Below are 72089 nucleotides of genomic sequence, written 5' to 3'. Positions count from 1 at the left end.
GTTTGTTTATTGTAAGTGTTTGTGCTCATCTGTCCTGGTGTGTATTTACCCCTCTGTTCCCCCTCATGTCCTTATGGGTGTTTGTTTATTGTAAGTGTTTGTGCTCATCTGTCCTGGTGTGTATTTAACCCTCTGTTCCCCCTCATGTCCTTGTGGGTGTTTGTTTATTGTAAGTGTTTGTGCTCATCTGTCCTGGTGTGTATTTAACCCTCTGTTCCCCTTCATGTCCTTGTCGGTGATTGTTTCTTGTGCTCGTCTGTCCTGGTGTGTATTTAACCCTCTGTTCCCCCTCATGTCCTTGTGGGTGATTGTTTATTGTAGTGATTGTGCACGTCTGTCCTGGTGTGTATTTAACCCTCTGTTCCCCTTCATGTCCTTGTGGGTGATTGTTTATTGTAGTGATTGTGCACGTCTGTCCTGGTGTGTATTTAACCCTCTGTTCCCCTTCATGTCCTTGTGGGTGATTGTTTATTGTAGTGATTGTGCACGTCTGTCCTGGTGTGTATTTAACCCTCTGTTCCCCTTCATGTCCTTGTGGGTGATTGTTTATTGTAGTGATTGTGCACGTCTGTCCTGGTGTGTATTTAACCCTCTGTTCCCCTTCATGTCCTTGTGGGTGATTGTTTATTGTAGTGATTGTGCTCGTCTGTCCTGGTGTGTATTTAACCCTCTGTTCCCCCTCATGTCCTTGTGGGTGATTGTTTATTGTAGTGATTGTGCTCGTCTGTCCTGGTGTGTATTTAACCCTCTGTTCCCCTTCATGTCCTTGTCGGTGATTGTTTCTTGTGCTCGTCTGTCCTGGTGTGTATTTAACCCTCTGTTCCCCTTCATGTCCTTGTGGGTGATTGTTTATTGTAGTGATTGTGCTCGTCTGTCCTGGTGTGTATTTAACCCTCTGTTCCCCCTCATGTCCTTGTGGGTGATTGTTTATTGTAGTGATTGTGCTCGTCTGTCCTGGTGTGTATTTAACCCTCTGTTCCCCTTCATGTCCTTGTCGGTGATTGTTTATTGTGCACGTCTGTCCTGGTGTGTATTTAACCCTCTGTTCCCCCTCATGTCCTTGTGGGTGATTGTTTATTGTAGTGATTGTGCTCGTCTGTCCTGGTGTGTATTTAACCCTCTGTTCCCCTTCATGTCCTTGTGGGTGATTGTTTCTTGTGCTCGTCTGTCCTGGTGTGTATTTAACCCTCTGTTCCCCTTCATGTCCTTGTGGGTGATTGTTTCTTGTGCTCGTCTGTCCTGGTGTGTATTTAACCCTCTGTTCCCCCTCATGTCCTTGTGGGTGATTGTTTATTGTAGTGATTGTGCTCGTCTGTCCTGGTGTGTATTTAACCCTCTGTTCCCCCTCATGTCCTTGTGGGTGATTGTTTCTTGTGCACGTCTGTCCTGGTGTGTATTTAACCCTCTGTTCCCCCTCATGTCCTTGTGGGTGATTGTTTCTTGTGCACGTCTGTCCTGGTGTGTATTTAACCCTCTGTTCCCCCTCATGTCCTTGTGGGTGATTGTTTATTGTAGTGATTGTGCTCGTCTGTCCTGGTGTGTATTTAACCCTCTGTTCCCCTTCATGTCCTTGTGGGTGATTGTTTCTTGTGCACGTCTGTCCTGGTGTGTATTTAACCCTCTGTTCCCCTTCATGTCCTTGTGGGTGATTGTTTCTTGTGCACGTCTGTCCTGGTGTGTATTTAACCCTCTGTTCCCCTTCATGTCCTTGTCGGTGATTGTTTATTGTGCACGTCTGTCCTGGTGTGTATTTAACCCTCTGTTCCCCCTCATGTCCTTGTGGGTGATTGTTTCTTGTGCACGTCTGTCCTGGTGTGTATTTAACCCTCTGTTCCCCCTCATGTCCTTGTGGGTGATTGTTTCTTGTGCACGTCTGTCCTGGTGTGTATTTAACCCTCTGTTCCCCTTCATGTCCTTGTGGGTGATTGTTTATTGTGCTCGTCTGTCCTGGTGTGTATTTAACCCTCTGTTCCCCTTCATGTCCTTGTGATTGTTTATTGTGCACGTCTGTCCTGGTGTGTATTTAACCCTCTGTTCCCCTTCATGTCCTTGTGATTGTTTATTGTGCACGTCTGTCCTGGTGTGTATTTAACCCTCTGTTCCCCTTCATGTCCTTGTGGGTGATTGTTTATTGTGCTCGTCTGTCCTGGTGTGTATTTAACCCTCTGTTCCCCTTCATGTCCTTGTGATTGTTTATTGTGCTCGTCTGTCCTGGTGTGTATTTAACCCTCTGTTCCCCTTCATGTCCTTGTGATTGTTTATTGTGCTCGTCTGTCCTGGTGTGTATTTAACCCTCTGTTCCCCCTCATGTCCTTGTGGGTGATTGTTTATTGTGCACGTCTGTCCTGGTGTGTATTTAACCCTCTGTTCCCCTTCATGTCCTTGTCGGTGATTGTTTATTGTAGTGATTGTGCTCGTCTGTCCTGGTGTGTATTTAACCCTCTGTTCCCCTTCATGTCCTTGTCGGTGATTGTTTATTGTAGTGATTGTGCTCGTCTGTCCTGGTGTGTATTTAACCCTCTGTTCCCCTTCATGTCCTTGTGGGTGATTGTTTATTGTAGTGATTGTGCTCGTCTGTCCTGGTGTGTATTTAACCCTCTGTTCCCCTTCATGTCCTTGTGGGTGATTGTTTATTGTGCTCGTCTGTCCTGGTGTGTATTTAACCCTCTGTTCCCCTTCATGTCCTTGTGGGTGATTGTTTATTGTGCTCGTCTGTCCTGGTGTGTATTTAACCCTCTGTTCCCCCTCATGTCCTTGTGGGTGTTTATTGTGCACGTCTGTCCTGGTGTGTATTTAACCCTCTGTTCCCCTTCATGTCCTTGTGGGTGATTGTTTATTGTGCACGTCTGTCCTGGTGTGTATTTAACCCTCTGTTCCCCCTCATGTCCTTGTGGGTGTTTATTGTGCACGTCTGTCCTGGTGTGTATTTAACCCTCTGTTCCCCCTCATGTCCTTGTGGGTGTTTATTGTGCACGTCTGTCCTGGTGTGTATTTAACCCTCTGTTCCCCTTCATGTCCTTGTGGGTGATTGTTTATTGTGCACGTCTGTCCTGGTGTGTATTTAACCCTCTGTTCCCCCTCATGTCCTTGTGGGTGTTTATTGTGCTCGTCTGTCCTGGTGTGTATTTAACCCTCTGTTCCCCCTCATGTCCTTGTGGGTGTTTATTGTGCACGTCTGTCCTGGTGTGTATTTAACCCTCTGTTCCCCTCATGTCCTTGTGGGTGTTTATTGTGCACGTCTGTCCTGGTGTGTATTTAACCCTCTGTTCCCCCTCATGTCCTTGTGGGTGTTTATTGTGCACGTCTGTCCTGGTGTGTATTTAACCCTCTGTTCCCCCTCATGTCCTTGTGGGTGTTTATTGTGCTCGTCTGTCCTGGTGTGTATTTAACCCTCTGTTCCCCCTCATGTCCTTGTGGGTGTTTATTGTGCACGTCTGTCCTGGTGTGTATTTAACCCTCTGTTCCCCCTCATGTCCTTGTGGGTGTTTATTGTGCACGTCTGTCCTGGTGTGTATTTAACCCTCTGTTCCCCTTCATGTCCTTGTGGGTGATTGTTTATTGTGCACGTCTGTCCTGGTGTGTATTTAACCCTCTGTTCCCCCTCATGTCCTTGTGGGTGTTTATTGTGCACGTCTGTCCTGGTGTGTATTTAACCCTCTGTTCCCCCTCATGTCCTTGTGGGTGTTTATTGTGCACGTCTGTCCTGGTGTGTATTTAACCCTCTGTTCCCCTTCATGTCCTTGTGGGTGATTGTTTATTGTGCACGTCTGTCCTGGTGTGTATTTAACCCTCTGTTCCCCCTCATGTCCTTGTGGGTGTTTATTGTGCTCGTCTGTCCTGGTGTGTATTTAACCCTCTGTTCCCCCTCATGTCCTTGTGGGTGTTTATTGTGCACGTCTGTCCTGGTGTGTATTTAACCCTCTGTTCCCCCTCATGTCCTTGTGGGTGTTTATTGTGCACGTCTGTCCTGGTGTGTATTTAACCCTCTGTTCCCCCTCATGTCCTTGTGGGTGTTTATTGTGCACGTCTGTCCTGGTGTGTATTTAACCCTCTGTTCCCCCTCATGTCCTTGTGGGTGTTTATTGTGCTCGTCTGTCCTGGTGTGTATTTAACCCTCTGTTCCCCCTCATGTCCTTGTGGGTGTTTATTGTGCACGTCTGTCCTGGTGTGTATTTAACCCTCTGTTCCCCTTCATGTCCTTGTGGGTGATTGTTTATTGTGCACGTCTGTCCTGGTGTGTATTTAACCCTCTGTTCCCCTTCATGTCCTTGTGGGTGATTGTTTATTGTGCTCGTCTGTCCTGGTGTGTATTTAACCCTCTGTTCCCCTTCATGTCCTTGTGGGTGTTTATTGTGCTCGTCTGTCCTGGTGTGTATTTAACCCTCTGTTCCCCTTCATGTCCTTGTGGGTGATTGTTTATTGTGCTCGTCTGTCCTGGTGTGTATTTAACCCTCTGTTCCCCTTCATGTCCTTGTGGGTGTTTATTGTGCTCGTCTGTCCTGGTGTGTATTTAACCCTCTGTTCCCCTTCATGTCCTTGTGGGTGTTTATTGTGCACGTCTGTCCTGGTGTGTATTTAACCCTCTGTTCCCCCTCATGTCCTGGTGGGTGTTTATTGTGCACGTCTGTCCTGGTGTGTGTTTAACCCTCTGTTCCCCCTCATGTCCTGGTGTGTATTTAACCCTCTGTTCCCCCTCATGTCCTGGTGTGTGTTTAACCCTCTGTTCCCCCTCATGTCCTGGTGTGTGTTTAACCCTCTGTTCCCCCTCATGTCCTGGTGTGTATTTAACCCTCTGTTCCCCCTCATGTCCTGGTGGGTGTTTATTGTGCACGTCTGTCCTGGTGTGTGTTTAACCCTCTGTTCCCCCTCATGTCCTGGTGTGTATTTAACCCTCTGTTCCCCCTCATGTCCTGGTGTGTATTTAACCCTCTGTTCCCCCTCATGTCCTGGTGTGTATTTAACCCTCTGTTCCCCCTCATGTCCTGGTGTGTATTTAACCCTCTGTTCCCCTTCATGTCCTGGTGTGTATTTAACCCTCTGTTCCCCCTCATGTCCTGGTGTGTATTTAACCCTCTGTTCCCCCTCATGTCCTGGTGTGTATTTAACCCTCTGTTCCCCCTCATGTCCTGGTGTGTATTTAACCCTCTGTTCCCCTTCATGTCCTGGTGTGTATTTAACCCTCTGTTCCCCCTCATGTCCTGGTGTGTATTTAACCCTCTGTTCCCCCTCATGTCCTGGTGTGTGTTTAACCCTCTGTTCCCCCTTCATGTCCTGGTGTGTGTTTAACCCTCTGTTCCCCCTCATGTCCTGGTGTGTATTTAACCCTCTGTTCCCCCTCATGTCCTGGTGTGTGTTTAACCCTCTGTTCCCCCTTCATGTCCTGGTGTGTATTTAACCCTCTGTTCCCCCTCATGTCCTGGTGTGTATTTAACCCTCTGTTCCCCCTTCATGTCCTGGTGTGTGTTTAACCCTCTGTTCCCCCTCATGTCCTGGTGTGTATTTAACCCTCTGTTCCCCCTTCATGTCCTGGTGTGTGTTTAACCCTCTGTTCCCCCTCATGTCCTGGTGTGTATTTAACCCTCTGTTCCCCTTCATGTCCTGGTGTGTATTTAACCCTCTGTTCCCCTTCATGTCCTGGTGTGTATTTAACCCTCTGTTCCCCCTCATGTCCTGGTGTGTGTTTAACCCTCTGTTCCCCCTCATGTCCTGGTGTGTATTTAACCCTCTGTTCCCCTTCATGTCCTGGTGTGTGTTTAACCCTCTGTTCCCCCTCATGTCCTGGTGTGTATTTAACCCTCTGTTCCCCTTCATGTCCTGGTGTGTATTTAACCCTCTGTTCCCCCTCATGTCCTGGTGTGTATTTAACCCTCTGTTCCCCCTCATGTCCTGGTGTGTGTTTAACCCTCTGTTCCCCCTCATGTCCTGGTGTGTGTTTAACCCTCTGTTCCCCCTCATGTCCTGGTGGGTGTTTAACCCTCTGTTCCCCTTCATGTCCTGGTGGGTGTTTAACCCTCTGTTCCCCTTCATGTCCTGGTGGGTGTTTAACCCTCTGTTCCCCTTCATGTCCTGGTGTGTATTTAACCCTCTGTTCCCCTCATGTCCTGGTGTGTATTTAACCCTCTGTTCCCCCTCATGTCCTGGTGTTTATTTAACCCTCTGTTCCCCCTCATGTCCTGGTGTGTATTTAACCCTCTGTTCCCCTTCATGTCCTGGTGTGTATTTAACCCTCTGTTCCCCTTCATGTCCTGGTGTGTATTTAACCCTCTGTTCCCCCTCATGTCCTGGTGTGTATTTAACCCTCTGTTCCCCCTCATGTCCTGGTGTGTATTTAACCCTCTGTTCCCCCTTCATGTCCTGGTGTGTGTTTAACCCTCTGTTCCCCTTCATGTCCTGGTGTGTGTTTAACCCTCTGTTCCCCTTCATGTCCTGGTGTGTGTTTAACCCTCTGTTCCCCTTCATGTCCTGGTGTGTATTTAACCCTCTGTTCCCCCTCATGTCCTGGTGTGTGTTTAACCCTCTGTTCCCCTTCATGTCCTGGTGTGTATTTAACCCTCTGTTCCCCCTTCATGTCCTGGTGTGTATTTAACCCTCTGTTCCCCTTCATGTCCTGGTGTGTATTTAACCCTCTGTTCCCCTTCATGTCCTGGTGTGTATTTAACCCTCTGTTCCCCTTCATGTCCTGGTGTGTGTTTAACCCTCTGTTCCCCTTCATGTCCTGGTGTGTATTTAACCCTCTGTTCCCCTCATGTCCTGGTGTGTATTTAACCCTCTGTTCCCCCTCATGTCCTGGTGTGTGTTTAACCCTCTGTTCCCCTTCATGTCCTGGTGTGTATTTAACCCTCTGTTCCCCCTCATGTCCTGGTGTGTGTTTAACCCTCTGTTCCCCTTCATGTCCTGGTGTGTATTTAACCCTCTGTTCCCCCTCATGTCCTGGTGTGTGTTTAACCCTCTGTTCCCCCTCATGTCCTGGTGTGTATTTAACCCTCTGTTCCCCCTCATGTCCTGGTGTGTGTTTAACCCTCTGTTCCCCCTCATGTCCTGGTGTGTATTTAACCCTCTGTTCCCCCTCATGTCCTGGTGTGTATTTAACCCTCTGTTCCCCCTCATGTCCTGGTGTGTGTTTAACCCTCTGTTCCCCCTCATGTCCTGGTGTGTATTTAACCCTCTGTTCCCCCTCATGTCCTGGTGTGTATTTAACCCTCTGTTCCCCCTCATGTCCTGGTGTGTGTTTAACCCTCTGTTCCCCTTCATGTCCTGGTGTGTATTTAACCCTCTGTTCCCCCTCATGTCCTGGTGTGTGTTTAACCCTCTGTTCCCCCTCATGTCCTGGTGTGTATTTAACCCTCTGTTCCCCCCTCATGTCCTGGTGTGTATTTAACCCTCTGTTCCCCTCATGTCCTGGTGTGTATTTAACCCTCTGTTCCCCCTCATGTCCTGGTGTGTGTTTAACCCTCTGTTCCCCCTCATGTCCTGGTGTGTATTTAACCCTCTGTTCCCCCTCATGTCCTGGTGTGTATTTAACCCTCTGTTCCCCCTCATGTCCTGGTGTGTGTTTAACCCTCTGTTCCCCTTCATGTCCTGGTGTGTATTTAACCCTCTGTTCCCCCTCATGTCCTGGTGGGTGTTTAACCCTCTGTTCCCCTTCATGTCCTGGTGTGTATTTAACCCTCTGTTCCCCCTCATGTCCTGGTGTGTGTTTAACCCTCTGTTCCCCCCTCATGTCCTGGTGTGTGTTTAACCCTCTGTTCCCCTTCATGTCCTGGTGTGTATTTAACCCTCTGTTCCCCCTCATGTCCTGGTGGGTGTTTAACCCTCTGTTCCCCTTCATGTCCTGGTGTGTATTTAACCCTCTGTTCCCCCTCATGTCCTGGTGTGTATTTAACCCTCTGTTCCCCCTCATGTCCTGGTGTGTATTTAACCCTCTGTTCCCCCTCATGTCCTGGTGTGTGTTTAACCCTCTGTTCCCCCTCATGTCCTGGTGTGTATTTAACCCTCTGTTCCCCCTCATGTCCTGGTGTGTGTTTAACCCTCTGTTCCCCTTCATGTCCTGGTGTGTGTTTAACCCTCTGTTCCCTTCATGTCCTGGTGTGTATTTAACCCTCTGTTCCCCCTCATGTCCTGGTGTGTGTTTAACCCTCTGTTCCCCCTTCATGTCCTGGTGTGTATTTAACCCTCTGTTCCCCTTCATGTCCTGGTGTGTATTTAACCCTCTGTTCCCCCTCATGTCCTGGTGTGTATTTAACCCTCTGTTCCCCTTCATGTCCTGGTGTGTATTTAACCCTCTGTTCCCCTTCATGTCCTGGTGTGTATTTAACCCTCTGTTCCCCTTCATGTCCTGGTGTGTATTTACCCCTCTGTTCCCCTCATGTCCTGGTGTGTATTTACCCCTCTGTTCCCCCTCATGTCCTGGTGTGTATTTAACCCTCTGTTCCCCCTCATGTCCTGGTGTGTATTTACCCCTCTGTTCCCCTCATGTCCTGGTGTGTATTTAACCCTCTGTTCCCCTTCATGTCCTGGTGTGTATTTAACCCTCTGTTCCCCCTCATGTCCTGGTGTGTGTTTAACCCTCTGTTCCCCCTCATGTCCTGGTGTGTGTTTACCCCTCTGTTCCCCCTCATGTCCTGGTGTGTGTTTAACCCTCTGTTCCCCCTCATGTCCTGGTGTGTGTTTAACCCTCTGTTCCCCCTCATGTCCTGGTGTGTGTTTACCCCTCTGTTCCCCCTCATGTCCTGGTGTGTGTTTAACCCTCTGTTCCCCCTCATGTCCTGGTGTGTATTTAACCCTCTGTTCCCCTTCATGTCCTGGTGTGTATTTAACCCTCTGTTCCCCCTCATGTCCTGGTGTGTATTTAACCCTCTGTTCCCCTTCATGTCCTGGTGTGTGTTTAACCCTCTGTTCCCCCTCATGTCCTGGTGTGTATTTAACCCTCTGTTCCCCCTCATGTCCTGGTGTGTGTTTAACCCTCTGTTCCCCCTCATGTCCTGGTGTGTATTTAACCCTCTGTTCCCCCTCATGTCCTGGTGTGTATTTAACCCTCTGTTCCCCTTCATGTCCTGGTGTGTGTTTAACCCTCTGTTCCCCCTCATGTCCTGGTGTGTGTTTAACCCTCTGTTCCCCCTCATGTCCTGGTGTGTATTTAACCCTCTGTTCCCCTTCATGTCCTGGTGTGTATTTAACCCTCTGTTCCCCCTCATGTCCTGGTGTGTGTTTAACCCTCTGTTCCCCCTCATGTCCTGGTGTGTATTTAACCCTCTGTTCCCCCTCATGTCCTGGTGTGTATTTAACCCTCTGTTCCCCTTCATGTCCTGGTGTGTGTTTAACCCTCTGTTCCCCCTCATGTCCTGGTGTGTATTTAACCCTCTGTTCCCCCTCATGTCCTGGTGTGTATTTAACCCTCTGTTCCCCCTCATGTCCTGGTGTGTATTTAACCCTCTGTTCCCCCTCATGTCCTGGTGTGTATTTAACCCTCTGTTCCCCTCATGTCCTGGTGTGTGTTTAACCCTCTGTTCCCCCTCATGTCCTGGTGTGTGTTTAACCCTCTGTTCCCCTTCATGTCCTGGTGTGTATTTAACCCTCTGTTCCCCTTCATGTCCTGGTGTGTATTTAACCCTCTGTTCCCCCTCATGTCCTGGTGTGTATTTAACCCTCTGTTCCCCCTCATGTCCTGGTGTGTATTTAACCCTCTGTTCCCCCTCATGTCCTGGTGTGTATTTAACCCTCTGTTCCCCCTCATGTCCTGGTGTGTGTTTAACCCTCTGTTCCCCTTCATGTCCTGGTGTGTGTTTAACCCTCTGTTCCCCTTCATGTCCTGGTGTGTGTTTAACCCTCTGTTCCCCTTCATGTCCTGGTGTGTATTTAACCCTCTGTTCCCCCTCATGTCCTGGTGGGTATTTAACCCTCTGTTCCCCCTCATGTCCTGGTGTGTATTTAACCCTCTGTTCCCCCTCATGTCCTGGTGGGTATTTAACCCTCTGTTCCCCCTCATGTCCTGGTGTGTATTTAACCCTCTGTTCCCCCTCATGTCCTGGTGTGTATTTAACCCTCTGTTCCCCCTCATGTCCTGGTGGGTGTTTAACCCTCTGTTCCCCCTCATGTCCTGGTGTGTGTTTAACCCTCTGTTCCCCCTCATGTCCTGGTGTGTGTTTAACCCTCTGTTCCCCCTCATGTCCTGGTGTGTGTTTAACCCTCTGTTCCCCCTCATGTCCTGGTGTGTGTTTAACCCTCTGTTCCCCCTCATGTCCTGGTGTGTATTTAACCCTCTGTTCCCCCTCATGTCCTGGTGTGTGTTTAACCCTCTGTTCCCCCTCATGTCCTGGTGGGTGTTTAACCCTCTGTTCCCCCTCATGTCCTGGTGTGTATTTAACCCTCTGTTCCCCCTCATGTCCTGGTGTGTGTTTAACCCTCTGTTCCCCCTCATGTCCTGGTGTGTATTTAACCCTCTGTTCCCCCTCATGTCCTGGTGTGTGTTTAACCCTCTGTTCCCCCTCATGTCCTGGTGTGTGTTTAACCCTCTGTTCCCCCTCATGTCCTGGTGTGTGTTGGGTTATGGACCCATTTATTATATTCTTCTGTTTCCCGGTGGGTTTTGTTAATAAACTGCGCCGTTGGAAACACAGTTATTTCTCTCCTGCGTCTGACTTCTCTGCCGCCAGTTCCCCTTCCACCAACAATCAAATATCATTTACAAACGAAGCATGTGTTTAGTGAGTCCTCCAGATCAGAGGTAGTAGAGATGACCAGGGTTGTTCTCTTGATAAGTGTGTGAGTTGGACCATTTTCCTGTCCTGCTAAGCAATTCAAAATGTAACGAGTACTTTTAGTTGTCAGGGAAAATTTCAAAAGTACATTATTTTATTTAGGAATGTAGTGAAGTAAAAGTAAAAGTTGTCAAAAATGTCAATAGTAAAGTACAAATAACCCAAAAAACTCCTTAAGTAGTACTTTAAAGTATTTTTACTGAAGTACTTTACACCACTGATCTGCAGGCTTGGTTTAAAGTGTCACCGGAGGCACATCTGTCCAGCACTTTCTAGAAGCTCACACTAATCAAGTCCAGTTGATTGTGTTTTTAAGGAGAGTGGATTTCCAATATATTTAGACAGATTTAACAACTCAGAGGCTTTGTGGTTACTGTCCGCCCTGAGATTGGAAGGTTGGGGGTTTGATTTGATAGTCAGCATTAAGGTGATGAATTGCGGATAAGGCCCTGAGACAGACGAGCATCCTGGGGGTTGTACATCAAGCTGCATCAACCTACAGAAACAGCCATCAGGCTGCTGCACTAGGGCCATTCTGGCTCAGAGAAGAATTACAACCTACAGAAACAGGCATCAGGCTGCTGCACTAGGGCCATTCTGGGTCAGAGAAGAATTACAACCTACAGAAACAGGCATCAGGCTGCTGCACTAGGGCCATTCTGGCTCAGAGAAGGCTTATAACCTACAGAAACAGGCATCAGGCTGCTGTACTAGGGCCATTCTGGCTCAGAGAAGGCTTACAATCTACAGAAACAGGCAACAGGCTGCTGCACTAGGGCCATTCCGGCTCAGAGAAGGCTTACAACCTACAGAAACAGGCATCAGGCTGCTGCACTAGGGCCATTCTGGCTCAGAGGAGAATTACAACCTACAGAAACAGGCATCAGGCTGCTGCACTAGGGCCATTCTGGCTCAGAGAAGAATTACAACCTACAGAAACAGGCATCAGGCTGCTGCACTAGGGCCATTCTGGCTCAGAGAAGGCTTATAACCCACAGAAACAGGCATCAGGCTGCACTAGGGACATTCTGGCTCAGAGAAGGCTTATAACCTACAGAAACAGGCATCAGGCTGCTGCACTAGGGCCATTCTGGCTCAGAGAAGGCTTATAACCTACAGAAACAGGTAACAGGCTGCTGCACTAGGGCCATTCTGGCTCAGAGAAGGCTTACAACCTACAGAAACAGTTAACAGGCTGCTGCACTAGGGCCATTCTGGCTCAGAGAAGGCTTACAACCTACAGAAACAGTTAACAGGCTGCTGTACTAGGGCCATTCTGGCTCAGAGAAGGCTTATAACCTACAGAAACAGTTAACAGGCTGCTGTACTAGGGCCATTCTGGCTCAGAGAAGGCTTATAACCTACAGAAACAGTAAACAGGCTGCTGTACTAGGGCCATTCTGGCTCAGAGAAGGCTTATAACCTACAGAAACAGGCATCAGGCTGCTGCACTAGGGCCATTCTGGCTCAGAGAAGGCTTATAACCTACAGAAACAGGCATCAGGCTGCTGTACTAGGGCCATTCTGGCTCAGAGAAGGCTTATAACCTACAGAAACAGGCATCAGGCTGCTGCACTAGGGCCATTCTGGCTCAGAGAAGGCTTATAACCTACAGAAACAGTTAACAGGCTGCTGCACTAGGGCCATTCTGGCTCAGAGAAGGCTTACTTCTTTCTCCTTAGACAGATTTGATTTACAGGGGGATATAGATGAGAATGGAAGACACAGTAGAAAAAGATAGACAGGGATTGAACCCCGGTTCATTTTGTGTTAGGAGTGTTATCATTTGACATGACTCTGCACCAGTTGATTGTTAATGTAGATTGAATTGGCTGTACTCTCTTAGAGAAAAAGGTGGAACCTAAAAGGGTTATTTGCCTGTCCCCATAGGACCCTCAAACTCAACTCTGGACCTCAAAGCCAGTTCCACTGCATTTTCTTTACTGTTGCCCTCTAATCAGGGACTGATTTACACCTGGGACAACAGGTGGGTGCAATTAATTACCAGGTAGAACAGAAAACCTGCAGGCTCTGGACCTCAAATACCCCTGCCATAGGATAGGAGAAACCTTTGAAGAACCCTTTTTGGTTCCAGGTAGAACCCTTTGAGTTCCACGTAGAACCCTTTACATAGAGCGGTCTACATGGAACCCAAAATAGTTTTATCTGGAACCAAAGGTGGTTCTACCTGGAACCAAAAAGGGTTGTCCTATGGGGACAGCCGAAGAACCTCTTTGGAATCCTTTATTCTAAGAGTGTACTAGTTCATCAAACAAGGCTGTACTGGTACATCTACACTGCTGCGACACAACTGACCACTGTAGGAGCTATTGAAGTTTCTTCATCCATTACCTGTTGACCAACTCAACAGGGACTTGTAGTAACACTTGATGTTAAAGCCTAAATGGTATAATGCATTGTAAGACTTACCATGGGCACATATGATCCCCTTACAATCATCTCATAATAAATCCTGACTGAATACCTTCCATTTTGAGTCAGTTGACACATAGGAAGACCAAACATAATTATAAGCCTTGTCATAATGCTCATTAATTTTATACCATGTCACAAAGCACTATATCTGCAGGCTATATTTAAATTGTTACCAGACTTGCTACTCTTATTTAGTTATTTGGTTGAGGTTTGTCTTTGAGAGTCACACACCATGTAATTCCTTTTTGATCATGGCCCTGAGCTCTACAATCTCCATTAAACAGAATGTTTCTGCAGATTAGGGTTTGGACCACGCTTCTATGAACATCAAATGGAACACATTTTAACGCTGAAAGTTCATTAAAAAGTGTAAGTGAAACACCCTATTGACCTTCTAATTCTTTATGTAGTACTTTAGTATCTATCAATCAAATCAAATCAAATCAAATCAAATGTATTTATATAGCCCTTCGTACATCAGCTGATATCTCAAAGTGCTGTACAGAAACCCAGCCTAAAACCCCAAACAGCAAGCAATGCAGGTGTAGAAGCACGGTGGCTAGGAAAAACTCCCTAGAAAGGCCAATACCTAGGAAGAAACCTAGAGAGGAACCAGGCTATGTGGGGTGGCCAGTCCTCTTCTGGCTGTGCCGGGTGGAGATTATAACAGAACATGGCCAAGATGTTCAAATGTTCATAAATGACCAGCATGGTCGAATAATAATAAGGCAGAACAGTTGAAACTAGAGCAGCAGCACAGTCAGGTGGAAGTTGAAACTGGAGCAGCAGCATGGCCAGGTGGACTGGGGACAGCAAGGAGTCATCATGTCAGGTAGTCCTGGGGCATGGTCCTAGGGCTCAGGTCCTCCGAGAGAGAGAAAGAAAGAGAGAAGGAGAGAATTAGAGAACGCACACTTAGATTCACACAGGACACCGAATAGGACAGGAGAAGTACTCCAGATATAACAAACTGACCCCAGCCCCCCGACACATAAACTACTGCAGCATAAATACTGGAGGCTGAGACAGGAGGGGTCAGGAGACACTGTGGCCCCATCCGAGGACACCCCCGGACAGGGCCAAACAGGAAGGATATAACCCCACCCACTTTGCCAAAGCACAGCCCCCACACCACTAGAGGGATATCTTCAACCACCAACTTACCATCCTGAGACAAGGCTGAGTATAGCCCACAAAGATCTCCGCCACGGCACAACCCAAGGGGGGGGGGGGCGCCAACCCAGACAGGATGACCACAACAGTGAATCAACCCACTCAGGTGACGCACCCCCTCCAGGGACGGCATGAGAGAGCCCCAGCAAGCCAGTGACTCAGCCCCTGTAATAGGGTTAGAGGCAGAGAATCCCAGTGGAAAGAGGGGAACCAGCCAGGCAGAGACAGCAAGGGCGGTTCGTTGCTCCAGAGCCTTTCCGTTCACCTTCCCACTCCTGGGCCAGACTACACTCAATCATATGACCCACTGAAGAGATGAGTCTTCAGTAAGGACTTAAAGGTTGAGACCGAGTTTGCGTCTCTGACATGGGTAGGCAGACCGTTCCATAAAAATGGAGCTCTATAGGAGAAAGCCCTGCCTCCAGCTGTTTGCTTAGAAATTCTAGGGACAATTAGGAGGCCTGCGTCTTGTGACCGTAGCGTACGTGTAGGTATGTACGGCAGGACCAAATCAGAGAGATAGGTAGGAGCAAGCCCATGTAATGCTTTGTAGGTTAGCAGTAAAACCTTGAAATCAGCCCTTGCTTTGACAGGAAGCCAGTGTAGAGAGGCTAGCACTGGAGTAATATGATCAAATTTTTGGGTTCTAGTCAGGATTCTAGCAGCCGTATTTAGCACTAACTGAAGTTTATTTAGTGCTTTATCCGGGTAGCCGGAAAATAGAGCATTGCAGTAGTCTAGCCTAGAAGTGACAAAAGCATGGATAAATTTTTCTGCATCATTTTTGGACAGAAAGTTTCTGATTTTTGCAATGTTACGTAGATGGAAAAAAGCTGTCCTCGAAATGGTCTTGATATGTTCTTCAAAAGAGAGATCAGGGTCCAGAGTAACGCCGAGGTCCTTCACAGTTTTATTTGAGACGACTGTACAACCATTAAGATTAATTGTCAGATTCAACAGAAGATCTCTTTGTTTCTTGGGACCTAGAACAAGCATCTCTGTTTTGTCCGAGTTTAATAGTAGAAAGTTTGCAGCCATCCACTTCCTTATGTCTGAAACACATGCTTCTAGCGAGGGCAATTTTGGGGCTTCACCATGTTTCATTGAAATGTACAGCTGTGTGTCATCCGCATAGCAGTGAAAGTTTACATTATGTTTTCGAATAACATCCCCAAGAGGTAAAATATATAGTGAAAACAATAGTGGTCCTAAAACGGAACCTTGAGGAACACCGAAATTTACAGTTGATTTGTCAGAGGACAAACCATTCACAGAGACAAACTGATATCTTTCCGACAGATAAGATCTAAACCAGGCCAGAACATGTCCGTGTAGACCAATTTGGGTTTCCAATCTCTCCAAAAGAATGTGGTGATCGATGGTATCAAAAGCAGCACTAAGGTCTAGGAGCACGAGGACAGATGCAGAGCCTCGGTCCGATGCCATTAAAATGTCATTTACCACCTTCACAAGTGCCGTCTCAGTGCTATGATGGGGTCTAAAACCAGACTGAAGCATTTCGTATACATTGTTTGTCTTCAGGAAGGCAGTGAGTTGCTGCGCAACAGCCTTCTCTAAATTTTTGAGAGGAATGGAAGATTCGATATAGGCCGATAGTTTTTTATATTTTCTGGGTCAAGGTTTGGCTTTTTCAAGAGAGGCTTTATTACTGCCACTTTTAGTGAGTTTGGTACACATCCAGTGGATAGAGAGCCGTTTATTATGTTCAACATAGGAGGGCCAAGCACAGGATGCAGCTCTTTCAGTAGTTTAGTTGGAATAGGGTCCAGTATGCAGCTTGAAGGTTTAGAGGCCATGATTATTTTCATCATTGTGTCAAGAGATATAGTACTAAAACACTTGAGCGTCTCTCTTGATCCTAGGTCCTGGCAGAGTTGTGCAGACTCAGGACAACTGAGGTTTGGAGGAATACGCAGGTTTAAAGAGGAGTCCGTAATTTGCTTTCTAATAATCATAATCTTTTCCTCAAAGAAGTTCATGAATTTATCACTGCTAAAGTGAAAGTCAACCTCTCTTGGGGAATGCTGCTTTTTAGTTAGCTTTGCGACAGTATTAAAAAGGAATTTCGGATTGTTCTTATTTTCCTCAATTAAGTTACAAAAATAGGATGATCGAGCAGCAGTAAGGGCTCTACGGTACTGCACGGTGCCGTCCTTCCAAGCTAGTCGGAAGACTTCCAGTTTGGTGTGGCGCCATTTCCGTTCCAATTTTCTGGAAGCTTGCTTCAGAGCTCGGGTATTTTCTGTGTACCAGGGAGCTAGTTTCTTATGAGACCTTTTTTTAGTTTTTAGGGGTGCAACTGCATCTAGGGTATTGCGCAAGGTTAGATTGAGATCCTCAGTTAGGTGGTTAACTGATTTTTGTCCTCTGGCGTCCTTGGGTAGGCAGAGGGAGTCTGGAAGGGCATCAAGGAATCTTTGTGTTGTCTGTCAATTTATAGCACGACTTTTGATGTTCCTTGGTTGGGGTCTAAGCAGATTATTTGTTGCAATTGCAAATTATCAATCAAATGTACAGTTGAAGTCGGCAGTTTACATACACCTTAGCCAAATACATTTAAACTCAATTCCTGACATTTAATCCTAGTAAAGATCCCTGTTTTAGGTCATTTAGGATCACCACTTCATTTTAAGAATGTGAAATGTCAGAATAATACTTTACGCACCAAAGTACGTTCATCTCTAGGAGACAGAACGCGTCTCCTTCCTGAGCGGTATGACGGCTGCGTGGTCCCATGGTGTTTATAATTGCGTACTATTGTTTGTACAGATGAATGTGGTACCTTCAGGCGTTTGGAAATTGCTCCCAAGGATAAACCAGACTATATATATATTTAGGACAATATTGGGGACAAGAGGACATGAGAGGGTGCTGAATACAATTGAATCCAATACAATAATTGTGTACAGAGGTCTAAAATGTTATTTCTGATTTCTTTTGATTTTCCCATGATGTCAAGCAAAGAGGCACTGAGTTTGAATGTAGGCCTTGAAATACATCCACAGGTGCACCTCCAATTGACTCAAATGATGTCAATTAGCCCATCAGAAGCTTCTAAAGCCATGACATCATTTTCTGGAATTTTCCAAGCTGTATAAAGGCACAGTCAACTTAGTGTATGTAAACTTCTGACCACTGGAATTGTGATACAGTGAATCATAAGTGAAATAATCTGTCTGTAAACAATTTTTGGAAAAATGACTTGTGTCATGCACAAAGTAGATCTCCTAACAGACTTGCCAAAACTATAGTTTGTTAACAAGTAATTTGTGGAGTGGTTGAAAAACGAGTTTTAATGACTCCAACCTAAGTGTATGTAAACTTCCGACTTCAACTGTATTTATAAAGTCCTTTTTACATCAGCAGATGTCACAAAGTGCTTATACAGAAACCCAGCCTAAAAACCCACATCTGGGTGGTAGCCTGACTAGGAAACTTGTTGTCAGCTCCCCAATCTAGTGCATAGGCTTTTGCTCAGTGGGCTACAGCCTTGATATGCACAAGAGCCTCATGTAACCCAGGGATCACTCCATGTCGATTGGGGACATGAGGACATGAGAGGGTGCTGAATACAATTGAATCCAGTACAATAATTGTGTACCCAGCTTGTTAAAGAAGTAGCCTACTACTAATACAACATTCCCCCATTCCAGGTAACCTGATTGATTTATTGACATTCTAAGAAATGGTCACAATATTATTAAAAGGTTCCGAAATGTAGCTCGTCATCCATTGAGTGTTTGGTGTAACGGATCAGCTGTTCCAAAACAGGTCCGCTATTGAAATACAACATTTATTAGCAGTGCCACTGCGCATGAAAAACGTTCTAAGAGAATTGAGTAGGACTGGGCTGCAGCGTGGTAGCCAGTGCAACAAGTACCCTCTCCGTTAGGTGTAACCCATTGCTTCAATTGAGTACATATTAAGCTAATAGTTTACTATATTTCATTTGAGCAAGTAGTACTGCACCTTCCTTTATTCTATTGGGTTTCCCATTGACAGCTCTCAGATGAGAACCTTCTGTTCAACCTGCTTGAGATAGAGAAAATAAGTGCGTTTCGAGTCCTCATCAGCATCTGGAAAGAAAGTTTCCATTTTGAGTTTGAAGCTAGAAAACTTTCTCAAAATAAAGTGTTTATCTATGGTAATTTATCTTCATATTGCTACCAAAGCCGACAATTTTCTATAAAATGTATTCCTGGTGTCCTGCTCATTTACCTTATAGGACCTAATGTTTACTCTCACTACTCCTACGAACTAGCGTTGGTGTACTTACCCAGGAGTGAGGAGTGGGTTACATAAGGACCCTCTCAGTAGTGTCTAATTATACATCGGTCGGCTACTCTCTCTCCCGTTATTTACTATTTCAAAGCGCAGTTGTCTTTTATTATTCGTTCCATTATATTCGACAATATCAAAACAGAACCCTCTTGACCAGAGGTTGCGGAGAATAATTTGACAAGTCAGCACTAGACGGCGGGGAGAAGAATAAAGACCATGTTGGAGAGCTTTGCGCATTTCTCCATCTCGGGTGCCCGGTCCAGAACGTTATGTGATACGGATTTCTTTGTGACCATGACGTTCATTTGAATTGCTCACGGTTTTGTTTTTAACGAAGTTTAATTGACAATGAAGTACGGAATGGTTGTTATCACGGCTGGCTTTTCAGGTTTACTCAGCTTCAGCTTTCTTGCAGTGGCAATTGGCAGCGACTATTGGTACATCATCGATGTGAACAAGGCGAACCAGTCGGACTTGGAGGACCTGAGTTCGCATTCCGGTCTCTGGAGGATCCGTGAAGGTATGTCCACGTATTTTTTTTAAGCACCCCAAATTAAATGCCATAGCCTAGCACACTTTGATATTGCGGTTCAATATTGCGCTGTGTTTTCTGGTAGCTTGTCAAATACATATGAAATACATATGCCAAATTTAAACAACGGAGTCTACCTGTTTTTACCACCCATGTCAGCCTGCTTCCACGACCCACTGGCCATAGACGTCCGTTCAACGTCTAATTGTAATGTATATTTGGTTGAGTTGTCAACTAACGTGAATTAAACGTGACATCAACCAAAAATGTCATTTTAGGTTAAAAGTTGGATGGAAAAAAATAAGAAGTTCCCATAAATTAATTACTTTTTGCAAATCCAATCACTTTTCAATGTTTATTCAACCTCATCACATTTTTGTTTTCCTCACTTTATTTTAGATTACATTTATTTAAATTCAACATCAAAAACTGAATCGAGTTTCACTTTCAAAATGCTACCCCATTCAGAATGGACCCAATGCTGGTCCATAGCCATCTCTGTTGTATGCCAGCTAATCTCTTCCCCACCCGAAACGCATTTGCATGCACAGGACATTGCAATTAACAGGTGCACTTTAGAAGCATTTTTTCCACATCTGTTTTATTGTACTCCTGCTCATTTACATTTTGCATATATATTATTATTATTAATATCATTATGATTGCTATTAATATTATCATTATTATTGTTGTTATTTTTCGTGTTATTATTATTACTATTGTTATTATTATTAATCTGATTGTTATAGTTATTATTATTACTAATATTAATTGTATTATTATTATTCACATAGCTCACCTGTATCTTTCCGGCTGTTTTTTCAACTGCATCTCAGTCAGCCTGGAGCATATTTCCTGTTCCAGACAGTGGCTGTGTCCCAAATCACACCCTATTCCCATAGAGCTCTGGTCAAAAGTAGTGCACTACATAGGAAATAAGGTGCTATTTGGGATGCAAACATAGGGGAGTGACACATTACGCAGGGAGCGCCTGTGCTACACCACACTACTGCAGTACAGTGTGTCAACAGTATAAGTCATTGCTATAGATTTGTTGATTCATGGCCTGTAAAGAGTTCTGTCGGAGAGCTGGCGGGGAAGCAGCTGTCGATGTTAGGCACACACTTAGTAATCGGATATTAGCAACCATATAGGTGTTACACAGCCATAGGTGTGTTGTGTCATAGGCCTACCTTTTGACTGGTACTTTAACATTGTCATGTATGTCTACCAGTCTGAGCGGTCCAATATATTATGCAATATCTGCCATTTAGCAGAAGCTTTTATCCGAAGCGACGTACAGTCATGCATGCCATTTTACGTATCGTCTACCGGTCTGAAAGGTCAGCACATATCTTCTGTTTGCTCTTTTTACAGGGAAAAATGGCACCTCTTGGCCAATCCAGTCCTTCTTTGTGGATACCTCCAACAAAACTGACATAGAGAAGCACCTTATCAGTGAGTATGTGGCCTCTGCTATGTGGCCTCCGACACCTTCTACATGAAGACTATATTTGGGTCCCAAATGGCACCCTATTCCCTACATAGTGCATAACGTTTAACCCATGAGCCCTGGTAAAAAGTAGCAGTGGTGGAAAAAGTAACCAATTGTCAGACTTGAGTAAAAGTAAAGATACCTTAATAGAACATAATTCAAGTAAAAGTTAAAGTATGAATTATAAAAAATTCCTTGTTTTAAGCAAACCAAACGGCACCATTTTCTTGTTATTTTTTAATTTTCAGATAGCAAGGGGCACACACCAACACTCAGACATAATTTACAGATAGCCAGGGGCACACACCAACACTCAGACATCATTTACAGATAGCCAGGGGCACACACCAACACTCAGACATCATTTACAGATAGCCAGGGGCACACACCAACACTCAGACATCATTTACAGATAGCCAGGGGCACACACCAACACTCCGACATCATTTACAGATAGCCAGGGGCACACTCCAATACTCAGACATCATTTACAGATAGCCAGGGGCACACACCAACACTCAGACATCATTTACAGATAGCCAGGGGCACACACCAACACTCAGACATCATTTACAGATAGCCAGGGGCACACACCAACACTCAGACATCATTTACAGATAGCCAGGGGCACACACCAACACTCAGACATCATTTACAGATAGCCAGGGGCACACTCCAATACTCAGACATCATTTACAGATAGCCAGGGGCACACACCAACACTCAGACATCATTTACAGATAGCCAGGGGCACACACCAACACTCAGACATCATTTACAGATAGCCAGGGGCACACACCAACACTCAGACATCATTTACAGATAGCCAGGGGCACACACCAACACTCAGACATCATTTACAGATAGCCAGGGGCACACACCAACACTCAGACATCATTTACAGATAGCCAGGGGCACACACCAACACTCAGACATCATTTACAGATAGCCAGGGGCACACACCAACACTCAGACATCATTTACAGATAGCCAGGGGCACACACCAACACTCAGACATAATTTACAGATAGCCAGGGGCACACACCAACACTCAGACATCATTTACAGATAGCCAGGGGCACACTCCAATACTCAGACATCATTTACAGATAGCCAGGGGGACACACCAACACTCAGACATCATTTACAGATAGCCAGGGGCACACACCAACACTCAGACATCATTTACAGATAGCCAGGGGCACACACCAACACTCAGACATCATTTACAGATAGCCAGGGGCACACTCCAATACTCAGACATCATTTACAGATAGCCAGGGGCACACTCCAATACTCAGACATCATTTACAGATAGCCAGGGGCACACACCAACACTCAGACATCATTTACAGATAGCCAGGGGCACACACCAACACTCAGACATCATTTACAGATAGCCAGGGGCACACACCAACACTCAGACATCATTTACAGATAGCCAGGGGCACACTCCAATACTCAGACATCATTTACAGATAGCCAGGGGCACACACCAACACTCAGACATCATTTACAAATAAAGCATGTGTGTTTAGTCTGTCAGTCTGTCAGATAAGAGGCAGTAGAGATGACTCTTGATAAGTGTGTGAATTTGTCCATTTTGCTGTCCTGCTAAGTATTCAAAATGTAACGAGTACTTTTGGTTTTCAGGGAAAAAGCATGGAGTAAAAAGTACATTATTTTCTTTAGGAATGTAGTGGAGTAAAAGTAAAAGTAGTCAAAAATATAAATAGTAAAGTACAGATACCTCAAAAACTACTTAAGTAGTAATTAAAGTATTTTTTACTTCAGTTCTTTACACCATTTAGGGCACAGCTGTAGTTAGTTCTAGCTCTGTCACACCCACACAAAACAGCACAGGTTGTTGAGTCTGTACGATGGGCTCAATGTTTACAAAGTGAATCAACATTATTGCACTCCACTTTAACAATACAATATAGACCCCATAAAATTATAAGGTTCATTACTAAGCACGTACAGTTGAAGTTGGAAGTTTACATACACCTTAGCCAAATACATTTAACTCAGTTTTTCACAATTCCTGACATTTAATCCTAGTACAAATTTTACATACACTCAATTTGTATTTGATAGCATTGCCTTTAAATTGTTTAACTTGGGTCAAACGTTTCGGGTAGCCTTCCACAAGCTTCCCACAATAAGTCAGGGCTTTATGATGGCCACTCCAATACCTTGACTTGGTTGTCCTTAAGCCATTTTGCCACAACTTTGGAAGTATGCTTGGGGTCATTGTCCATTTGGAAGACCCATTTGCGACCAAGCTTGAACTTCCTGACTGATGTCTTGAGATGTTGCTTCAATATATCCACATAATTTTCCTCCTCATGATGCCATCTGTTTTGTGAAGTGCACCACTCCCTCCTGCAGCAAAGCAACCCCAAAACATGATGCTGCCACCCCCGTGCTTCACGGTTGGGATGGTGTTCTTTGGCTTGCAAGCATCCCCCTTTTTCCTCCAAACATAACGATGGTCATTATGGCCAAACAGTTCTATTATTGTTTCATCAGACCAGAGGACAGTTCTCCAAAAAGTACGATCTTTGTCCTCATGAGCAATTGCAAACCGTAGTCTGGATTTTTCATGGAGGTCTTGGAGCCGTGGCTTCTTCTTTGCTGAGCGGCCTTTCAGGTTATGTCGATATAGGACTCGTTTTTACTGTGGATATAGATACTTTTGTACCTGTTTCTTCCAGCATCTTCACAAGGTCCTTTGCTGTTGTTCTGGGATTGATTTGCACTTTTCGCACCAAAGTACGTTCATCTCTAGGAGACAGAACGCGCCTCCTTCCTGAGCGGTATCACTGCTGCGTGGTTCCATGGTGTTTATACTTGTGTACTATTGTTTGTACAGATTAAGCATGCTGTCATGTGCCTTTTACTGAGGAGTGGCCTTCGTCTGGCCACTCTACCATAAAGGCCTGATTGGTGGAGTGCTGCAGAGATGGTTGTGCTGCAGAGATGGTTGTCCTTCTGGGAGGTTCTCCCATCTCCACAGAGGAACTCTGGAGTTCTGCCAGAGCGACCATCGGGTTCTTGGCCAACTCCTTGACCAAGGCTCCTTTCCCCGGATTGCTCAGTTTGGCCAGGTTTCCAGCTCTAGGAAGAGTCTTGGTGGTTCCAAACTTCTTTCATTTAAGAATGATGGAGGCCACTGTGTTCTTGTGGACCTTCAATGCTGCAGAAATGTTTAGGTACCCTTCCCCAGATCTGTGCCTCGACACAATCCTGTCTCGGAGCTCTACAGACAATTCCTTCGACCGCATGGCTTGGTTTTTGCTCTGACATGCACTGTCAACTGAGGGACCTTATATAGACTTGTGTGTGCCTTTCCAAATCCTGTCCAATCAATTTAATTTAACACAGGTGGACTCCAATCAAGTTGTAGAAACATCTCAAGGATGATCAATGGAAACAGAGTGCACCTGAGCTCAATTGTGAGTCTCATAGCAAAGGGTCTGAATACTTATGTAAATAATACATTTGCAAACATTTCTGAAAACCTGTTTTCTCTTTGTCATTATGGGTTATTGAGTGTAGATTGATGATGGGAAACAAATAATTTAATCCATTTTAAAATAAGACTGTAACGTAACAAAATGTGGAAAAAGTCAAGGGGTCTGAATGCCCCCCACACACACCCTCAAGCACACAGTTATGTTTCTAGGCATAAGCGACATAAGTGGCAACTAGGGGGCCCACAACCCGATTTAGTAAGTCAGCCTGGGTCTCACCGTAATGTTGAGAGTTAGAATAGTATAATACAATTTTGAAGTTTGTTAGTGCATCTGCAGTTTTCCTCTTGTTATGTCAATCATTGACAGTCACTTAATTAGCCCATGCAAAATAACATTTCTCTATGCAAAATGTGTAGAATTGCAAGACATTAACTTCAAAGCTGCAAATCATTCTCTCGGCCACCAAGAGGGGGGGCATTACCTGTTTTTGCCCATGAGGTGGGGGGGCATTACCTTGAGGTGTGGAGCATTACCTTGAGGTGGGGGGGGGCATTACCTTGAGGTGGGGGGGGGGCATTACTGTGAGGTGGGGAGGAATTACCGTGAGGTGGTAATATCGCTTATGGTCCCCCATAACCAAATATCGCTTATGGTCCCCGAAACGCTAGAAACGGACCTGCTCACACACACACACCATGCAGAAATGTTTTTGTGAGAGGACAATGTACAGTGTATTTCTCCAGCTCACAGTAACCCTGCTTTGCATTCTGGGTCTCCCTGCAGACTCCCACAAGGTCATAGTCACCCTGCTGCCTCTCAGTCTGTTGCTGGTGGTGTTGGGAGGGATCTGTGGTCTGGTCAGCTCTCTGGCCAGGAATCCCAGCCTGCTGGCCGGCTCCGCATCCTACTTCCTCTTCTGCAGTAAGTGACTTTCTGGAGCATCCCCTGGTGTTCAGGCCTGGGTTGTGTTCATTAGCCACTAATTGGAAGAGAACGGACTGAAACGGGGACTACGTGGACTTGTCCAATAAGAAACACTCTTATTTTATTTTTTTAATCGATTTTTTAAAATTCTGTTGTGTGCCCTAATGAACACAACCCTGGTTTTCAGACAAGGGTTCAAATAGTATTTGTGTTTGCTTGAGCTTTCCCAGCACAATGGATCCAAGAGAATAGTCCAAAAGTGCAAACTCTGCCCACCTGGCACTCAAGGTGAACCTTTTGAAAGAAAACAATATGAACCCATGTTTTCATGTTGTTCTGGAGCTTGTGGCAGTGAAATTGTTATTTTAGATTGATTCTATGTTGTACTGATATGAATGTCTTGTTCAACTGCTTTAGGCTGAAATTGTACGGTGCATGATGCTGAAAGGTTAAAGACCAGTGGGCATTTTCTAGCTGTCAGTGTGTGTGGATGTGTGGGAGGATTTCAGTACACACATTCTCATACTGTTGTCTTTATTCAATTGAAGGTTGCTTTCAGCTTTCAAATCAACTCAGTTTTCTCTCTGAAACAGGCTTAAATAACCTCATTCAAGGATTTTTAGAGATGACAGCAAATATGTCTTGAAAGGTTGAGATATTGCACTGAATACTTTCAGTCAGGGCCGGTTTAATGCAGGGGCTTCTCGGGGATGAATGCAGGGGCTTCTCGGGGCTGAATGCAGGGGCTTCTCGGGGATGAATGCAGGGGCTTCTCGGGGATGAATGCAGGGGCTTCTCGGGGCTGAATGCAGGGGCTTCTCGAGCCGAATGCAGGGGCTTCTCGGGGCTGAATGCAGGGGCTTCTCGGGGCTGAATGCAGGGGCTTCTCGGGGCTGAAGCCCAAGCCGGTAGATCCAGCCACAGGAGTGTGAAATACACCAGAGAGCATCATTTAGCCACAGAAGATGAATAGCTCCCCCCCCCTCAAAAAAAACAACAACAACTGTGGATTAAAGAGCGACTGCCTTTTAAAAGGCAACTCATCCTTTTGAGGCATCAATATGAGTCAGGAACAATTATTCTAGTGTCATAATTGACTACAAAGTGTAAATAGAATAGTTTTGGTCGTAAAGTCAGTTTTGTCTACAACAGAGTTTGTAACATCTGTGCATCACACTGGGTAAATGAAGGTTGGGTTTTGATTTGACAATGTCCATTTGCCTATTAACATGGGGTGAACAGCTGTGGAGATTGCTCTCTATCCAATAGCATTGACAGTTAGACAGGCCTGCCCAGAAGCTCCGACTTTTTACACAAGACATCACGTTGTGCATTTTATTACTTGAGAAATACTGCACCAAATACCTTAGTTAGATGAAAAATTGTGCAACTACAACATCCTTGGCCAAAATGTCAACGTTTATTACAGATTTCTTGAGATATTTTAGATTCATTCTTGGGACTTAGGCTACCACGTCTACAGTGTCTCATGCGGAACAAACATCAATAACCAAATGTGAAATCGGCCAGAAAACTGAAATCTTGTTTATCGAATGAGCAACAACAAAAAACATGTACCAATCTGCGTGTTCAGTGGCTCTTTAAGTTTTATCACAAGCACATACAGGTAACTGTTAAAATAAAGGAAACACCAACATAAAGTGTCTTAATAGGGTGTTACTCCCAAAAGAGCTTCAATGCGCCTTGGCACAGATTCTACAAGTGGACCTAAACCAGCACCCCAGGGGAACTGCAGCAAGACACTGGACCCCTAACCCGCCCAGAGGGGCACTGTAGCAAGACACTGAACCACTAACCTGCCCCAGGGGAACTACAGCAAGACACTGAACCACTAACCTGCCCCAGGGGAACTGCAGCAAGACACTGAACCCCTAACCTGCCCCAGGGGAACTGCAGCAAGACACTGAACCACTAACCTGCCCCAGGGGCTCTGCAGCAAGACACTGAACCACTAACCTGCCCCAGGGGAACTGCAGCAAGACACTGAACCACTAACCTGCCCCAGGGGAACTGCAGCAAGACACTGAACCCCTAACCTGCCCCAGGGGAACTGCAGCAAGACACTGAACCACTAACCTGCCCCAGGGGCTCTGCAGCAAGACACTGAACCCCTAACCTGCCCCAGGGGCTCTGCAGCAAGACACTGAACCACTAACCTGCCCCAGGGGAACTGCAGCAAGACACTGAACCACTAACCTGCCCCAGGGGAACTGCAGCAAGACACTGAACCACTAACCTGCCCCAGGGGCTCTGCAGCAAGACACTGAACCACTAACAGGCCCCAGGGGCTCTGCAGCAAGACACTGAACCCCTAACCTGCCCCAGGGGCTCTGCAGCAAGACACTGAACCCCTAACCTGCCCGAGGGGAACTGCAGCAAGACACTGAACCCCTAACCTGCCCCAGGGGAACTGCAGCAAGACACTGAACCACTAACCTGCCCCAAGGGCTCTGCAGCAAGACACTGAACCACTAACCTGCCCCAGGGGAACTGCAGCAAGACACTGAACCCCTAACCTGCCCCAGGGGCACTGTAGCAAGACACTGAACCCCTAACCTGCTCCAGGGGCACTGCAGCAAGACACTGAACCCCTAACCTGCCCCAGGGGAACTGCAGCAAGACACTGAACCACTAACCTGCCCCAGGGGCTCTGCAGCAAGACACTGAACCACTAACCTGCCCCAGGGGAACTGCAGCAAGACACTGAACCACTAACCTGCCCCAGGGGCTCTGCAGCAAGACACTGAACCACTAACCTGCCCCAGGGGAACTGCAGCAAGACACTGAACCCCTAACCTGCCCCAGGGGAACTGCAGCAAGACACTGAACCACTAACCTGCCCCAGGGGCTCTGCAGCAAGACACTGAACCCCTAACCTGCCCCAGGGGCTCTGCAGCAAGACACTGAACCACTAACCTGCCCCAGGGGAACTGCAGCAAGACACTGAACCACTAACCTGCCCCAGGGGAACTGCAGCAAGACACTGAACCACTAACCTGCCCCAGGGGCTCTGCAGCAAGACACTGAACCACTAACAGGCCCCAGGGGCTCTGCAGCAAGACACTGAACCCCTAACCTGCCCCAGGGGCTCTGCAGCAAGACACTGAACCCCTAACCTGCCCGAGGGGAACTGCAGCAAGACACTGAACCCCTAACCTGCCCCAGGGGAACTGCAGCAAGACACTGAACCACTAACCTGCCCCAAGGGCTCTGCAGCAAGACACTGAACCACTAACCTGCCCCAGGGGAACTGCAGCAAGACACTGAACCCCTAACCTGCCCCAGGGGCACTGCAGCAAGACACTGAACCCCTAACCTGCTCCAGGGGCACTGCAGCAAGACACTGAACCCCTAACCTGCCCCAGGGGCACTGTAGCAAGACACGGAACCCCTAACCTGCCCCAGGGGCTCTGCTTCAAGACACTGAACCCCTAACCTGCCCCAGGGGCACTGCAGCAAGACATTGGACCCCTATCCTGCCCCAGCGGCACTGCTCTGCAGCAAGACACTGAACCCCTAACCTGCCCCAGGGGCACTGCAGCAAGACATTGGACCCCTATCCTGCCCCAGCGGCACTGCTCTGCAGCAAGACACTGAACCCCTAACCTGCCCCAGGGGCACTGCTCTGCAGCAAGACATTGAACCCCTAACCTGCCCCAGGGGCACTGCTCTGCAGCAAGACACTGAACCCCTAACCTGCCCCAGCGGCACTGCTCTGCAGCAAGACACTGAACTCCTAACTAGCCCCAGGGGCACTGCTCTGCAGCAAGACACTGAACCCCTAGCCTGCCCCAGGGACACTGCTCTGCAGCTGACCCTTTGCTGCTTCCAGCTTCTAGGACAGGGCTGTTCAACTACGTCCCGGAGGTCCAAAACACTTCCGTTTCTTGTTTCTACCTGGTAGTTATTAATTGCACTCACCTGGTTTCCCAGGTCTGAACCAGTACCTGATTAACAGGAGAGGATGAAAAACAGGAGTATTTTGTCCCTCCAGGACTGACATTGAACAGTCCTGCTCTAGGGGAATAAACAGCCTTGAACAGCCCTGCTCCAGGGGAATAAAACAGCCTTGAACAGTCCTGCTCTAGGGGAATAAAACAGCCTTGAACAGTCCTGCTCTAGGGGAATAAAACAGCCTTGAACAGCCCTGCTCCAGGGGAATAAAACAGCCTTGAACAGTCCTGCTCTAGGGGAATAATACAGCCTTGAACAGTCCTGCTCTAGGGGAATAAAACAGCCTTGAACAGTCCTGCTCTAGGGGAATAAAACAGCCTTGAACAGTCCTGCTCTAGGGGAATAAAACAGCCTTGAACAGCCCTGCTCTAGGGGAATAAAACAGCCTTGAACAGCCCTGCTCTAGGGGAATAATACAGCCTTGAACAGCCCTGCTCTAGGGGAATAAAACAGCGATGAACAGCCCTGCTCTAGGGGAATAAAACAGCCTTGAACAGCCCTGCTCTAGGGGAATAAAACAGCCTTGAACAGCCCTGCTCTTGTCGTCAGTAACAGCCTTTCTGGAAATATAGATGCCTTTGCTGGGAAGGCATGAGTTCCTGTCTAGCCTAGGAGCGTAGGTTCACAATCTCACACAAAGAAGACATCTTTCATTCATCTATTTTTTTTCTTTCTTGCAGCAGCAGAATAAACATTATGAGAGCGTCAGGTCTCGTCATGTCTAACCCTTACATTTGTATCCCTCCCAAAAAAACGGTCTACCTAATGGAGATAGGAACACCTTACGTGATGCCCACTTGACAAGAAAAAAGCTTTCCTTGTGAATAGCTTCTGACGACAGCACTCAGCACCTCCAGACAGAATCAAATATGAGATCTAATCCAGCTGAGACTGAGTGAAGTGCTGTGATGAATAAGCAAAATACACACACATTTCAAATTGGCCCCACAGGGAAATAAAATAAAACCAGGACTATTTCTGCAACACTTTCTGTGAGGCACACTTACTGTATATAAAGCATTATACGTAAGCTAGTTTATTATTTAGTTTATACTTCTTTACCTAAAAAATATAATTTTTGTTGTTGGGGAAAGAAGGAGCCATGTTATTTATGTTCCTCATCCCAATGCAGGTTTGATTAATCTTCAGCCAAGAATGCACATAAACATAGTATTATGTCATTTCTATATTATTATAGTAGTAGTTTTACTACATTACATGTAACTTACCTATAGAGTACTTGACTTTGTAACTACTCCCCCAATGCCAGTTCTACCGACTTGGGTGATGCCCTGGCAGCTGTTGGCCCAGAAAGCCCACCACTCATCAGTAGTCCAGAGTAGGATGGTACAGTCCTACACCAAGCCTCTGTCATCACCGCACACCTCTGTCATCACCACACACCTCTGTCATCACCACACACCTCTGTCATCACCACACACACCTCTGTCATCACCACACACACCTCTGTCATCACCACACACCTCTGTCATCACCACACACCTCTGTCATCACCACACACACACCTCTGTCATCACCACACACCTCTGTCATCACCACACACCTCTGTCATCACCACACACACACCTCTGTCATCACCACACACCTCTGTCATCACCACACACCTCTGTCATCACCACACACCTCTGTCATCACCACACACCTCTGTCATCACCACACACCTCTGTCATCACCACACACCTCTGTCATCACCACACACCTCTGTCATCACCACACACACACCTCTGTCATCACCACACACCTCTGTCATCACCACACACCTCTGTCATCACCTCACACCTCTGTCATCACCACACACCTCTGCCATCACTGCACACCTCTGTCATCACCACACACCTCTGTCATCACCACACACACCTCTGTCATCACCACACACACCTCTGTCATCACCACACACCTCTGTCATCACCACACACCTCTGTCATCACCACACACACCTATGTCATCACCACACACACCTCTGTCATCACCACACACACCTCTGTCATCACCACACACACCTCTGTCATCACCGCACACCTCTGTCATCACCACACACCTCTGTCATCACCACACACCTCTGCCATCACCGCACACCTCTGTCATCACCACACACCTCTGCCATCACCGCACACCTCTGCCATCACCGCACACCTCTGTCATCACCACACACCTCTGTCATCACCACACACACCTCTGTCATCACCACACACCTCTGTCATCACCACACACCTCTGTCATCACCACACACCTCTGTCATCACCACACACACCTCTGTCATCACCACACACCTCTGTCATCACCACACACACCTATGTCATCACCACACACACCTCTTGTCATCACCACACACACCTCTGTCATCACCACACACCTCTGTCATCACCACACACCTCTGTCATCACCACACACCTCTGTCATCACCACACACACCTCTGTCATCACCACACACCTCTGTCATCACCACACACCTCTGTCATCACCACACACACCTATGTCATCACCACACACACCTCTGTCATCACCACACACACCTCTTGTCATCACCACACACACCTCTGTCATCACCACACACCTCTGTCATCACCACACACCTCTGTCATCACCACACACCTCTGTCATCACCACACACCTCTGTCATCACCACACACACCTCTGTCATCACCACACACCTCTGCCATCACCGCACACCTCTGCCATCACCGCACACCTCTGCCATCTCCACTGTCGCCGCTTTTTGACTTCTCAACTCAACACCTGGCATTTCAAACTCAACACCTGGCATTTCAAACTCAACACCTGGCATTTCAAACTCAACACCTGGCATTTCAAACTCAACACCTGGCATTTCAAACTCAACACCTGGCATTTCAAACTCAACACCTGGCATTTCAAACTCAACACCTGGCATTTCAAACTCAAAACAAGTAACCAACTGACTGCCAGCGTTGCAGTCTTTAAATGCCATTGTGGGTTAAGATAATTAAGATCAACGTTATACTAATTATTAAAACAATATGTTTATACTGTATATATAATACATAAATATATTTTCACATTTACAGAGAGAGAGAGAGAGAGAGAGAGAGAGAGAGAGAGAGGAGACACAAAGAGCGAGACAAAGAGAGACAGAGAGAACAGCCTAGACTTCTAGATATTAAGATGAGAGTTAATTTGCAATTGCCAACTTGTTATGAGAAACACTCACATAGAGCAGCCAACTGTGGCAGCTGTCAAGAACAGATGTATCTTACTGAAAAAAACATGCCTTTCCTCCCACTGACACTACAACAGATCATTCTCTTTCTGAATCCACATTCTGATCAAATCTTATTGTGTTACAATCTGGACCCTCTATTTCTGAAACTATCCGCCGCCATTGTCGCAACCCCTATTACCAGCCTGTTCAACCTCTCTTTCATATCGTCTGAGATCCCCAAAGATTGGAAAGCTGCCGCAGTCATCCCCCTCTTCAAAGGAGGAGACACCCTGGACCCAAACTGTTACAGACCTATATCCATCCTGCCCTGCCTATCTAAGGTCTTCGAAAGCCAAGTCAACAAACAGGTCACTGACCATCTCGAATCCCACCGTACCTTCTCCGCTGTGCAATCTGGTTTCCGAGCCGGCCACGGGTGCACCTCAGCCACGCTCAAGGTACTAAACGATATCATAACCGCCATCGATAAAAGACAGTACTGTGCAGCTGTCTTCATCGACCTTGCCAAGGCTTTCGACTCTGTCAATCACCATATTCTTATCGGCAGACTCAGTAGCCTCGGTTTTTTGGATGACTGCCTTGCCTGGTTCACCAATTACTTTGCAGACAGAGTTCAGTGTGTCAAATCGGAGGGCATGCTGTCCGGTCCTCTGGCAGTCTCTATGGGGGTGCCACAGGGTTCAATCCTCGGGCCGACTCTTTTCTCTGTATATATCAATGATGTTGCTCTTGCTGCGGGCGATTCCCTGATCCACCTCTACGCAGACGACACCATTCTATATACTTCCGGCCCGTCCTTGGACACTGTGTTATCTAACCTCCAAACGAGCTTCAATGCCATACAACACTCCTTCCGTGGCCTCCAACTGCTCTTAAACGCTAGTAAAACCAAATGCATGCTTTTTAACCGTTCGCTGCCTGCACCCGCACGTCTAACCAGCATCACCACCCTGGATGGTTCCGACCTTGAATATGTGGACATCTATAAGTACCTAGGTGTCTGACTAGACTGTAAACTCTCCTTCCAGACTCATATCAAACATCTCCAATCGAAAATCAAATCAAGAGTCGGCTTTCTATTCCGCAACAAAGCCTCCTTCACTCACGCCGCCAAACTTACCCTAGTAAAACTGACTATCCTACCGATCCTCGACTTCGGCGATGTCATCTACAAAATTGCTTCCAACACTCTACTCAGCAAACTGGATGCAGTTTATCACAGTGCCATCCGTTTTGTCACTAAAGCACCTTATACCACCCACCACTGCGACTTGTATGCTCTAGTCGGCTGGCCCTCGCTACATATTCGTCGCCAGACCCACTGGCTCCAGGTCATCTACAAGTCCATGCTAGGTAAAGCTCCGCCTTATCTCAGTTCACTGGTCACGATGGCAACACCCATCCGTAGCACGCGCTCCAGCAGGTGTATCTCACTGATCATCCCTAAAGCCAACACCTCATTTGGCCGCCTTTCGTTCCAGTTCTCTGCTGCCTGTGACTGGAACGAATTGCAAAAATTGCTGAAGTTGGAGACTTTTATCTCCCTCACCAACTTCAAACATCTGCTATCTGAGCAGCTAACCGATCGCTGCAGCTGTACATAGTCAATCGGTAAATAGCCCACCCATTTTTACCTACCTCATCCCCATACTGTTTTTATTTATTTACTTTTCTGCTCTTTTGCACACCAATATCTCTACCTGTACATGACCATCTGATCATTTATCACTCCAGTGTTATTAATCTGCAAAATTGTAATTATTCGCCTACCTCCTCATGCCTTTTGCACACATTGTATATAGACTCCCCTTTTTTTTCTACTGTGTTATTGACTTGTTAATTGTTTACTCCATTTGTAACTCTGTGTTGTCTGTTCACACTGCTATGCTTTATCTTGGCCAGGTCGCAGTTGCAAATGAGAACTTGTTCTCAACTAGCCTACCTGGTTAAATAAAGGTGTTCTCAACTAGCCTACCTGGTTAAATAAAGGTGTTCTCAACTTTGGCCTGATTGAACCAGGATATCTGTCTACTTGGCTGTTTTGGCATGCTTGAACCAGGCTATCAGAGGCTACGTGTCTGTTTTGACCTGATTGAGCCAGGATATCAGAGTCTTCTGGGCTGTTTTGACCTGATTGAACCAGGTTATCAGAGTCTTCTGGGCTGTTTTGACCTGATTGAACCAGGATATCAGAGTCTTCTGGGCTGTTTTGACCTGATTGAACCAGTCTACTTTTCCAAACAGTTGATAAGCAACCTTGTTTTTCAGATATTTGTTTCCCTGTGCTATTACTTAGTCTGGGCCTGTTTGAACTAGGACTTCAGAGTTCTACAGGGCTATGGTATTACTTAGTCTGGGCCTGTTTGAACTAGTACTTCAGAGTTCTACAGGGCTATGGTATTACTTAGTCTGGGCCTGTTTGAACTAGGACTTCAGAGTTCTACAGGGCTATGGTATTACTTAGTCTGGGCCTGTTTGAACTAGGACTTCAGAGTTCTACAGGGCTATGGTATTACTTAGTCTGGGCCTGTTTGAACTTCAGAGTTCTACAGGGCTATGGTATTACTTAGTCTGGGCCTGTTTGAACTAGGACTTCAGAGTTCTACAGGGCTATGGTATTACTTAGTCTGGGCCTGTTTGAACTAGGACTTCAGAGTTCTACAGGGCTATGGTATTACTTAGTCTGGGCCTGTTTGAACTAGGAATTCAGAGTTCTACAGGGCTGTGGTATTACTTACTCTGGGCCTGTTTGAACTAGGACTTCAGAGTTCTACAGGGCTATGGTATTACTTAGTCTGGGCCTGTTTGAACTAGGACTTCAGAGTTCTACAGGGCTGTGCTATTACTTAGTCTGGGCCTGTTTGAACTAGGACTTCAGAGTTCTACAGGGCTGTGGTATTACTTAGTCTGGGCCTGTTTGAACTAGGACTTCAGAGTTCTACAGGGCTGTGGTATTACTTAGTCTGGGCCTGTTTGAACTAGGACTTCAGAGTTCTACTGGGCTATGGTATTACTTAGTCTGGGCCTGTTTGAACTAGACCTTCAGAGTTCTACTGGGCTATGGTATTACTTAGTCTGGGCCTGTTTGAACTAGACCTTCAGAGTTCTTCAGGGCTATGGTATTACTTAGTCTGGGCCTGTTTGAACTAGACCTTCAGAGTTCTACTGGGCTACGGTATTACTTAGTCTGGGCCTGTTTGAACCTTCCGAGTGCTACTTATTTTTCACTCTGGTCTTCAGGCAGTAGGCTGGTTTGAATGAATGTTGTGATGAAAACACAAAGCACTATATTTTCCAGTATTTTTCTCCTACCTGTCCAATATTACAGACATTACAGAGATCCATCTGTTCTGTCTTTGTACTGGACGTGCACACCTTGTACTTGAGACAAAGATAGACTCACTCAAACAAAACACACACACACACAAACTCACACAGACACACACCTCATACACACACAGACACCTGTACTCACACACATGCGTACGCCCATACTCACAAACACACGCACATACAGACACACACACTCACAGACACACACACTCACAGACAAGGCTGCTGTCCCATGTACTGCTACACGGTTTATTAATATACTGGTTTCTCAACAGAGCTCACTGTAATATATCTGTTGCTGTAGATATCATTATTCATATATATTTTTGGTGTATATACTCATAGATTACGTTTGGATTAACGATAGTGTTATTTGGGTTGTTAACTAGATTAGTCCTAACATTCATGATTTATCTAGTTTAGTCCTAACATTTATAAATGAACTAGATTAGTCCTAACATTCAGAATTTAACTAGATCCGTCCTAACATTCATGATTTAACTAGATTAGTCCTAACATTCATGATTTAACTAGTTTAGTCCTAACATTCATGATTTAACTAGATTAGTCCTAACATTCATGATTTAACTAGTTTAGTCCTAACATTCATGATTTAACTAGTTTAGTCCTAACATTCATGATTTAACTAGATTAGTCCTAACATTCATGATTTAACTAGTTTAGTCCTAACAAACTATCATTCATGATAGTTTGAACTACTGAGATAGTTTGAACTACTGAGAAGGTTTGAACTACTGAGATAGTTTGAACTACTGAGATAGTTTGAACTACTGACATAGTTTGAACTACTGTCACAGTTTGAACTACTGAGATAGTTTGAACTACTGAGACAGTTTGACCTACTGAGATGGTTTGAACTACTGAGATAGTTTGAACTACTGAGACAGTTTGAACTACTGAGATGGTTTGAACTGCTGACATAGTTTGAACTACTGACATAGTTTGAACTACTGACATAGTTTGAACTACTGACATAGTTTGGGGTAGCAGGTTCATAAAAATGCTGCAAGCAAAGACACACTTGCTCATGGACAATGCCACACACCCACTCTACAGCAGGGTATGAAGCGCAGGAGCAGCTTCAGTAGCAGGTTCATCCTGCCCAGAAGCTCCACAGGGAGGTTTAGACGATCATTCTTACCCACAGCCATGAGGCTTTTCAATGATTAACTGATTTACGATGTCTTCTTCTTATAAATGTTGTTGTTGCTTGTTTCCCCAGAGGAGGATAAACAACAGCATTTCCTAACTCCTTCAATTGGATTGTGTTTTATTGCTACTAAGGTGCAGGTGCCTTCATATCTATCTTAATGTGTGTTTTTGATCAAGGTGCAGGTGCCTCCATATCTGTCTTAATGTGTGTTTTATTGCTACTAAGGTGCAGGTGCCTTCATATCTGTCATAATGTGTGTTTTTGATCAAGGTGCAGGTGCCTCCATATCTATCTTAATGTGTGTTTTTGATCAAGGTGCAGGTGCCTCCATATCTGTCATAATGTGTGTTTTTGATCAAGGTGCAGGTGCCTTCATATCTGTCATAATGTGTGTTTTTGATCAAGGTGCAGGTGCCTCCATATCTATCTTAATGTGTGTTTTTGATCAAGGTGCAGGTGCCTCCATATCTGTCATAATGTGTGTTTTTGATCAAGGTGCAGGTGCCTTCATATCTGTCATAATGTGTGTTTTTGATCAAGGTGCAGGTGCCTTCATATCTGTCATAATGTGTGTTTTTGATCAAGGTGCAGGTGCCTTCATATCTGTCATAATGTGTGTTTTATTGCTACTAAGGTGCAGGTGCCTTCATATCTGTCATAATGTGTGTTTTTGATCAAGGTGCAGGTGCCTTCATATCTGTCATAATGTGTGTTTTTGATCAAGGTGCAGGTGCCTCCATATCTATCTTAATGTGTGTTTTTGATCAAGGTGCAGGTGCCTCCATATCTGTCATAATGTGTGTTTTTGATCAAGGTGCAGGTGCCTTCATATCTGTCATAATGTGTGTTTTTGATCAAGGTGCAGGTGCCTTCATATCTATCTTAATGTGTGTTTTTGATCAAGGTGCAGGTGCCTTCATATCTGTCATAATGTGTGTTTTATTGCTACTAAGGTGCAGGTGCCTTCATATCTATCTTAATGTGTGTTTTATTGCTACTAAGGTGCAGGTGCCTTCATATCTATCTTAATGTGTGTTTTATTGCTACTAAGGTGCAGGTGCCTTCATATCTATCTTAATGTGTGTTTTATTGCTACTAAGGTGCAGGTGCCTCCATATCTATCTTAATGTGTGTTTTATTGCTACTAAGGTGCAGGTGCCTTCATATCTATCTTAATGTGTGTTTTATTGCTACTAAGGTGCAGGTGCCTTCATATCTATCTTAATGTGTGTTTTTGATCAAGGTGCAGGTGCCTCCATATCTGTCTTAATGTGTGTTTTTGATCAAGGTGCAGGTGCCTCCATATCTGTCTTAATGTGTGTTTTGATCAAGGTGCAGGTGCCTTCATATCTGTCATAATGTGTGTTTTTGATCAAGGTGCAGGTGCCTCCATATCTATCTTAATGTGTGTTTTATTGCTACTAAGGTGCAGGTGCCTCCATATCTGTCTTAATGTGTGTTTTTGATCAAGGTGCAGGTGCCTTCATATCTATCTTAATGTGTGTTTTTGATCATATGTTTGTCATTGTTATGTATTGATGATGTTGACTGATAAAACAATTTCCCAAGTACGGATCAATAAAGCACTACTCTACTCTCACAACTGAGCGAGTTTGGTCTGACAACTTAGGGAGTTTGGACAGACAACTTAGGGAGTTTGGACAGACAACTGAGGGAGTTTGGTCTAACAACTGAGGGAGTTTGGTCTGACAACTGAGGGAGTTTGGACAGACAACTTAGGGAGTTTGGACAGACAACTGAGGGAGTTTGGTCTAACAACTGAGGGAGTTTGGACAGACAACTGAGGGAGTTTGGTCTAACAACTGAGGGAGTTTGGACAGACAACCGAGGGAGTTTGGACAGACAACTGAGGGAGTTTGGACAAACAACTGAGGGAGTTTGGTCTAACAACTGAGGGAGTTTGGACAGACAACTGAGGGAGTTTGGACAAACAACTGAGGGAGTTTGGTCTAACAACTGAGGGAGTTTGGTCAGACAACTGACAATGTCCTAATATAGATGCCATGTATGGGCTGGATGTTTATGTCTTCTACGTGGTAGGAGGTATAGCTCTATTCAGTCAGATCTACTTTAGCATTAAGACAAATCCCATGGAGCCTTGTTTACAAGTTCGAACACTGGAATGTGAGATGTAATCTACACCTCAGTTAGGATGAGAAAAGTCCTCATTATTTCCTTGATTTGAACATTACTTCTATATAGCCTACACTTTCGCCTTCTGAACTTTTAATGTGAGTGGAGTGGGTGTGGCTTCAATTATTTCAAGAGCAGCTGATCACGGATTTGACAGCTCCAATGCAGTTCTATCTCCGACACCACTCTATAAGGAACATAGACCATTGACAAATGTCCCTCACCTCACTCTGAGGAACAGTTTCCTTGAGAAGTCTGGCAGGTTGCATGATTATTGCTGGAGGCTAGCTTGTCCAGAGTTCAGCTGGAGAGCAGCCTGCTGGAGGAAACCAGTCAACACAACATCCATCACTTCATTTATAAGATTAGCTGAATGCCACAAACCTAAGGGAATATCATTTAATCCTGGTTCAAGTTGAAAATCCTACTTGTGGATGAAGCATGCAAACTAAAAAGGAAGATGTTTACTCTGGGATGGTAAGAACTGTTGAAATCCTCCTCCTTATATTGGGATGATCATTTCCTCTAAAGCACCCATTCCAATTACAGCCTTATAAAATGGAATCTAAATCTGTGTATCTAGGTAACTCTTGGATCACACCTGGACATTATTACAGGTAGCTAAGAGTACGGCTGTTAATAGGACACCCCTGAAAAGCCCTACCAGCCTACCATTAAATGGAGGTATGGAGCTGCTTAATGGGATGAAAGGAACACTGCATCACCACCACCACAGTAGCTAATGGCTCTGCCTAAGTAACAGAGTTTGAAATGTGGTGGTTGGAGCCATCCATTTGGTATCCTCTGGGTGGCTCAAACCGTTGGAACGAATCAAGGGGAAGTGGTACTCTCTATGAAAGCAATGTGACATCCGTAACACCTGCACTGGGTCTATTTTAAGGCTGTCCTTATGGAGAAGGTGAATGAAGGGTATCCATGCAAAAGGAAATAGATTAAATAGGTGTAATTGAGCTTGAGGACTGAGCTTTCTGAAAATTCCTACATTTGGCTTTAGAGTGGAAAGTAATGACAAGCTAGAGAAAGGCAAGGTCCTAATATAATATTTAATATATTAATATAATAATATAACAATATATGCCATTTAGCAGACGCTTTTATCCAAAGCGACTTACAGTCATGCGTGGAGACATTTTACGTACAGTATGGTGTCCCAATTTGAAGCAGGTACTGTATTCCAAGACTATAAAACACAGAGGCTGTTCACTCATAGTGTACCTCTCTCCTTCTGTTTGTTCCTCTGAGATTCGGTAGCTGTTTTTATTTTTTATCAATAAAACAATTGTAATCCTCTTTGAAACCAGTAACAACATTCCACAGACTAAATAGAATCTACAGAGGCACTTCATTTGACACATTAGTCTTCATTTGCGGGCATAACGTGTTGTTCTGGTCCATACAGGAGTCTACCTGCAGGGAAAACTGGTTGCCCATTGTGGATATACATGTGGATTTGTTTTTCAGTGTACATCAATCAACATTTGTTTTCCTGCTTGTGGCCCTGGTGTCCACCACAACAACCTCCCGTCCTCCAGAGGGAGAGGCTGTTCAGTATGAGCACCACGTACTGTAGTCATCTCCGTCCTGTTTACCGTAGTAATAGCCCTACCATCTCCTGAGACCACACCTGTGCTCACATCTGACTTTACTCAAATTCTCATTATGCCAGTCTCCCAACAGACCCTAAAACAGTCTGGCTCAGTGGGAAGCTAGGGTGGATATTAGAACAGAGGACACTGGACATTAGAACTGTTCTAGAGCCAGATATGTTTTAGAGTCAGTTCTAGAGTTGGATCTATTCTAGTCAGATCTGTTCTAGAGTCAGTTCCAGAGCTAGATCTGTTCTAGAGCCAGATGTGTTTTAGTCAGTTCTAGAACTGGATCTATTCTAGTCAGATCTGTTCTAGAGTCAGTTCTAGAGCTAGATCTGTTCTAGAGACAGATATGTTTTAGAGTCAGTTCTAGAGCTTGATCTATTCTAGTCAGATCTGTTCTAGAGTCAGTTCTAGAGCTAGATCTGTTCTAGAGTCAGATCTGTCTCTGTTATAATATCCACACTAGCTTCCCACTTATTATTCATAGTTCATGAACTATGACGCAGTGTATTGGGCATCCATTGTAAGTGTTGTGCTAGTATTGACATGAGAACATCACCCTCAGGACATGGAGTTGTTGCTTTTCTCAGTCACAAATGATTATTACCATAGGGCCTGGTCATTGGCTAACATGCCCAAACACACACATTACAAGACATTGTTTCCAATCAATCAGATCTTTGGTCTTGTATGGTTTTTGTGTCTGTCCAGTCTCTCATGGGAATGTTTGTGACAAACACCTTTGAGGGGTGCTACAAATACTCTTACACACAATGAAACTGTGTCTAAAACCCACAAACAGTCTTACCCACAATAAAACGTTGTCTAAAACCCACAAACCGTCTTACACACAATGACACTGTGTCTAAAACCCACAAACACTCTTACCCACAATGAAAGAGTGTCTAAAACCCACAAACACTCTTACCCACAATGAAACAGTGTCTTAAACCCACAAACACTCTTACCCACAATGAAACAGTGTCTAAAACCCACAAACACTCTTACCCACAATGAAACATTGTCTAAAACCCACAAACACTATTACCCACAATGAAACGGTGTCTAAAACCCACAAACACTCTTACCCACAATAAAACAGTGTCTAAAACCCACAAACACTCTTACCCACAATGAAACGCTGTCTAAAACCCACGAACACTCTTACCCACAAGGAAACGTTGTCTAAAACCCACGAACACTCTTACCCACAATAAAACAGTGTCTAAAACCCACAAACACTCTTACCCACAATAAAACAGTGTCTAAAACCCACAAACACTCTTACCCACAATGAAACGCTGTCTAAAACCGGTGTACAAAACCCACAAACACTCCTACCCACAAAGAAATTGTATTCAACAGGGAGCACTGAGAGCAATGTCAGCTATGATCTTTCTGCATTATCAGGGTAACACACAGGCTTATGTTTCTGCGTTATCAGGGTAACACACAGGCTTATGTTTCTGCGTTATCAGGGTAACACACAGGCTTATGTTTCAGCGTTATCAGGGTAACACACAGGCTTATGTTTCTGCGTTATCAGGGTAACACACAGGCTTATGTTTCTACGTTATCAGGGTAACACAGGCTTATGTTTCAGTGTTATCAGGGTAACACACAGGCTTATGTTTCAGCGTTATCAGGGTAACACACAGGCTTATGTTTCTGCGTTATCAGGGTAACACACAGGCTTATGTTTCTGCGTTATCAGGGTAACACACTGTAACTCGGCCACATGAATATTAACTATGTTTTTGGTAAGCAACTCCAGTGTAGATTTGGCCTTGTGTTTTAGGTTATTGTTCTGCTGAAAGGTGAATTCATCTCCCAGTGTCTGGTGGAAAGCAGACTGAACCAAGTTTTCCTCTAGGATTTTGCCTGCACTTAGCTCCATTCTGTTTCTTTTTATCCTGAAAAACTCCCCAGTCCTAAGCAATTACAAGCATACCCATAACATGATGCAACCATCACTATGCTTTAAAATATGGAGAGTGGTACTCAGTAATGTGTTGTATTGGATTTGTCCCAAACATAGCACTTTGCATTCAGGACAAAAAGGTAATTGCTTGGCCACATTTTTTTGCAGCATTTACTTTATTGCCTTGTTGCAAACAGGATACATTTTTTGGAATATATTTATTCTGTACATGCTTCCGTCTTTTGGCTCTGTCAATTAGGTTAGTATTGTGAAGTAACTACAATGTTGTTGATGCATTCTCAGTTTTCTCCTATCACAGCCATTAAACTATGCACCTGTTTTAACGTCACCATTGGCCTCATGGTGAAATCCCTGAGCGGTTTCCTTCCTCTCTGGCAACTGAGTTAGGATTGAAGCCTTTTCTCACCATCCAGTGTATTTTTTTTAAATCCATCTACCAATAGGTGTCCTTATTTGCTTGGGATTGAAAATCTCTGTGGTCTTTGTAGTTGAATCTGTGTTTGAAATTCATGTTAAACACTATTATTGCACACAGAGTCCATGTCATTTATTATGTGACTTCTAAAGAACATTTTTAAATTTTTACTTCAGAACGTATTTAGGCTTGCCATAACAAAAGGAGTTTAGTACTTATTGACTCAATACATTTAAGCTTTTCATTTTTAATGAATTGGTAAACATGTAGAAAAACATATTTCCATTTTGACATGATGGGGTATTGTGTGTAGGCCAGTGAGCAAAAATCTCAATGTAATCCATTTTAAATTCAGGCTGCAACACAACAACATTTGGAAACAGTAAAAGGGTGTATAAATACTTTCTGAAGGCTGTGTAAATATACATTTAACATGACCCCCAAGGACAGTGAGGACACTTCACTTTTTAATGACTTTCCCAGAATCAAAGAAAAATAAACACTCGGATGTCTGCAATGACCCTTGAGGTTTATTACGGATACACAGACAGGCTAACATGTATTAGGGACACACAAGCTCATGTTTCTGTGTGTCAGACTTCTCCCTCAGGGCCATGACATTCTCTTGTGACTGACAAGTATATTTATTTGCATCAGACCAATGTTTTTCATAATCTGAAGAGTCTTGAATCTTGAGAAGTGTCATGACCAAATCTAAGGAGGCTACATAACCTATGTATGCTTCAATAAGATTCATGTTGCAACAACATATTTTAGTTTTGTACAGAGGAAGTTGTCCATCTAAATGTATAATCTCTTCCAAGGCCACATTAGTAACAAACGCACGTCTACTGCTACCTTGTTAGCAGAACATCAGTGTAATTGGCCCTAATTCACTCTCAAAGGCGCTGCTTGAATTAATTAATGTTAATCATATTTACAAATTAGGTACAGCCTCCACCCCTTGTATTTAAAGGGGGAATCCAGGATTGGTTGTTTGGGTAAACGTCTCAGGGATGGGTCTGGAGAAATGTAACCACTGTCACATTCATAGAGAGAGCTATGGATGTAATGACTGACCATCCATGAACTCAAACGTCTAGTTAGAACCATGTTTAGAGGCTATATAGTGGTTGTTTACGTTTACACTATTTACAAACAATGGAGTAAAACAAGCTCCTATTTTGGGTTCTGATGGGGTACGACAGTTAAACTAACCTCAGAATCAGATTCACCTTAAATTGTCAGGCACATTTAGATTCACATGCTCAGAATTGTACTTGGTGATATGGTGCTGCTAGGGATAACATTTAGAGAAAGACAGTTTACACATAGTTTACATATCAAATCAAAATCCCATGTGGTATGTGAATGTATTTTGTGTATTATAATTCAACTACTGTTTGCACTGTAACTGTGGGAAAAAACTATACAAATAGTTTTGAAAAAGAAAAAATTCAAAATCATGGATGTACCAATCACGGATTGCCCCTTTAACACCTTGTGACGTGGTCAGGTTATGATCTGTTGTAAAGTTAGACGTTTTCAGAAAACACCTCCCTCTGCTTGATTATTCAGCTCATAGTCCAGGTAATTAGGGCTCTGAGCTGAGCGTGAAATTAGATCAAGTCTGGAATTTAGATGGGTATTTAAAAAGCCAGGCTATTCTAATAAGGGGCACAGATGTTTGTAAATGGACAATCATTATAGCTTTTTGTATCCCTTGAATGTCTGTTCTTTGTTCGTGTATAAATGCCACACAGTTCAAAGATCTAAATATAATGATCTATCATTATTGCTGTTTGTGAATTAATTTCACGTACTATGCAATAGATATTTTTTGTCTGTGTGTTAAAGTCATTATGACATTGGACTAGTTGTTTCATGTATTGCATTTACAGCTGCACCATCGAGAGCATCCTGACCGGTTGCATCACCGCCTGGTATGGCAACTTCTTGGCATTTGACCGTAAGGCGCTACAGAGGGTAATGCGTACGGCCCAGTACAACACTGGGTCCAAGCTTCCTGCCATCCAGGACCTCTATAATGACGGTGTCAGAGGAAGGCCCAAAAAATTGCCAGACTCCAGTCACCCAAGTCATAGACTGTTCTCTCTGCTACCGCACGGCAAGCAGTACCGGAGTGCCAAGTTTAGGACCAAAAGGCTCCTAAACAGCTTCTACCCACAGCCATAAGACTGCTGAACAATGAATAAAATAGCCACCGGACTATTTACATAGTAAATCCATTTGTTTTGTACACTGCTGCTACTCGCTGTTTATTATGTATAGTCACTTCACCCCTACCTACATGTACAAATGACCTCTAACCTGTACCCCCGCACTATGACTCAGTACCGGTACCCCCTATATATAGCCTCGTTATTGTTACTTTTTATAATTTTTTACATTAGTATATTTGGTAAATATTTTCTTAACTCTTCTTGAACTGCACTGTTGGTTAAGGGCTTGTAAGGAAGCATTTCACGGTGTTAGGTTCTTATTTTCCAGAGTAAATAACTCACAGACACTAGAGAAGCTTTAACCAAGTTTTAATTATTCCCAAAGGTTCTGTACAGCTGTATTCAGTCAACCCAACACTTCTCCCATCCAGATATATATATATATCCCACTTAAGACCCTCCTCCTTCTCTCCAATCCTTATAATTTACGGTTTAACATTAAATGAGTAACAAGATCCCAAACCCTTATTACTCCCTTCAGGTGACCAGTCCTCACCTCCTGACCTCAACCCCTCCTTCACCTAATCCACATATGTCCATCTGTCTCCACTGTATCAACACGGTGCTCTGCTCCCGTCCCCCAACACATTCCACAGCTATCTGTCTTTCTCTATCATTTATCTTCTCTATCATTTATTTTATATCTCAATGTTCAAAATGTCGAATCCAACAACGGTAAGGTCTACACTTGTTGTATTCGGCGCATGTGACAAATAAAGTTAGATTTGATTTGAACTAAAGATAAAGAACATGATGAGGATGTAAACAGACTGTGTACCAGAAGGCACCCTATTCCCTACATAGTACACTACTTTTGAACAGAGGTATATTGGCCCATGTCAAAAAGTAGTGCACTATGTAGGGAATAGGGTGCCATTTGGGACACTGACAGAGAGATTGAGAGGACGTTGAGATGTTTGCAAACATTTTCCTCATAACTAGATTATAATAATGTTGACACAGCGTGAAAAGCCCATCTAGCTGGGATTACATCATCTCCATCAGATCATTATACTGTAACTTAATGCATCAATGATTTATTATACCTCACACGATATAGTTAAAAACTGATTAGGTAAATAGGTTGAATTCCATGGATAGTAGTAGTGTGTTTCTGTGGACAACAAGCTGGAACAAGATAGCTCTATGATGATACTACTGACCTCGGTGGTCTCCATGGGAAAATGAGAGGAAACAGCGAACAAAGCCTGCGGTTGTTATATTGCCTGTTGGTCTTTGTTTATGGGAAAACAACTAGACTGTGGGTATACTGTGGAATTGAGTGTTGAGATGTCTGAGATATTAGCTCAGCGGTCAAGAGATGGTCTCATGAATCATTTCTTTTTGCCCTCATAGCTATAACAGGATTTGTAACGTCACTCCCCAGCTTGAAGTGCCTCTAGCCACACTGCTGAATTTATAGCTATTCACTAGTGTAGTTGGCTAAGACGTGATCAAGGAGGGCGGTCATTTGTGTTTGTGAGGCAGTGGTCCAGGGTTCTAGTCTTGGGGTGAGTTGGCTAAGACGTTATCAAGGAGGGTGGTCAGGTGTGTTTGTGAGGCAGTGGTCCAGGGTTCTAGTCTTGGGGTGAGTTGGCTAAGATGTGATCGAGGGTGGTCAGGTGTGTTTGTGAGGCAGTTGTCCAGGGTTCTAGTCTTGGGGTGAGCTTGTTAGGGATGAAGTGGTTAAGCTAAGCAAGCACAGTGATGTCTGCCACACTTACTATGACTGTGGCATGTGTTTTTCTTGCCAACCTTAGTTGAATGCACTGACCAGAAGGTCAGAATACTGATCATTACAACTCTGAGGTCAAGACCCACTAGATAACCTTGTACATTGTGTTGCATGACAGCTGTGTGCTAATACCTCTAGCGGATCTCAAATGTCTTTTCCCACAATCCTCTCACCTCACCTCCTCTTGAAACCCATTGGAAGAGATGGTCCAAGGGGAGGGACATCAGATCTTCTCCAATGCTTTTTTTATGCATCCAACAGAATCATGATAAATTATAAATAGATATCAACGCCGGACCTTCCCAAGAGTCAATCTATAATTAGAACAATGAAGGAAATACTTCATCACACTGTATTTGAGTAACTTGGATTCAATCCAATGCACGTTCCAGAACAGCAAACTAGACTATGGTAAATACTGCAGATTATGGCAAGAACGTAAAGTAACTTTAAAAAGTGTATTGTCAGCTGTCTAGTGTGCTGCTCCATAATGTGCCTTTGATTGAATCCCGGCCAAACGTTGACTATCTGTCTGTATCCATCCAGGTCTCTTCACCCTCTCCGGGTTGAGCGTTTACGTCAGCTACTGCCAACGGGCTCGGGAACTGTTGGAACCTGAGATTCTGGCCAGCGTCCATGTGTCCTATGGCTGGTCGTTGGGTATGGCCTGTCTCTCCTTCAGCCTGGAGGTGACCGCAGGCCTGCTGCTGATGCTGGCTGCACGTAAGGCCCATCTCATGGGACGTGACCATGGAGTCACCATTATCGCCATGGCCTGAAGAGGGAAAGAGAACGGACTGAAACTGGAAGGGACTTCTGGAAGGGTCCATTCAGAATCAGTCATTTTCATTCTCTGTTGCCAAACATTGTAAAACGTTTTCTGTTGCGTGCCCTAATGAACACGACCCCTGACTGTGACCACTGATCAAACTCCCCAGTTCAACTCCAAAGGACTGACTTGTATGTTACATGTTCTAGCTTTCTCCTCTGAGCTACTGGTCCATATTAGGACAGTCTCAGGGGCAAAATAACTTGGCTCCACAATTCATCCCTCTCTGGACACATGGTCTCATTATTGGGGGCAGCAGCTCTATTTTGCTAATTGAAAGAAATTTGCAAGGATCCAATCATACACAAGGACACACAAAAATACACTCTTTCTGGCAATATTACATAGCAATTCACTAGATTCGAATGCTACAAAGGAGCAATGCTTTCGCATCCTCAATGGCTGGAGGGCAACAGTAGTTAATAAGGCTTTGATTACGTAGCTCCTCTATTTCCTCTTTGGTTTACTCAGGGTTCACAGCCCAGAAGCTACTTTCATCACATTCCATACATTGTCACAATCTACTCATTTATTCATGTTGTGGCTCTTTGCTAATAAATGAGTTGTTGTGAGATGAAGAAAGACACAACGTTAATCACTAGGACATTATTGCTGTAGGGAAGTTTGTTTTTGGTTTCTCAGTCCACTTGTCTCTGTAATTGTGTATCATAATGATAATAGGCATTGTAGAATTTAATTTGGAAAAAAGGAAATGATCCAAGTTTCAAAATGCTTTAAGCTAATAATTGTCTAGTAGACAGATGCCTGCCTTGTACTTGCATCATGGCAGTCTTGTGTGTGTTTGTGTTATGTTCCAACTCCTTTCAAACCTTGCTACAGTAACATTAAATCATATGGACTATGAGGGCTAACAAAGGAAATTGGTTTGTTGTGTATGCTGCAGCACATCCTAATGACCCTAACATACGCAACTCCTCACCCTCACAATGTAGAACAATGATCATTAGTCTGAAATACTGTCTCAGTGGGCTACTTTAGTCCCACACACAGTAGCTGCCCTCACTAACAAGTTCCCCTTGGGGTTTCCACCTGCAATTAGTGCCAAAGTTCAATTGCATACCAGTAGTAACAAAGGACTAAAAAAAGGTTCATAAACCCAACTAATCTGCAGTGAGAGATCAGCTACTGTACTTACCAGAAACACAACCCTTCCTAAAGAGAGAGATCAGCTACTGTACTTACCAGAAACAAAACCCTTCCTAAAGAGAGAGATCAGCTACTGTACTTACCAGAAACAAAACCCTTCCTAAAGAGAGAGATCAGCTACTGTACTTACCAGAAACAAAACCCTTCCTAAAGAGAGAGATCAGCTACTGTACTTACCAGAAACAAAACCCTTCCTAAAGAGAGAGATCAGCTACTGTACTTACCAGAAACAAAACCCTTCCTAAAGAGAGAGATCAGCTACTGTACTTACCAGAAACAAAACCCTTCCTACAGAGAGAGATCAGCTACTGTACTTACCAAAAACAAAACCCTTCCTAAAGAGAGAGATCAGCTACTGTATGTACCAGAAACAAAACCCTTCCTAAAGAGAGAGATCAGCTACTGTACTTACCAGAAACAAAACCCTTCCTAAAGAGAGAGATCAGCTACTGTACTTACCAGAAACAAAACCCTTCCTAAAGAGAGAGATCAGCTACTGTATGTACCAGAAACAATAACCCTTCCTACAGAGAGAGATCAGCTACTGTATGTACCAGAAACAATAACCCTTCCTACAGAGAGAGATCAGCTACTGTATGTACCAGAAACAATAACCCTTCCTAAAGAGAGAGATCAGCTACTGTATGTACCAGAAACAATAACCCTTCCTACAGAGAGAGATCAGCTACTGTATGTACCAGAAACACAAACCTTCCTAAACAGAGAGATCAGCTACTGTATGTACCAGAAACAAAACCCTTCCTAAAGAGAGAGATCAGCTACTGTATGTACCAGAAACACAAACCTTCCTACAGAGAGAGATCCGCTACTGTATGTACCAGAAACACAAACCTTCCTAAACAGAGAGATCAGCTACTGTATGTACCAGAAACACAACCCTTCCTACAGAGAGAGATCAGCTACTGTATGTACCAGAAACACAAACCTTCCTACAGAGAGCGATCAGCTACTGTATGTACCAGAAACAATAACCCTTCCTACAGAGAGAGATCAGCTACTGTATGTACCAGAAACACAAACCTTCCTAATCAGAGAGATCAGCTACTGTATGTACCAGAAACAAAACCCTTCCTAAAGAGAGAGATCAGCTACTGTATGTACCAGAAACACAACCCTTCCTACAGAGAGAGATCCGCTACTGTATGTACCAGAAACACAAACCTTCCTAAACAGAGAGATCAGCTACTGTATGTACCAGAAACAAAACCCTTCCTACAGAGAGAGATCAGCTACTGTATGTACCAGAAACACAAACCTTCCTACAGAGAGCGATCAGCTACTGTATGTACCAGAAACACAAACCTTCCTACAGAGAGCGATCAGCTACTGTATGTACCAGAAACACAAACCTTCCTACAGAGAGCGATCAGCTACTGTATGTACCAGAAACACAAACCTTCCTACAGAGAGCGATCAGCTACTGTATGTACCAGAAACACAAACCTTCCTACAGAGAGAGATCAGATGCAGGTTGAGAGAGACGATCTTCAGACAAGCTCTCTGTGCTAGGTGAGTTATAAACCCTGAGAATGAGGTAACTGAATGAAAGGTGTGTGTCCATGTGGGTGTTTTTCAGTCTGTTCCTCTGTTCTCATCAACAGATCAACCTTCTCACAGGGACGGAAGAATTTGGAATCCAGTTTGTACTTCATCTCTATTGAGGTGAAATCCTGGGATGAGAACAGACAGGACTGTCTGAGGAGAGACGCAGACCTGGTGATCATAAACAGCTGAGAGGAACAGGTGAGAGAGAGAGAGAGAGAGAGAGAGAGAGAGAGAGAGAGAGAGAGAGAGAGAGAGAGAGAGAGAGAAAGAGAGAGAGAGAGGTAGTAGAGCTGTAGTAGGTATGGTTGGGAGAGAGAGAGAGAGAGGCAGGTAGTAGAGCTGTAGTAGGTATGGTTGGGAGAGAGAGAGAGAGAGGCAGGTAGTAGAGCTGTAGTAGGTATGGTTGGGAGAGAGAGAGAGAGAGAGAGAGAGAGAGAGAGAGAGAGAGAGGTAGTAGAGCTGTAGTAGGTATGGTTGGGAGAGAGAGAGAGAGAGAGAGAGAGAGAGAGAGAGAGAGAGGCAGGTAGTAGAGCTGTAGTAGGTATGGTTGGGAGAGAGAGAGAGAGAGAGAGAGAGAGAGAGAGAGAGAGAGAGAGAGAGAGAGAGAGAGAGCGAGAGAGAGAGAGAGAGAGGCAGGTAGTAGAGCTGTAGTAGGTATGGTTGCGAGAGAGAGAGAGAGAGAGAGAGAGGCAGGCAGGCAGTAGAGCTGGAGCATGTATGGTGGAGAGAGAGAGAGAGAGAGAGAGAGAACAATAAGGGAGTCTGTTTAAAAATGACTAAAACCATTTCAGAGAGAGAGAGCTGAAGTATCATATGTGAGTGGGCAGAGTAGAAAGTCAGTGAATTATGTTCATGCTTTTTCTCTGCTATTATTAGGTATGTATCCATGCATTACACAGGCATGAATTCTAGCTTTCCAAAAATGACCCGGTTATCCACAAATCCCGGTTAGAACATGGCTGGAATCATTGGGTAATTAGGGAATTGTTGTAAAGTTAGCAGATTTTTGCAACGCTATACCGATGTTGGCTGATTTATTCCAGTGTGTTCCAGGTCCAGGAGTGAAGAACAGTGTTATCACCTAAATAAAGCGTTGATCATTAAATGCCACTGGACATTGGAGGTTCTCTGTATTGTTACAAGGGGAGCGGACAGTGTAATAACTATCATGGCAGGGAGGACTGTGCTGAACGATGGTCATATTCTTCTAGCCCAGAGGAAAGCTGGAGCGATACACTGTGCAGTGAATTCACACTTCTGGATCTGTGAGAAGGTATCCATAACTAAAACTCAATCCCACACAGTTCAACTGAAGTTCAACCGAAGTGAACTACTCCCGTATAGAAAATGACATCTGTGTCATCTTACCTGGGTTTTTATTATGCTCAAACTCCTTTCAAACCCTCATGTTGCTAACATTAAATTGTGTTGACTCTGAAAATGGTTTCTCATACTAATCAATCACACCTTACTCACGTATCACCTTGTGGAATGGCAATATGTGTGAGACTATACACTCAAAGTGACATGATAAGTGAAAACACGTTGTGGAGTATGTCTGAATCAAATGTTTATCACAAGATACACTTATAGCTATGTAGTCAGTGTGACTCATAAACCAACATAGCTTTAGACCTACCATACACTGTATGTAGTCAGTGTGACTCATAGACCTACTGTACCATATATGTAGTCAGTGTGACTGATAGACCTACTGTACCATATATGTAGTCAGTGTGACTGATAGACCTACTGTACCATATACAGGTATGTAGTCAGTGTGACTCATAGACCTACTGTACCATATATGTAGTCAGTGTGACTCATAGACCTACTGTACCATATATGTAGTCAGTGTGACTCATAGACCTACCATATATGTAGTCAGTGTGACTCATAGCCCTACTGTACCATATATGTAGTCAGTGTGACTCATAAACCTACTGTACCATATATGTATTCAGTGTGACTCATAGACCTACTGTAACATATACAGGTATGTAGTCAGTTTGACCCATAGACCTACTGTATCATGTATGTAGTCAGTGTGACTCATAGACCTACTGTACCACATATGTAGTCAGTGTGACTCATAGACCTACTGTACCATATATGTAGTCAGTTTGACTCATAGACCTACTGTACCATATACAGTATGTAGTCAGTGTGACCCATAGACCTACTGTACCACATATGTAGTCAGTGTGACTCATAGACCTACTGTACCATATATGTAGTCAGTTTGACTCATAGACCTACTGTACCATATACAGTATGTAGTCAGTTTGACCCATAGACCTACTGTACCATGTATGTAGTCAGTGTGACTCATAGACCTACTGTACCACATATGTAGTCAGTGTGACTCATATACCTACTGTACCATATATGTAGTCTGTTTGACTCATAGACCTACTGTACCGTATACAGTATGTAGTCAGTTTGACCCATAGACCTACTGTACCATATATGTAGTCAGTGTGACTCATAGACCTACTGTACCATATATGTAGTCAGTGTGACTCATAGACCTACTGTACCGTATACAGTATGTAGTCAGTGTGACCCATAGACCTACTGTACCATATATGTAGTCAGTGTGACTCATAGACCTACTGTACCGTATATGTAGTCAGTGTGACCCATAGACCTACTGTACCATATATGTAGTCAGTGTGACTCATAGACCTACTGTACCGTATATGTAGTCAGTGTGACCCATAGACCTACTGTACCATATATGTAGTCAGTGTGACTCATAGACCTACTGTACCATATATGTAGTCAGTGTGACTCATAGACCTACTGTACCATATATGTAGTCAGTGTGACTCATAGACCTACTGTACCGTATATGTAGTCAGTGTGACTCATAGACCTACTGTACCATATATGTAGTCAGTGTGACTCATAGACCTACTGTACCATATATGTAGTCAGTGTGACCCATAGACCTACTGTACCATATATGTAGTCAGTGTGACCCATAGACCTACTGTACCATATATGTAGTCAGTGTGACCCATAGACCTACTGTACCATATATGTAGTCAGTGTGACTCATAGACCTACAGTATGTGGTTAATAAATATGCTACAGTTGCAGCATTTGGCCCTGAAATTCTGTGTTAATCGAATAATATGAATAAAAGTGTTTACATCCCACCAGGCAAAAATACATTGAAGCAACAGTCTGTGAATATCATCTGTCAACTCACTGACATTGAACATCAATTTGGTTAAAAAGGCACAAAGTGATCAACGTACACTAATTCTCACCCGATTTTTAACAACAGGATTTTAAGGGTTAGTTTATTTCAAGTATTATTCATGTTTCTTGCCAACACAATTAAATATCAACCAAATGTTGAGGTTGATTCTTCTGATTCTCTTTGTGTATGATAGTTTGTGGTGAATCAATTCATTTCCTTTAGTTAGGCTGTTCAGATGTATCACTCTCTCGTTAACAAGTCCTGCACAGGTTGCATCGTGTGTGGAAGCAGAAGACACACACTGAGAGGCTTTCAGGAATGGGTCATAGTTGGTAATAGCTCCAACCGTTCAAAATGTAGAGCCAAATTGGTAGAAAACTATTCCAAGATGTGCCAGAAGTGCTAGAAACAGTTTTTACCACTCCGTTAGGAGGTATCCAAGGTTACTCACGTAACCAGGGTTCAATGGACTAAACTGCACCTTCAGCTGATTGAGGAAAACACAGTATGTGCAGGAGATAAATTGGCGTTGTTCACTGTAATATGGACAATAAAGTTGTATTGTATTGTAGTACACAGTATGTAGTTTTAGTAAGTAGTAGGCAGGACAAAAAAATAGACAATATATAATAATATTTCTGTTAATTTAGGGGATCCCTTTTTGCCTCATGACCACCATTAACATACGATGTTGGGGTCTCTCAGCTTCTGTTATTGTTTGCTGCAATGTCATGTCAGTGTAAATGCTGTCAATACTCATGTATGTATCAATATTGCTCAGTGTCCATGTGTTAACCTAATTGTAGCATCAATGTATTCTTCTTTGAGCAGACAATCTGCCAATTGGGCAATTTTCTCATAGGGTTTGTGTCTTTGTAAATAGCAGGTGCAAACTTGGCAGAGGGAAATGTTCCTCAAACAAACAAGAGCTATCAGGAAAAAATATATGTTTTTTCCCCCCTCTAAGGATGGGATTCAAATAAACATCACAGAGCTGGTAGAACACCTCAGTTGACAATTAATAAAGGCAGTTTTCTGTGGAGTTATTGGCTCCATTCAATTGTAAATTATGCCGGGTTCACGTGCTATTCGGAACTAGGAAACTGGAAAATGTCTGCCTTGCTAACTGGTTATAGTTATACATGTGCAGCATTCAACCGGTAAGCAAGTCAGACATTTCTGAGTTTCCTAGTTCTGTCTAACATGTGAACGTGGCATATTCTAATGTGCAGTGTGATGTCTGCACATTGTGGTTTGTTTCAATCCCGGTCTTAGTTTTTACATCTGTAAAATACACTGACATTATACCCACAGTATCGCATTGGAATAATCTTGTAACCTCTCTTTTAAAATGTTGTGAGAAGTCAGTGTAGGTTAGCATTGCGCATAAAATGCAAATACAGTATACTATTAAGTGCAAACTGGTTCTAAAGTTTGATAAATTTGACCATATAATTATGTTCAAAATGACAATTACAATTACCACAATATAAAAAGCCTAAGCTCTTGTCCTTACGAGGTGGCTGGCACAAAGACAGACTAATGACACTAAGTTTCAACTGTTTTAAGCCTTCTTTGGTTCTGCTCACTGGGCAAATGAAGTTTTATGCAAATGAACAATGCCTTACAACATCACAACCACAGCTTTTAAAACCCCAATTTGTTCCAAGCTCACTTAAATTAGAAAATGAAGCTTTTTGCAATATACAATGCCTTATAAACAACACAACAGTATGTGTGCATTGTGCTGGTGAAACCAGATGAGGCTTATGTAAAGCAATGTTTCTCCAGCCATTCCTATGGAGACACTCCTATGGTGGGCACATTTTTGGTTTAATGGAGCACCAACACATCAGATTTTACTAATGAAGGGCTAGGTGCTGGGCTGTTAGTGCTGGGCTGTTAGTGCTGGGCTGTTAGTGCTGGGCTGTTAGTGCTGAGTGCTGTTAGTGTTGGGCTGTTAGTGCTTGGCTGTTAATGCTGGGATAGATCAAGAATATGCAATATCTAAGTCCCCCGGGAATGGATTTCGAAGCAGGGAACCTAGGTCTTTTCACACGAGTGAGCCAAACCAAGCTGAGCCAAACCAAGCTGAGCCAAACCAACCTGGTCTATCCTCAGCGGTCTGGTTACACATCCACCACAGCTGCTGGAACTGTGTGTAAAAGGACCAATGTGAAAAGAAAATAACCAACCCAGCATGGGTGGTAGTGTGAAAAGGGTACAAGTGAGTCACCAGGCAGTGGGGTGTGCAGTACTGTCACCAGGCAGTGGGGTCTGCAGGACTGTCACCGGGCAGTGGGGTCCGCAGGACTGTCACCAGGCAGTGGGGTCCACAGGACTGTCACCAGGCAGTGGGGTCTGCAGTACTGTCACCAGGCAGTGGGTTCTGCAGGACTGTCACCAGGCAGTGAGGTCTGCAGGACTGTCACCAGGCAGTGGGGTCTGCAGGACTGTCAGGGGAATCACCAGGCAGCGGGGTCTGCAGGACTGTCAGGGGAGTCACCAGGCAGTGGGGTCTGCAGGACTGTCATCAGGCAGTGGGGTCTGCAGGACTGTCACCAAGGAGTGGGGTCTGCAGGACTGTCAGGGGAGTCACCAGGCAGCGGGGTCTGTTGGACTATCAGTTGAGTCACCAGGCAGTGGGGTCTGCAGGACTGTCAGGGGAGTCACTAGGCAGTGGGGTCTGCAGGACTTTCAGGGGAGTCACCAGGCAGCGGGGTCTGCAGGACTGTCAGGGGAGTCACCAGGCAGTGGGGTCTGCAGGATTGTCAGGGGAGTCACTAGGCAGTGGGGTCTGCAGGACTTTCAGGGGAGTCACCAGGCAGCGGGGTCTGCAGGACTGTCAGGGGAGTCACCAGGCAGTGGGGTCTGCAGGACTGTCAGGGGAGCCACCAGGCAGCGGGGTCTGCAGGACTGTCACCAGGCAGTGGGGTCTGCAGGACTGTCAGGTGAGTCACCAGGCAGCGGGGTCTGCAGGACTGTCAGGTGAGTCACCAGGCAGTGGGGTCTGCAGGACTGTCACCAGGCAGTGGGGTCTGCAGGACTCTATCAGGGGAGTCACCAGGCAGTGGGGTCTGCAGGACTGTCACCAGGCAGTGGGGTCTGCAGGACTGTCATCAGGCAGTGGGGTCTGCAGGACTGTCACCAAGGAGTGGGGTCTGCAGGACTGTCAGGGGAGTCACCAGGCAGCGGGGTCTGTTGGACTGTCAGGGGAGTCACCAGGCAGCGGGGTCTGCAGGACTATCAGTTGAGTCACCAGGCAGTGGGGTCTGCAGGACTGTCAGGGGAGTCACTAGGCAGTGGGGTCTGCAGGACTTTCAGGGGAGTCACCAGGCAGCGGGGTCTGCAGGACTGTCAGGGGAGTCACCAGGCAGTGGGGTCTGCAGGACTGTCAGGGGAGTCACCAGGCAGCGGGGTCTGCAGGACTGTCACCAGACAGTGGGGTCTGCAGGACTGTCAGGTGAGTCACCAGGCAGCGGGGTCCGCAGGACTGTCAGGTGAGTCACCAGGCAGTGGGGTCTGCAGGACTGTCACCAGGCAGTGGGGTCTGCAGGACTGTCACCAGGCAGTGGGGTCTGCAGGACTGTCAGGGGAGTCACCAGGCAGTGGGGTCTGCAGGACTGTCACCAGGCAGTGGAGTCTGCAGGACTGTCAGGGGAGTCACCAGGCAGTGGGGTCTGCAGGACTGTCAGTTGAATCACCAGGCAGTGGGGTCTGCAGGACTGTCAGGGGAGTCACCAGGCAGTGGGGTCTGCAGGACTGTCAGTTGAGTCACCAGGCAGTGGGGTCTGCAGGACTGTCACTAGGCAGTGGGGTCTGCAGGACTGTCAGGGGAGTCACCAGGCAGTGGGGTCTGCAGGACTGTCAGGGGAGTCACCAGGCAGTGGGGTCTGCAGGACTGTCAGGGGAGTCACCAGGCAGTGGGGTCTGCAGGACTGTCAGGGGAGAACAGTTACGTTGTGTTTGGTCATATCTCTGAATGTCATTGTTTGACAGATTATTTCCCATCTAGTTGTTTGATCATCATCAGCTCTACCTGTGTATGATTGGCGGGGCTTCAGGAGGGCCCTGCAGCACCGCAGTAGCCGCCACCTCAAACCTTCACATGGAATTCCAACAGGAACAAAGCCCTCATGATCCCCATGGACACCGTTTGTTTGTTTGCAGCAATGGTATTGGTACAAGATCCTGAGGACTTGAACTCGAAGGTATGGCCTACACACTAGTGTGATTCTAAGCCATTCATTATGCAGAAGATGAGGTAAGTCTAGCTATTGCTGTGAAAAAACAATTGATATAATAGGGCTCCATGGGACATAAAAAATTCATAAGAGATTCTGCAATGATGGCTTCACCACTGGTGTGAACATTTACAGTTACTTGCGAAATACTGCACATGTACAGCGAGTCAGAATCTCCCAATTTATGAAGCACTCCAATTCAATGTCCAGTCAGCTCTTTGGCTGCAGCCACCTGCAGTCTTCTTGGTGTTAAAGGACCAAATCAGCTGCAGCTACATCTGTTTTTGGACTTATAAATGAGTTATATGTACCCATTAATTCTTGAAGAATATAACTTATAAATGCCTCAGGAGCTTAATTCAACTGTCGTACCCCATCAGAACCCAAAACATAAGCTTGTTTTATTCCAATGTTTGTAAACAATATACATGTATAGAAATGTTGTATAGACACGTACTGTATCAATGATGGTCAGTACTTGCATCCATAGTTCTGTCTATGAATTTGAGAGTGCTTACATTTCTCCAGCCCCATCGCTCAGCTTTTTACTGAACCAGGGGCGGGGAGGCCACTTTGTTATTGTTTCTACTGCTGATTGCCGCTTTAAGGTTTCCGGTGTTGACTAGAGTGGTTGCTGTGAATGAATGACCAGAGCATGGCAATGGGGTTCTGGCAGCCATGCAACGATATATTAGGGCAGTCCAAATCACATTCAACTTGTGGATGGAGCCAGCGTAAGATTTCAGCCCTCTCTCACCGCATAATACTACCAAGGCTGACAGGGAGACATCGCTCTCTTTTGGCAGCGGCACTCACAGAGTTTTGACAGAGTGCTGGTATTTTAACTTGGGTATCTGCCGTTCTACTATCTGTGGGAAACAAAATTGCCTTACAAACTTGTGTTGCGGATACACACACACTGACCACTCTGCACAGGCCCTCCACATGACCTCCAGGGCTCCATCTAACCACGCTCCACAGGCCTGTTACCGGGCAGGAACACATGACCTCCAGGGCTCCATCTAACCACGCTCCACAGGCCTGTTGCTGGGTAAGAACACATGACCTCCAGGGCTGTATCTAACCACGCTCCACAGGCCTGTTGCTGGGTAAGAACACATGACCTCCAGGACTGTATCTAACCACGCTCCACAGGCCTGTTGAAGGGTAGGAACACATGACCTCCAGGGCTGTATCTAACCACGCTCCACAGGCCTGTTGCCGGGTAGGAACACATGACCTCCAGGGCTGTATCTAACCATGCTCCACAGGCCTGTTGCCGGGCAGGAACACATGACCTCCAGGGCTGTATCTAACCATGCTCCACAGGCCTGTTGCCGGGTAGGAACACATGACCTCCAGGGCTGTATCTAACCACGCTCCACAGGCCTGTTGCTGGGTAAGAACACATGACCTCCAGGACTGTATCTAACCACGCTCCACAGGCCTGTTGAAGGGTAGGAACACATGACCTCCAGGGCTGTATCTAACCACGCTCCACAGGCCTGTTGAAGGGTAGGAACACATGACCTCCAGGGCTGTATCTAACCACACTCCACAGGCCTGTTGAAGGGTAGGAACACATGACCTCCAGGGCTGTATCTAACCATGCTCCACAGGCCTGTTGAAGGGTAGGAACACATGACCTCCAGGGCTGTATCTAACCACGCTCCACAGGCCTGTTGAAGGGTGGGAACACATGACCTCCAGGGCTGTATCTTCCGAATGCATGTACTTTCCAGTGCCATAACTGAGCCACTGACATGATTACCTGTTCCATTACAATACAGAATTGTCTTGAAATTGACTGCTAAAATATTTAGTCTACCTAACACATCAAATTCAACAGACAGGCATTCAGGGAGACACTGCATGTCTTATACATTGTTTGTGTTTCACCTCAGAAGACCTCTGCTATTCTCTGCTGGTTTAATAGCCATGGAGGTGTCCTGTAGTTGACAGGTATGAAAGGGTACAGTACATGTAGAATTGGAATTCAGTGAAACCTTTACGGCAGTACACATTCATTGAAAGGCTAAATTCTTCCTGCTTAAAATATGAATTATTCAAAGTAGTTTTGATTTGCCTCCTTTTGTTCCCCAGGCCAATCAACTTTGATTTAGTACCCAACAACATTTTAAAGCTCTGCCTCCCTGACACAGGATTGGTGTCACGTTGCAGAAGGATGGGAACCAGGCACAGCAATACATTTTATTTTATTATTATTATTTTTTTAATTTTTTGAACCTTTATTTTACTAGGCAAGTCAGTTAAGAACAAATTCTTATTTACAATGACGGCCTAGGAACAGTGGGTTAACTGCCTGTTCAGGGGCAGAACGACAGATTTGTACCTTGTCAGCTCGGGGTTTGAACTTGCAATAGGGGTTTTAATTGACTACCCAAAACAAAAGAGTGAGGTGTAAACCTCTAAATAATTCATGACACGAGACCCGTGATAACAAGTGCACAAAAAATACACATAGCACCAAAAACCGAATAAAACAGAGCAAAGACCAACGGACATAGGACATGATCGACAATGACAATGGGGAACAGAGGACACATATATACACATAGTAATCAGGAGGATTGGGAACCAGGTGTGCGTAATGAGACAGTACAGTCCGGGGTTGGTGGTGATGATCCAGTTCAGTGATGCCTAGAAAGCTGTTGACACAGACCTCCCAAGCTGCTGAACTGAATGAGCAGCAGTACCCAGCTGGTGAACAGAATGAACAGCAGTACCCAGCTGGTGAACTGAATGAACAGCAGTTCCCAGCTGGTGAACAGAATGAGCAGCAGTACCCAGCTGGTGAACAGAATGAGCAGCAGTACCCAGCTGGTGAACTGAATGAGCAGCAGTACCCAGCTGGTGAACTGAATGAGCAGCAGTACCCAGCTGGTGAACTGAATGAGCAGCAGCACCCAGCTGGTGAACTGAATGAGCAGCAGTACCCAGCTGGTGAACTGAATGAGCAGCAGTACCCAGCTGGTGAACAGAATGAGCAGCAGTACCCAGCTGGTGAACAGAATGAGCAGCAGTACCCAGCTGGTGAACTGAATGAGCAGCAGTACCCAGCTGGTGAACAGAATGAGCAGCAGTACCCAGCTGGTGAACTGAATGAGCAGCAGTACCCAGCTGGTGAACTGAATGAGCAGCAGTACCCAGCTGGTGAACTGAATGAACAGCAGTACCCAGCTGGTGAACAGAATGAGCAGCAGTACCCAGCTGGTGAACTGAATGAGCAGCAGGACCCAGCTGGTGAACTGAATGAGCAGCAGTACCCAGCTGGTGAACTGAATGAGCAGCAGTACCCAGCTGGTGAACTGAATGAACAGCAGTACCCAGCTGGTGAACTGAATGAGCAGCAGTACCCAGCTGGTGAACTGAATGAGCAGCAGTACCCAGCTGGTGAACAGAATGAGCAGCAGTACCCAGCTGGTGAACAGAATGAGCAGCAGTATCAGGGGGATCTGTGACAATTGGAGGCATTTCCATTGGAGGCTAATTTGCACTTCGCCATATTTGACACACACTGTAATAATTGTGATAAAGGCTCAATGACTCACACTGACTTACTGTAAGTCTTCCCGATACACCATTATACACACCTCTCTCTCAAACCATAAACAGAAATTGTCTCGTGGTTCTTCAGCTAAATGAAATCTGCTTCAGATGTGCAATGAGACATGCTTGAAATAATGTGGCCCTTTAAAATAAACAGACTACATTACCGGAGTATCTGTAAAATCAGTGGAATTACTGGTTTTCTCATCCAGTTTTCAAAGTTTGTTTTGTTGGCATTATACGTGATTAGATTTTCTTGTTAAATCAAAATTGAAAGGTTCAGCACAGTTGAAAAATATATGGCAAATAGAAATCCAACAATAATAGAATTCTACTATATACCGAAAGAGCTTCCATCTGTGGAGCTGATTAATTCTGCTCTATACCCAAAGAGCTTCCATCTGTGGAGCTGATTAATTCTGCTCTATACCCAAAGAGCTTCCATCTGTGGAGCTGATTAATTCTGCTCTATACCCAAAGAGCTTCCATCTGTGGAGCTGTGGAATTCTGCTCTATACCCAAAGAGCTTCCATCTGTGGAGCTGATTAATTCTGCTCTATACCCAAAGAGCTTCCATCTGTGGAGCTGTGGAATTCTGCTCTATACCCAAAGAGCTTCCATCTGTAGAGCTGATTAATTCTGCTCTATAACCAAAGAGCTTCCATCTGTGGAGTTGTGGAATTCTGCTCTATAACCATAGAGCTTCCATCTGTGGAGCTGTGGAATTCTGCTCTATAACCAAAGAGCTTCCATCTGTGGAGCTGTGGAATTCTGATGTAGTTGTTTAGTGGATCTATTCACCCATCACTGCTCAACTGAGGTAAAGATCATATAGGGCAGGCAATGAATACATTCTCCACACCTCTCCTTATCTTTCCCTTCTTCCTGACACAACATCTTCTTCTTTATCCCCTATCTTTATGCATTTCATACCACTTCCAGATCTATGCTGGCTGGCTGGGCGCTTCAGTGAGTCACGTGGGCTCACTGTCTCCCGTGCTGATTCAGAGTGGGGTCTAACTCACGTCTCAAGATGGATTGGTCTCATAAAGTGCAGAGGGACATGATCCCTGGAGGGGCGTGAATAAGCTGGGTTTTGTTTTATAACCATTCCACTTGAAGAGTTAATTAGCAAAGAAGGCCCTGGAACGCTCAGTGAGACCCAACACTATGCAAGTGTTATATAATCGAAAATTGTGGGCTCAGATTGCTTTTCCCCCTCTAATAGCTTTCCTTGAATCAGACGGGAGTGGGAAGAAAATGGCTAGAGGCTAGACTTGTATAGAATAGCTCATCCACAAACCAAAGTGTACCTTACCCAGAGAGCAAAATGATTATGGCCCAAATCTGGCCCATATCTACAATAGCCTAGTTTGGACTAGGTGAGGCCGGGCTACTTATAATTTGGCCTGATAGGCTTGTAACTCTGCGCCTGATTCAGGTGTTTCAACTGGCCAGGGATTGAGGACAACATCACTTCATACTCCATCCAACCCCAGCATCTACCCTGCTGCATCCAGCCACTTTCACCCATGTTGTTCATTTAGAAATTGCATGTGCAAATCTCTTTCTGCTGATCTTGGCTTCACATTTTTCTCGGGGTTGGCCTGACGAAGGACTGTAGGAGTTGGCCGGGCTATTAGATGTTTAAACATAGATTGATGCTTGCACCAATTACCAATAATTACCATACCGAAAACTGTATAAAAGGCATCCGATGCACATCTGCTTGGCACTCAGCAATAAGGAGATAGACTATAGAGTTCTGTCCAGGTACCTTTTCAGGTACTGGGAAAACAGTGAAAAGGGAATGCCACTAGCTCTCACTGGCTCACCTGGAGATACATGTAACTTACAGTGGTGGAAAAAGTATCCAATTGTCATACTTGAGTAAAAGTAAAGATACCTTAACTTCTTGTGACTCTCACACCCGGATCCGGGAGCGTAAAAGTAAAGATACCTTAACTTCTTGTGACTCTCACACCCGGATCCGGGAGCGTAAAAGTAAAGATACCTTAACTTCTTGTGACTCTCGCACCCGGATCTGGGAGCGTAAAAGTAAAGATACCTTAACTTCTTGTGACTCTCGCACCCGGATCTGGGAGCGTAAAAGTAAAGATACCTTAACTTCTTGTGACTCTCACACCCGGATCCGGGAGCGTAAAAGTAAAGATACCTTAATAGAAAATGACTCAAGTGAAAGTGAAAGTCACCCAGTAAAATACTACTAAAAGTATTTGGTTTTAAATATACTTAGCTATCAAAAGTAAATGTAATTGCTAAAATATACTTAAGTATCAAAAGTTAAAGTATAAATCATTTCAGATTCCTTAGATTAAGCAAACCAGATGGCGCCATTTTCTTGTTGTTCTTTTATTTACAGAAAGCCAGGGGCACGCTCCAACACTCACATAATTTACAAACTAAGCATGTGTTTAGTGAGTCTGCCAGATCAGAGGCAGTAGGGATGACTAGGGATTTTCTCTTGAGTGTGTGAATTAGATAATTTTCCTGTCCTGCTAAGCATACAAAAGTACTTTTGGGTGTTAGGGAAAATGCATTGAGTTAAAAGTACATTATTGTCTTTAGGAATGTGGTGAAATAATAGTAAAAGTAGTCAAAAATATAAATAATAAAGTAAAGTACAGATACCCCAAAAAACGACTTAAGTAGTACTTATAGTACTTATATATAGTAGTACTTTAAAATATTTTTACTTAAGTACTTTACACCACTGGTGTTGTGGTGTTGGAAACTAGGCTATTTACCACTTACCACCCGGCCCAGTTTCCACTTACGGTCCAGGTCTGGTTGCCATTGGCCTAATGCTTACATTTGGACTAAAAGTGGCCCAGCAGTTGCACAGTAAAAGCCAGAGCTGGCCCATAAGAAAGGTTCCAGTGCATCCTTTCATAGTGTGTATCTTCCCCATTCGGACCAGAGCTGGCCCATAAGAAAGGTTCCAGTGCATCCTTTCATAGTGTGTATCTTCCCCATTCGGACCAGATCTGGCCCATAAGAAAAGGTTCCAGTGCATCCTTTCATAGTGTGTATTTTCCCCATTCGGACCAGAGCTGGCCCATAAGAAAGGTTCCAGTGCATCCTTTCATAGTGTGCATCTTCCCCATTCGGACCAGAGCTGGCCATCTGTGGAGCTGATTAATTCTGCTCTATACCCAAAGAGCTTCCATCTGTGGAGCTGATTAATTCTGCTCTATACCCAAAGAGCTTCCATCTGTGGAGCTGATTAATTCTGCTCTATACCCAAAGAGCTTCCATCTGTGGAGCTGTGGAATTCTGCTCTATAACCAAAGAGCTTCCATCTGTGGAGCTGTGGAATTCTGATGTAGTTGTTTAGTGGATCTATTCACCCATCACTGCTCAACTGAGGTAAAGATCATATAGGGCAGGCAATGAATACATTCTCCACACCTCTCCTTATCTTTCCCTTCTTCCTGACACAACATCTTCTTCTTTATCCCCTATCTTTATGCATTTCATACCACTTCCAGATCTATGCTGGCTGGCTGGGCGCTTCAGTGAGTCACGTGGGCTCACTGTCTCCCGTGCTGATTCAGAGTGGGGTCTAACTCACGTCTCAAGATGGATTGGTCTCATAAAGTGCAGAGGGACATGATCCCTGGAGGGGCGTGAATAAGCTGGGTTTTGTTTTATAACCATTCCACTTGAAGAGTTAATTAGCAAAGAAGGCCCTGGAACGCTCAGTGAGACCCAACACTATGCAAGTGTTATATAATCGAAAATTGTGGGCTCAGATTGCTTTATCCCCCCTCTAATAGCTTTCCTTGAATCAGACGGGAGTGGGAAGAAAATGGCTAGAGGCTAGACTTGTATAGAATAGCTCATCCACAAACCAAAGTGTACCTTACCCAGAGAGCAAAATGATTATGGCCCAAATCTGGCCCATATCTACAATAGCCTAGTTTGGACTAGGTGAGGCCGGGCTACTTATAATTTGGCCTGATAGGCTTGTAACTCTGCGCCTGATTCAGGTGTTTCAACTGGCCAGGGATTGAGGACAACATCACTTCATACTCCATCCAACCCCAGCATCTACCCTGCTGCATCCAGCCACGTTCACCCATGTTGTTCATTTAGAAATTGCATGTGCAAATCTCTTTCTGCTGATCTTGGCTTCACATTTTTCTCGGGTTGGCCTGACGAAGGACTGTAGGAGTTGGCCGGGCTATTAGATGTTTAAACATAGATTGATGCTTGCACCAATTACCAATAATTACCATACCGAAAACTGTATAAATGGCATCCGATGCACATCTGCTTGGCACTCAGCAATAAGGAGATAGACTATAGAGTTCTGTCCAGGTACCTTTTCAGGTACTGGGAAAACAGTGAAAAGGGAATGCCACTAGCTCTCACTGGCTCACCTGGAGATACATGTAACTTACAGTGGTGGAAAAAGTATCCAATTGTCATACTTGAGTAAAAGTAAAGATACCTTAACTTCTTGTGACTCTCACACCCGGTTCCGGGAGCGTAAAAGTAAAGATACCTTAACTTCTTGTGACTCTCACACCCGGTTCCGGGAGCGTAAAAGTAAAGATACCTTAACTTCTTGTGACTCTCACACCCGGATCCGGGAGCGTAAAAGTAAAGATACCTTAAAACTACTTGGCACCACACGTCCCGCTAGGGCACCTCCCCCCACTGCTCAACTGACACAGTAGCACACAGAACGCAAAAAATATTATTAGAAATATTTAACCTACACACATTAACAAGTCCAATAGCTCAAATGAAAGATAAACACCTTGTTCATCTAGCCACCAAGTCAGATTTCTAAAATGTTTTACGGCGAAAACATAGCACATATTTATGTCAAACCACCACCAAAGATAGGCAAATTTACATAGCCATTTTGTAGAACAATAGATGCAATCACAAAAGCAGGATTAAAAGTAAAATAATTCACTAACCTTTTGAAAATCTTCATCAGATGACAGGAATAGGACATGTTATATAGTACATTTATGTTTTTTTCAATAATATGCTAATTATATCCATAAATCACGGTTTACATAGAAGGTCATGGCTAAAAAATGCTACAACAATGCCTGGAGAAATTATGGTAACTCTGCCAGATAACAGAAATACACATCATAAACGTTGACTAAATATACATGTTCTACATATACTTAGAAAGATACACTTCTTCTTAATAAAACAGCTGTGTTACATTTATTTTTAACTTTACAGATTTCGTTCACTAGGCTATAATGTGAGTCGGCGCTCAGGAATTAGCATTTTGGCTCCTCCACAGAAACCCAAATTTAACACATAAATGTTCCCTTACCTTTGCTGTTCTTCCATCAGAAGACCTGGAAGGGTTTATACTTACCAAAAACAGCTTTAGTTTTGAAGTCTGTGTCTTTCGGTTATCAAACACGACATATTTCGGTTGAAATGCAGCCAAAAAGTAAAGTTAGTTCGCACCAAAACGTCGAAATTACATATTATATGTCGACTAAACTTGTCAAACTTGGTTCAGAACACAGCGTTAGCATGCTATATAGCTTCACCGCAATTCTCAGGACAAAGAGAAACACACGCATCGTTTAATCAATCTTGAAAGAAAGACACCACAGGCGCAGAATGCGCGTGAGCTCTCGCGCGACCGAAAGGATTCGGCCGTCATTAATCTCCTGAGCCCGCAATTCACACAATGAGAAGCCCCATTGAAAGCGGACACCGCGCTGAAGGCATAGGAACTGTTCCCAGGACCGTAGGTGCTTGGGAAGGGTGGGGGCGATGACGTCAAAGTTGGGCCAACTTTTTGGATGACAAGAGAGAGTTTGGGAGAATGAGTGCCCTGAGAGTTCTGCTTTACTTACAGACATAATTTAAACGGTTTTAGAAGCTTTAGAGTGTTTTCTATTCAATAATATTTATTATATGCATATATTAGCCATTTTTTACAGATTTTTTTCCTGTTTACTATGGGCACGCATTTCACCAACGGGGGCAGTATTATGCCCTAGCCTTAACAGGTTTTAACTTCTTGTGACTCTCACACCCGGATCCGGGAGCGTAAAAGTAAAGATACCTTAACTTCTTGTGACTCTCACACCCGGATCCGGGAGCGTAAAAGTAAAGATACCTTAACTTCTTGTGACTCTCACACCCGGATCCGGGAGCGTAAAAGTAAAGATACCTTAATAGAAAATGACTCAAGTGAAAGTGAAAGTCACCCAGTAAAATACTACTAAAAGTATTTGGTTTTAAATATACTTAGCTATCAAAAGTAAATGTAATTGCTAAAATATACTTAAGTATCAAAAGTTAAAGTATAAATCATTTCAGATTCCTTAGATTAAGCAAACCAGATGGCGCCATTTTCTTGTTGTTCTTTTATTTACAGAAAGCCAGGGGCACGCTCCAACACTCACATAATTTACAAACTAAGCATGTGTTTAGTGAGTCTGCCAGATCAGAGGCAGTAGGGATGACTAGGGATTTTCTCTTGAGTGTGTGAATTAGATAATTTTCCTGTCCTGCTAAGCATTCAAAAGTACTTTTGGGTGTTAGGAAAAATGCATTGAGTTAAAAGTACATTATTGTCTTTAGGAATGTGGTGAAATAATAGTAAAAGTAGTCAAAAATAAAAATAATAAAGTAAAGTACAGATACCCCAAAAAACGACTTAAGTAGTACTTATAGTACTTATATATAGTAGTACTTTAAAATATTTTTACTTAAGTACTTTACACCACTGGTGTTGTGGTGTTGGAAACTAGGCTATTTACCACTTACCACCCGGCCCAGTTTCCACTTACGGTCCAGGTCTGGTTGCCATTGGCCTAATGCTTACATTTGGACTAAAAGTGGCCCAGCAGTTGCACAGTAAAAGCTAGAGCTGGCCCATAAGAAAGGTTCCAGTGCATCCTTTCATAGTGTGTATCTTCCCCATTCGGACCAGATCTGGCCCATAAGAAAAGGTTCCAGTGCATCCTTTCATAGTGTGTATTTTCCCCATTCGGACCAGAGCTGGCCCATAAGAAAGGTTCCAGTGCATCCTTTCATAGTGTGCATCTTCCCCATTCGGACCAGAGCTGGCCCATTTGATGCATTGTGGTAACAGCACTGAGCCTTCTGCCGCCAAACATCCAGAACAGGCCAGTATTGTTGTCTGGGTACCATTATAACACTTGTTGAAATCTGAGAGGGCAGATTCCTTTCTTGAATTCAGATAACTGAAGAATGTCACTAAGAAAAGATATTCACTCCAATTATCTCTTTTTAAAACTGGAACAATTGGCATTTTAATGTTCTGTGGCTGTCCCATGTTAGACTTCATGTCACAACTTCCACTGAGGTCTGTCCCTCTCCTTGTACGGGCGTCATTCGGCGGTCGACGTCACAGGTCTTCTAGCCATCGCTAATCCATCTTTCATTTTCCATTGGTTTTGTCTTTATTTTCTACACACCTAGTTTTCATTATCCAATGACATGTTCATGTATTCAACCCTCTGTTTCCCCCATGTTTGTTGTGCCTGATTATTTCTATGTTCAGTTCGGCTCCTGATGGCTGGTTTTTTGACGGGTGCTGTGTCCACCCGTGCCTAAATATTTACCGTTGGTTTTTGGTCAAGTGTATTTGTTTACCTTGTGCCGTTATTGTTTGAGTTAAGTACGTTGCTCTCTCATTCTGCTCTCCTGCACCTCACTTCATGCACCAGCTACACTCACCTTCTGACACTTTATCTCTACAGACCAGCTATGTGGACTTCTCTATAGCCTATTGTCATTTTGTAAGTACTTTTGATTCCCATAACTTTAAGTGATAAAAAATAAATATATAGAGAAAATACATCCAGTGGACAGGAACTATGACAGAGGAAAATGTGCTCTAGCTGAATCTAGCACTAAAACACCTGCCATCTGTTGTTGGTTGTTGTATACTGTCCCTAAAAAAATGATAGTAAACAATGGTAGTAGGAGACACTATATTTCCAGTGGGACAAAATTAACGTCTTCAGTAAGTGGTGAGATGTGAGGCTGTCCTAAAATGTACGTCATTTTAAATGAGTCATACCACTGCTCCTAGGCTACTATTTGTACACTCATAGTTGCACCACTGGTGGGATAAGAGCCATGCTTCAAGGGAAGGATGATCCAACGCAGAATCCACTCACAAGTGATTTGATTCAAAACACCTCCTGAACTTAATCTGTTTGTTATCCTGTTACTGTTGCATTTTCTGTGGGGGTTCTTATTATTGCCAAGGTGAGTTGTCAGTTTTTCTTGAAACTCCATGATAAAAAAAAGCATTGTGAACAGAATCACCCCTACTTATGTTCTTATTTATACATCCTCCCTGTAGTCCTCATGTCCCCTAACCCCTATGACCCTACCCTAACCCCTATGACCCTACCCTAACCCCTATGACCCTCCCCTAACCCCTAGGACCCTCCCCTAACCCCTATGACCCTCCCCTAACCTCTATGACCCGCCCCTAACCCCTATAACCCTCCCCTAACCTATATGACCCTCATCTAACCTCTATAACCCTCCCCTAACCCCAATAACCCTCCACTTTTGTTCTTATTTATACATCCTCCCTGTAGTCCTCATGTCCCCTCACCCCTATGACCTTCCCCTAACCCCTATAACCCTCTATAACCTTTTTAACCCTCCACTAACCTCTATAACCCTCCTGCCCTCTCACCCTCAGGCCTCCATACAGAACTGGAGCAGAGGAACAATTCAATGGTCTGGCAACTGTCTCTTCCTGTATGTTATAGTAATAACAATAATAACATGGCATCATTGTGAAGGTGCTGTAGAAGAGGACTTGATGCTGCTACATATTTCATTTACATCCACTTATTTCTTGAAAGGTCAAAGGGTATTCCTCTGTGTGTGCAGAGCCAGTGGTCTGCTCTAACAATATGATCCCCCACATCAGACCAGGGTTCAATGCCTGTCTTTCATTCTGACCGTCCCTCCCACTTACCTATCTCTCCTCTGTTTCATTACTGTCTGATGAAATAACAAAAAGGTGATCCTGTGTGGAAAGGTTTTCTAGGCCCAACTATAGAGCCTAGACTATATGTTTGGCCTGAGGGGCACAAGGCTAGAGTAATAGAGGTCAAGGGTTAATTATACCAGTATTGGGAATTAATATGTTTCCCTGTCAGCCTGTAAAGTGTGTATAATTATTTGTATTTCCTTATTTTATGGGTTATTGCTAGATGATGGCTAATGAACTTGGTGCCAACAAGAGAGTTTGTCACACCAACGATGTACAGTTGCTGGCTGCAGCAAAGGCATTTAGAAAAGTGACTGTTGAACGCATGTATCTGTAGTGTAGGATTGTTACTATCTATTCTCAGAGAAATACTGCCTCTTTTTAAATAATGGTTTAAACAATTACATTTCTGAAATCAAATTCAACGTCAATTTCACAAATGCTGAAATACTGTCTCTGCCCTAGACAATGTTATTACCACTAGGTGTCAGGGTAACACTGTTTACTCATTCCTGTGTTCACGCTCCTTTGGCCTCAACCAGCTGTCGGCATTCACCAAAAAGTAATGTATCAACTATAATCTGGGTCATTCAAACAGACTGTGCACAGTGATAGACTTATTCACAGTTCTATTCTAAACGAGAATAGGGTCAGAAATGAAGATCAGGGACAGAAATTACGGCACAACATTTTTTGAGAAAGAGACACACTACCGATCAAACGTTTTAGAACACCTACTCATTCAAGGGTTTTTCTTTTTTTTTTTACTATTTTCTACATTGTAGGATAATAGTGAAGACATCAAAACTATGAAATAACACATATGGAACCAAAAAAGTGTTTAAACGAATCAAAATATATTTTATATTTGAGATTCTTCAAATAGCCACCCTTTGCCTTGATGACAGCTTTGCACACTCTTGGCATTCTCTCAACCAGCTTCATGAGGTAGTCACCTGGGAAGCATTTCAATTAACAGGTGTGCCTTGTTAAAAGTTCATTTGTGGAATTTCTTTCCTTCTTAATGTGTTTGAGCCAATCAGTTGTGTTGTGACAAGGTAGGGGGGTACAGAAGATAGCTCTATTTGGTTAAAAAAAAACAAGTCTATATTATGGCAGAGATAAATGACAGTCCATCATTACTTTAAGACATGAAGGTCAGTCAATACGGAACATTTCAAGTGCAGTCGCAAAAACCATCAAGTGCTATGATGAGGACCGCCACAGGAATGGAAGATCCAGAGTTACCTCTGCTGCAGAGGATAAGTTCATTAGAATTACCAACCTCAGAAATTGCAGCCCAAATAAATGATTCACAGAGTTCAAGTAAGAGACACATCTCAACATCAACTGTTCAGAGGAGACTGTGTAAATCAGGTCTTCATGGTCGAATTGCTGCAAAGAAACCACTACTGAAGGACACCAATTATAATAAGAGACTTACTTGGACCAAGAAACACGAGCAATGGGTGTTAGACTGGTGGACATTTGTCCTTTGGTCTGGAGTCCAAATGTGAGATTTTTGGTTCCAACCGCCGTGTCTTTGTGAGACGTAGAGTAGGTGAACGGATGATCTCCACATGTGTGGTTCCC

General features: G+C 44.5%; 1 protein-coding gene across 1 annotated transcript; it reads left to right on the top strand.

Annotated features, from left to right (window-relative positions):
• The first annotated feature begins 18664 nt into the window (after nt 1-18664).
• On the top strand, nt 18665-48607 carry LOC109886411 (transmembrane protein 235-like). Its single transcript, XM_031814216.1, has 4 exons — nt 18665-19188; nt 20578-20658; nt 24958-25095; nt 47449-48607. Exons 1-4 carry the CDS (start codon nt 19017-19019, stop codon nt 47679-47681), a joined length of 624 nt encoding a protein of 207 aa, XP_031670076.1. The 5' UTR covers nt 18665-19016; the 3' UTR covers nt 47682-48607.
• Nucleotides 48608-72089: the final 23482 nt, after the last annotated feature.

The sequence above is a fragment of the Oncorhynchus kisutch genome, unplaced genomic scaffold (genome assembly GCF_002021735.2).
Source record: "Oncorhynchus kisutch isolate 150728-3 unplaced genomic scaffold, Okis_V2 Okis06b-Okis10b_hom, whole genome shotgun sequence".
In the NCBI taxonomy this organism is placed as follows: domain Eukaryota; kingdom Metazoa; phylum Chordata; class Actinopteri; order Salmoniformes; family Salmonidae; genus Oncorhynchus; species Oncorhynchus kisutch.
The sequence above is the reverse complement of the archived record's forward strand: the minus strand, read 5'-3'. Positions and strand labels throughout refer to the sequence as shown.

What these genes read in the sequence shown, in the direction of transcription:
- LOC109886411 (XM_031814216.1), top strand. Translation starts at nt 19,017, where the DNA reads ATGAAGTACGGAATGGTTGTTATCACGGCTGGCTTTTCAGGTTTACTC. An exon ending in CATAGAGAAGCACCTTATCA is followed by an intron (nt 20,659 to 24,957) that starts GTGAGTATGTGG and finishes GTCTCCCTGCAG; the next exon opens with ACTCCCACAAGGTCATAGTC. An exon ending in ATCCTACTTCCTCTTCTGCA is followed by an intron (nt 25,096 to 47,448) that starts GTAAGTGACTTT and finishes GTATCCATCCAG; the next exon opens with GTCTCTTCACCCTCTCCGGG.